Consider the following 72,089-nt stretch of genomic DNA (forward strand, 5'->3'; position numbering starts at 1 on the left):
AATAAATAAAATTCTTGATATACTTACAACAAAATGCTTGGATGAACATTTTTCTTCTTTATTCACTCTTTTGCCACACCTTTGTCTTTATCCCCAATTTGATCTTCACTTTTCTTCTCTTTCTCTTCATTAACATAATACACATACACATTATTTATACGTCAATACAATAACCACATATCATTTCCATGCATATCAAATGAGATAAATATGAAATTTCTTAAGAAAATCTCATCATCCTTACCTTACTTACTCAAATCCCTAACTTTCCTTCACTTTTCTTTCCCCTCAAGATGAATATTAGCTAACCTTACAAGAAAATAAGCTCGCTATAGAATTACTCTTGTGATTTCACTAAATATTTATGGAGGAATTTTAGAGATTTTAGCTTAAAAAGAATGGTAATGAAGGGAAAAAAATTACCAAAATGGAAGAAAGGAAAAGTTTGCTAAGAAGGGAAGTGAGAGACGTGGGAGAAAAGATGGAAAGATGATGGTGTTGACTTTTTTTTATTCTCTGTTTTTCTACATCTTTGTCATAAAATTTTATCCATCTTTTTCTTTATTTTAAATTAATAATATTTAATTAATTAAAATCAAATCATCATCATTACTAACAAATGGTGGCTATTCATTCTTAACCTCATCCACATTTTCATGTACTTTCATGATCAATTCACCTTTCTAGTCCTTTTTCTTTTTCCCATGCATCAAATTCAATCATGTCTTATTTTTAATTTTTTACACTATGGCCTAACACTTCACACACTTTTAGTTCATTCCATAAATTAATTTTCCCTAAATTCAATGTCTTTTTTAATTTCTTACAATATCCAACTCCCTTCTCCACTAATATTAATAATTTTATTTTATGTACTTCGAAAATTCTAACGTGTGCCAACCCGAATGGATACTGTTCACATCTCGAGGGGTGTTAGGAATGTTACAGTAGCAAACAAGAATTCACTATGCTTTTGGAAGAAGGAAGAAGCACCTGATGTTTCAGGAAAAAGTTAAGAGAAAAACTTATTAACTAAAAAGTTAAGAGGAAAACTTATTAACTATCTTCATATTTGATCCATTAAGCCTAGTTCTCTTAAACATCCAAGAGTGAAAATAACCCAGAAACCCTATCATACTTTAGGGTTACTTCCACCTCTTCTAATTTGGTGAAATAATATCATGTGAAACATCTTTCGTGAAACATCTCTTGAAGCAAAAATTGAGGGTTGCTTTGAATAAGAGTTATTCCAACGTGTTCCAAATATGAGTTATTCTCAACATAGTTGTTCCAAATAAGAGTTGTTCTGTAGTGATACTTTACTTGGTAGAATTTGTTTTGAATAATGACTATTTCGAAAAAAAACACAATTTTATTTGTCTACCTATTATTCACAAAGCTTACATTTTTTGGTGTTTTTTTCATTTTTTAGTAAGATAACATATTTTTCTTCAAAGTCATCCGACTTGTTTTTAAAAGTATCTCTAATATCATTTCTCAACAATGGAATATATATATTTTTATAATATATATTACAGCTTTTAATGGCTTAGTTGTTATTTATGTTGCCTAGATTGTGCAGGGCATACAACTTAAGGCATCTGAATAATTTATCATAATTTTTAAACTTTGAAAATTTTCAATTGAGTCCTTAAGTTCTAACTAGGTCCTTCCATCAACTATTTTACTAATTTTTCTATTCCTTTAGCTTTTATTTTTAGATTTATAATTAATTATAATATTATTTAAGTAATAATTTATGTTTCAATTAAAATAATTTTTAGATTTATAATTGATTATATTTTTATTTTTATTTTTATTTTTATTAAAATAATTAACATTATAAACTATTTTTATTTTTATTTTATATAAATAATAATTTATATTATAAATTTAATTTGGTAAAAAATAATTTAAAGTTCATATTTTGGCTAAATAAGGCCTTTAGGCTGTTTTTATTTTTTATTTAGGCCTTTAGGCCAATTTTAATTTTAGTTAGGAAAATAGGTCAGTGTTAGGAGAGAGAATTTGAAAGCGCGTCCAGCGGGGTGGACTTTTTTGCCATCTGTCAGAAAGTGCGCCCAGCTAGACGCGTCCTCCCTCAACGGTAACTTCAATGACTTTTTGATCGTTGCCGGTGCTAAACAATAAAAAAATTAAAAACCCAATCGATAATTGTTTTACCCTATAAATACCCCCTAAATTTTATTTTTTTTCATTCACATCCTTCTCTCAAACTCTCTCAATTCTCTCAAGCTTTTTATTCAAAATTTATTTATATTTTCATAAAAAAATATATTTTTAATTATATCATATTTTATTCGTTCGGATCAGTTTCTCGAGAATGGACGCCTCTCTAATCTGCTTCGACGACAACCATATTTTCGCTACCTAATTAGCAATGGTAATTCGTTATTTTTAATTATGTTAATTTTTTAAAATAAATCTAAATAATTTTTTATGTTGTAAATAGGTGGACGATAGTGTGCTGAAGGCATTCATACATAATACAAGGGAGCATCCAATCCCTGAAATTCATGTGTACTTGCAAGAGGCTGGATTCTTGCATGCGCCTCGCGTGCAAAGAGGCTGCAAACTTGATCCTACATTAATCAGTGCCTTGGTGGAATGATGGAGGCCCGAAACACACATTTTCCACCTTTCATCCGACGGGTGTACAATCACACTCAAAGACGTAGCATTACAGCTCGGTTTGCCAGTGGATGGGCCAGTCATCACGGGATCAGCAGTGGTTCGGGGGAAAGTAGACCTCTACATGGCAATGTTGTGGAAGGTCCCGAACAGGATCGAAGGGGGTTGGATATCAACCAACTAGTTGGAGAAAATTTTCAATAAGCTTCCCAACGACGCAACAGAAGAGGTCATATGATAGTAGACCCGAGCATTCATCATGAGGTTAATCGAAGGCATTTTAATGCCCGATAAATCTAGAAATTTGGTGCACATAAGGTGGCTTCTACATCTAATGGACTTCAGTGAATCTATAAAACTAAATTGGGAATCTGCCGTGTTTTCAATGTTATACCGAGATCTTTGTCAAGTAACACAATCGGATTAGATGTCGATCAGTGGTTGCTTGTTGTTGTCATGGGTCGAGTGGCAAATACGGTTTCTACGTCCTAGGGTCACCGACCCATACATGTTCTCATTGGCGACGAGGTAAATATAATTGATCAATAAATATGTAGTTTGTGCAGTAAATGATTTTATTTATTATATGTTTCACCTAATATATCGCTTGTATAGGTGGAACCACAGGCCGAGTTACGTCAGATTGCCCGGCGAGTTGGACGACGTTAGGCTACTGTCAGATCAACGTTCTGAAATCGAGGTTAATTTCTTATCTTTTTCGAACCTATATTAATTATGAAATGATTCGTTAAAAAAATTAGTATGTAACGATATTTACAATTTATCCTTTTTACTTTGAATGGATGTCATATGCCAACCTGGGGATCATATCTTGCATCCCGCCTGAAGTGTTAGACAATCGGGAGATGTGGGACGCGAAGGTGTCGTTAATAGTGTATGCGATGGTGAAAATGTACGAATCGGACCGAGTTCTATGGCAGTTCAGGTATAGGAAACAAATTTCTTCTCCACCACTAGAAATGAAAGACCTACACAATGTGGACATGCAGGATAAGAACGATGAAGACTGGGTGTAGAAGGACAAGGAGCACATCCAAGCTTGGGACCGTAGAATGCAATCCATACTGGCCCGCAAACCATTTTTCTCGATGGACACAGCAAAAGTCGAAGATTACTTGACATGGTTCAGAGGTTTCGGCAAGCCGCATCTGCTACCACTGGAGGCGAGGAGTAGGCAAATTCGGTCGAAGATGTAACACCCCTAACCCGTATCCGTCACTAGAATAGGGTTACAGAGCATTACCGTACAAATGAAACATTAAAACGTACATTTAATACATCATTTTAAACATAATCTAAATACATTCAATCACATACATAACGTCCCTTAATCAAGCCCTCGAGGCCCTGGAAAAACCTTAGAAACAATTTGGGACCAAATTGGAAACAATTGTAAAGTTTAAGAAAAAGTTAGAAAAATTTGACTGCAAGGGTCAGACGGTCGTGTGGCCAGGCCGTATGCCTCAGACGGCTGAGACACACGGTCGTGTCTCAGGCTGTGTAACAATCAAAATAGGGACATACAGTCGTGTCCCTGCCCGTGTCCTTACGCATGTAACTCTTTGAGTTAGGTCACATGGCCAAGCTACACGCCCGTGTGCCAGGCTGTGTAACTTTCGAAATAACCACACACACTCGTGTGCCAGGCCATGTAACAACCTGACTTGCATGCATTAAAACCTATAGGGGACACACGGCTGAGTCACAGGAACATGTCTTAGGCCATGTGAACATGAAATTGGCCAAAATCAAGCCATTTCCAACACCAACTCAAGCAACCACCTAAAAACATTTTGTGCATATAATCAAGGCATCAAAACATGACCAAAACCTATATGAAATGACCAATTCAATAGTTTAAAATCATTCAACCAATATGCCATACAAGGAACCTCAAATACAAACATTCAAGCTTACCAAATCATGCATATATTAGATTACATTTCTACTATCAAACATAACTCACTTTTACCAAGTCATACCTCAAACATGATCATTAACTCTTCACATAACTTACCATTTAAGCCACACCATTCATGCATCACAAGTGCAAAAATGAAACAATCCAACCAACATCAAATGGTACCAAAACAACATATGCATGCCAAAATCATCAACTAGATATCAATATAAGTTCACTTATACATGCCATTATAACCTTGACCAAAACATCAAAAACTATCGATATTTATGCTGGATAGTGTGATAGACCTTCGATGAGCTTTCAAACCAATCGAGCTTCCGATTATCTATAAAACATAGAAAAGAAAACTACATAAGCACATAATACTTAGTAAGTTCGTAAAACATGAAGCATAACTTACCATTTTAATACATAACATTAAGATTAAGCATAATATAATCCAACCACAAGCTTGGCACAAGCCTAAGCACCATTAACAACACATGTTAGTACATTCAAACATATTTCACATGAACTTAACATAAGGTAAGCCATTATACATGAACATACTTCATTTGAATTCATCATTTTCATTAAGATAAGCATACGTCCATTGAAGCTTACCATTACAATCCTTTTTATAATTACATGATATAGTTCATTTGAACACTTACTGTTCCTTTCCTTCTCATGCTCGTTGAACCACTTAGAATATCATCTCATATTCCGAAAAGCTCACATGAACTGCGCTTAAACATATAACTTTAACCTTTCCTTTACATCACTGCTCACATGAGTTGTGAAATGGGCCTACTCACATGAGCTGTGGGTCAAAATGTAAGCTACACGATGCTGCTTAAACGAGCTATAGAGTATCTGCAACAAATACAGGACCTCATCCATCGGTAGGACATTCAAGACCAGCACCCAAAACATGAAATCCCTAATGACATGTCATTTGTATCCAACGAATTCCTAAGGTTCAACCGGGACTCGATAATCGTCATGACATTGTTGAATATTTATCACTCAATTACATAAAAACTAACATATTAACATATAATTTAAATTAGCATTAAAAACAATACTTATTCATACAAACTTACCTTGACAATTAGAGCGTAAAAACAAAGTCGATTAATCCGAGGCTTTAGTTTTTCCCTGATCTAAATCCATTCGTGGGCTATATTGATCTAAATAGACAAATTCAATCCATTTAATACTTTTATTATTCAATTCAGTCCATATTTCATATTTTGCAAAATTACTATTTTACCCCTAACATTTTAACTTTTTATAATTTAGTCCTTAAGCTTATAAATTGAAATCTAAACATTTTCATCCTTTTCTCAAGCTAGCTAATTTATCTAGGGACCTATATCAATCCATAAAAATCATCACTTCACAAATCTACCATTAACTTTTATCATTTTTACAAATAAGTCCCTAAATGTCATTTTCATCCAAAATCACTTTACAAAACTAGTTCATTTATCAACAAGGACTCATAACCTTCATTAAATATAAAAAATCATGCAAGAACATTCATTGCAAAACCCTAAATATTTAACAATTTTGTAAATTGATCCTCGGGCTAGCTAGATTAAGCTACAACGATCCTGAAAACATAAAAATCATCAAAAACAGGACAAAATTACACTTACATGCAAGCACTTGAAATTGTAAAACCAAGAAACCCTAGCTATGGCTTTTCTCCCTTCTTATTTCGGTGGAAAAATAACATGAAGAATTATACATGGTAGGAGCTTGGTCATCTCTTTACTGTTTAATTAATGTTTTATTTGGATTTATCTTTATAGGTGTTTATTTTGGATTTTTGGTTATACTTTGGATTTCTGCATTGGTTTGACATTATAAATAGTGTTGACTATTAAACTTTAAACAATTAAGGTTGGTTTTCGTTGGTGGTTTAATGTACCCTTCGGACTTGGTCTTAACGTCTAGGCCGAGTATAGGGTGTTACATTTAGTGGTATCAAAGCCAGGTTACAAAACTTGTGTTGTCTTTTTAGGGTTCCCATTTTTAGGAACAATATGGTTTGATTAAAAATGTTTATCTGATTAACTTTGAAACATGATTGTATAAAGACCGAGTCTCCAGCGTCGAACCTGTAAGTATTCCTGTTTTAGCTACACTAATTAGCTAACAAAATACTGTAGCAATTGAATTGGTTTGCTTAGTTGAATCATCTGATATGAACTACCATAAGATATCTGATAAGAATTTCAAACTAATTTGTGCTCTTCTGGCATTGTAGATAAATTAATAGAATGAGTTAGCATGGTAGTCGCGAACGTGGTTCTCGTGGGCACCGCGGATGCCGAGGAGGAGCTCGAGCAAAGTCATTTTCTATGGGCAGTATGCCCAATTTGGAGACTAACGCGACTGTTGTACTCTTACTGCTGAGACCGGGTCTTAGACCCCCGACATCTAAGGATGATTTATTGTCTTAAGCTAAGCTACGAGTGTTAGGTAGGGTCGCTAGGACCCATTCTAGATCTAAAGGTTGTGGGTCAGTTACAGAATGACTCCGATCGAACATTGTGAAGGTTTTGAACAGTGTTACTGGAGTCGACCCAATAGTGGACTATACTCTTATGCAGAAACTAAAGATTGCAGTGTCTCTACTCCGAGATGAGGCGTACCAGTGGTGGTTGATTGTTGAGTAGGGCACCTAGCCCAAACAAATTACTTGGGATTTCTTCAAGAATGCCTTCCAGAGTAAATATGCAGGGGCGAGTTATGTAGAGGCTCGTAGACACGAGTTTATGAGCTTAGTTCAGGGTGAGAGGTCTGTAGTCGAGTACAAGGCTGAGTTTTTGAGATTGAACAGGTATGCTCTAGCACTACTTTCAGTTGATTATAATAAGAGTTACCGATTCTAAGAAGGACTAAGGTATGACTTGAGAGTCCTGATAGCTCTACTGAGGGAGCGGGTTTTTGCCGTCTTGGTGGGTAAGGTGAAGATTGCTGAGGAAGTTAAACGCACTGAGCTCAAGAGTAGAGACTGAGAGAAAGGTCAGAGTAAGTTCAGTAGGGATTTGCATCCCTTTAGTTCTTTTCAATGCCCTAAGAAATAGGTTGGCGTTGATAGGCCTCCGATGATTGAGGCATCATCTACACTGATTGAGATTCAGACTTGTGGTGATTGTGGGAGATGCCACCCGAAAAAGTGTTGGAGAAAAATGAAGGCTTGTCTTCGATGTGGGTCGATAGAGCATCATGTTAAGGGCTCCCTCAATGATCTGATTAGGTGCAAGCTCCGGCAGAGGCCCTGGCTTCAGGGCCTGTTTAGCCTTCGAGAGTAGCTTAGCATCAACCTAGAGTCTGTGGTACAATTAGGGCGATAATGGTTCCAGCCGAGACTAGAGAGCACCTGGCTGAGATTTAGTTCAAACTGAGGCATAACACCCTGTTCTTGTGTACACAGCGAGGAGCCGTGAGGACAGCGACGACACCGACGTTATAGCGGGTATGTTCTTTATTCATTCTATTCTGTATTTTGCTCTAATAGATATTAATTCCACTCATTCATATGTATATATTATTATTTTTATGAATCTGAGTATATCTGCTGAATATACTGCTAGAGAGATATCCATAATTATTCATTTGGGTTAGTTGATCCAAGTTGATAAAGTGTATAAACGTGTTCCGTTAGAAATTTAGGGTATTGTGCTTCCGGCTAACCTAATGGAATTGTCATTTGGAGATTTTGATCTGATTGTGAGAATGGATTGGCTCATGAAACATCAAGTTAGTTTAAATTGCGCCTCTAAGAGGGTAACTCTGAGATCAGATGAGGATACTGAGGTCATTAAGGTCAGTGAGTGTTGAGATTACCTTTCTAATGTAATCTTCAGGCTTACAGCTAAAAAGCTAGTTCAGAAAGGTTGTGAAGCATACATGGCCTTTATGTCTGACTCTGGTTTTGTAATACTTCTTGTTAAGGACATTCGAACTGTAAAAGACTTTCCAAATATTTTCTCAGAGGAGTTGTCGGAGATACCTCCGAACAAAGAGGTTAACTTTGGCATTGAACTTTTACCGAGTACATCTCCTGTGTATATTTCCCCTTATCACATGACACTAAAGGAGCCTATGGAATTAAAAGCCCAGCTTTAGAAACTTTTTGATCGAGGGTTCGTTCGACCAACTATGTCCTTGTGGGGAGAACCAGTTTTGTTTGTCAAGAAAAAGGATGGCACGATGAGAATGTGTGTGGATTAACGTCAATTTGACCAGTTTTACTTGTAAGAATCGATGATCTATTTGATCAGTTCTGTGGGGCATCGTTATCCTCCAAAATTGATCTTCGTTCCGGGTATCATCAGTTCATGGTTAAAGAGACTAATGTGTATAAGATCACTTTTAGAACTCATTATGAGCATTACAAGTTCTTAGTTATGCCTTTCCGTTTAACTAATTCTCCAACTACGTTTATGGATCTAATGAATCGGGTATTTCAACCGCATCTTGATCAGTTTGTTGTAGTTTTCATCGATGATATTTTAATTTATTCGAAGACTGAGAGCGAGCACAATGAGCACCTTCGAATCGTCCTATAGATATTCCACAAGAAATAGTTGTATGCTAAATTTAGCAAGTGTGAGTTTTGGTTATAGGAGGTTCTGGGTCATGTAGTGTCGGCTGATGGGATCTGAGTTGATCCTAAGAAAATTGAGACTGTGATCGATTGGAAACAGTCAAAAAATGTGTCTGAGATCTAGATTTTATTGGGTTGGCAGGTTACTATCGGGGGTTTGTTGAGGGGTTCTCACTTATCGCAGCTCCTCTAACTAAGTTTCTTCGTAAGAACGTGTCGTTTGTGTGGTCTGATGAACAACAAACGAGCTTTGAGAAGCTTAAGTCCGTTGTGACGCAGGCACCTATTTTGGTACAACCTGGTTCTAGTAGAGTGTTTGTTGTCTACAATGATGTTTCACATGTCGGTTCAGGCTGTGTTTTGATACAGGATGGTCAAGTTGTGGCTTATGTTTCCCAACATCTTAAGTCACACAAGGTAACTATCTCACGCACGACCTTGAGTTGGTTGCTGTTGTCTTCACTTTAAAAATCTGGAGGCATTATCTGTATCGTGAGAGGTGTATCATATACACCAATCATAAGAGCCTCAAGTATATGCTAATTCAGAAGGATTTGAACCTTAGGCAACGTAAATGGGTTGAGTTGATTAAGGACTACGATTGTACGATAGACTATCATCTTGGTAATACCGATGTTGTGGCTGATGCTCTTAGTCATAGAGCAATGGCTGATCTGAGATTGATGTTTGCTCTTCTGATTTTGTTTGATGATATAGTCTGTTGGCCGAGTTGTAGGTTAAACAGACCTAGGTTGATCAAATTCGAGTTAAACAGTTGAGTGATGAGTCTCTGGTTTCCTGTTTTTGTCAAGTTGGGGATAGTGGAACTTCTGATTTTGGATTAAACAATGATGGGATTTTGTGTTTCAGGGATCGAATTTGTGTGCCTAACAATGTTGAGTTGAGGTAGTTAATTTTATGGAAAGTGTATAACGGCCCTTATATTATGCACCATGGTGGAAATAAAATGTATAAGGATTTCGAGAGTTATACTAATGGCCTGATTTAAAATGGGAAGTAACTATTTCTGTCTCTCACTATCTGGCGTGTCAGAATGTTAAGGCTGAGCACCAATTACCCTCAAGCCTACTACAATCGACTACGATTCCCCTTGGAAGTAAGAGCTGGTAACGACGGACTTCGTTAGTGGGTTACCCTTGACACTCACCAAGAAAGATTCAGTTTGGGTCATCGTGGATCGATTGACCAAGACTACCCATTTCTTACCCTGTAGGATAGATTATTCACTTAAAAAGTTGGCTAAGTTGTATGTTTCAGAGATTGTAAGACTGCACGACGTGCCGGTTTCGATTATCTCTGATAGAGACTTGTATTTTACTTCTCGATTCTAGAAAAAACTTCACGAGGCATTAGATACCCGATTGGATTTCAGTACTGCAATGGACAGTCTGAGCAAGTCATTCAGATTCTGAAAGATATGCTGTAGAGTTGTGTAATCGGCTTCCGGGGTAATTAGGAGGACTATCTGCTGCTGGTCGAGTTCATGTATAATAACAGCTTTCAGTCTAGTATCCAGATGGCACCTTATGAGGCCTTGTATGGTCGTAAGTGTCGAACCCCTCTATGTTAGACTGGATTAGGTGAATGTTGGGTTTTGGGTCCCGAACTAGTTTTCGAGACTGAAAATACTGTTAAATTGATTCGAGGCCATCTTAAGGCAGCTTCCGATCGATAGAAATATTACGCAAACTTAGAAAGGCATGATATCGAGTATTCTATGGGTGATCAGGTATTTCTGAAAGTTTCTCCATGGAAAAAGGTTCACTAGTTTCGGCGAAAGGGCGAGTTGAGCCCAAGGTTCATTAGACCTTACCGTATTCTGAAACGTGTCAGATCGGTTGCCTACCAACCAGAGCTACCTCCTAAGTCAAATTGAATTCATAATGTGTTCCACGTCTATATGTTGAGATAGTATCGGTCTAATCCATCTCACATTGTTCCTGTTGAGGAGATTGAGGTACGATCGAATTTGACTTTTGACGAGGAGTCTATTCAGATTTTAGATCGAGATATTAAGGTCTTGAGGAGAAAAACGTTCCTCTAGTAAAGGTTCTATGGTGGAATCATGGCACCGAGGAAGTCATTTGGGAACCTGATGCTTCGATTCGTCAGCAATACCCTCATTTGTTTAAATCAAGTAAAACTTGAGGCCAAAATATATTTTAGCTGAAGAGAGATGTAACGCCCCAAAAATTTGAACTTTCACTTGTTAAATTCTGTCAATAATGAATATATTTTTCAATGGTCAACTGCCTTAATTGTGTGTTTGAGATCCAGGGTTCAAATCTCAATTCTGGAAATTTTGTCAATTGTTTTGAATCAACTCTTATTCTGAACCTTAAACTTAAGTTCGATTCTTTGTCAAGAATGAGCTTGTTGGTTCAATGCTTAATCTTCTATATACTCATGGGTCTTGTGTTTGAATCTCTGTGTGGACCGCAAGGAAAATATTATTTTTGTGTTGTTTTGCAAAATTTATCGTCTTCTTTTTTTTAAATTAACTGGTAGCTTCACTTTCCCAAATTATTTCATGTTCCAGACAAAAAAAGGAACGTTTGTTTGTGTTTATGACCTGGACCTGGAAACAAAAAAAGGGACCTGCTTCCCAAATTTTTTTTAAATCCATCTCACATTGTTTGTGCTTGTTTCTTTTTCTTTTCATTTTTTTTCTTTTTCTCCTTTTTGCTTCAAATTATTTCTTTTCTTTTTGGTTATATTAATTAGTTAAGAATCAGTTCGTATCTGTTGCATTTTGTTTCGTTGTGTCGTTAATTTTCAATTAAACTGTGTAAGTGTTCTTTATCCAATTGTTTTTGCTTGAGTTTGATAATGGTCGATTTTTCTTTTTTTTCATTTGGATTGAATTCCTTATTTGCCTAAGTCTGTGATAGGTGAAGTTCTCGAGAGTAACGTTCCTCCATCGACGTAGGGTTCTCGTAATTGCTGCTTTACGCAAGGGTAGGTGTTAATTTCCACTTGGTTTCCATCAAAGTTCTTCGACGTAGTTTCAGTTTAGTTGTGAATTTAGCTTTGGGTTATGATTAATCGTGTAATTAGTTACTAGATGTTCTTTTCTAGGTTTCAGATTCTTCTGCATTACTCCTACATCGAAACTATATAAGGTGTGTAACGAACACCCAATTTTTTGCAAAATTTAAATGTCATTAAAAATGATTGTCGACGCCACACGGTCATCTATCAGGCCATGTTGTAGGTCGTATGATAAGTCGTGTAACTCACTGTTTGTGATTTAAGGTCACACGGGCCAGGGAAACAAGAGTGTGTCCATGTCGTGTAACTCACTATTTCTGAACTAGTGTCACACAGGTCATAGACACGGGTGTGTGTCCAGGTCCTGTGAGAGTTATTTTGAGATTGGAGTCACATGGGCATGCGATTGGCCGTGTGTCAAGTCATGTAACTCACTGTTTTGAGCCACACGGCCGTGTGCTAGGCCGTGTGTGGCATTAAAAGGGCCATACGGGCCAGACACCTAGGCAATGTGAATCCAAATGAATGTGTGGGCCAAAATATTAAAATTTTCCCTAAGGTCGTAAGCGTCGTTCGATTCAAGCGTAGGCCTTTCGTAGTGTCCATATGATTTGAATTATACTGTATAATTTGATATCCAATATTTTGAGGTTGAATAATTATTATCTGTACGTATAATTTATGCAATAACTATTAAATGATTTGTATTATCTGATTATGAATTGTATTTGGATAACTATATGTACATCCTTGATATCTGATATCTATAATATCTATCCGCATTGGGTGGGAATGATAAAAAGAAGAAAGTCGTGATAGTTTAATGATCTGCTGAATTAAGTGGCCAAGCCACAAATCTGTATCTAATTATGGCGATTTATCGCATATTGATCTGACAGCTAGTTTGTAATCATTCGGAAGTGTGTCATACTAACACTAATTGGTGTGTAGGGTTGGATGGGTTCTTGATACCCTAAATGGTGTGTTAGGATGGTTGGAGATGGTTTGTAGCGGATAAGGGGTAAAAAATTGCATCTGATTCCAATATGTTTTGCATCTGTATCTGATATGTTCTGTATCTTATCTAAATTGTTACGATAACACTAAGTATCATATGTTTCTGATTTTGTATCTAAAATTGGGAAATTATTGTTATATTTACACTTTTGTCTTGCCTTTACATCGGTTACACATATTGAGTTATAAACCCATTTTATTTATTAACTAAACTGCAAGGAACCCCCACAATCAAGCGGTTGGCGTGGTAGGAGCTCGGTCATCTATTTATTGCTTAATTAATGTTTTATTTTGATTTATCCTTTTAGGTGTTTATTTTGGATTTCTACATTGGTTTGATACTATAAATAGTGTTGACAGTTAAAATTTAAACAATTAAGGTTGGTTTTCGTTGGTGGTTTGATTTAGCCTCCAGACCTGGTCTTAACATCTAGGCCGTGTATGAGGTGTTACAGCTACGCAATATCCAGGTCAGTTCCCTCAATTTATTCCCCTTCAATTCACTAACCGTATGCATTTTTCACAAGCACCACTACACTATGAACTGCCACCGCACGTGGCCGATTCTTCTATTCCAACAGGTTCATCTTTTGAGGCATCAGCATCCCCCGCATGCTACCCCCATATGTCGATAACAATGGCGAACCTCGTATTGAGATAGATGCTAATGTATGCACTACCACCAACAACAATTTCGATACAGACGTCCATGCATCAATCGATGCCAATGTACATGGGACTTGGGGCACCTTATAGTTACATGCATATAGTGACTCAAACTCACACGCATCACTATTTTACCGGGGTGGCTCATTATCACAACCATCAGATGCGGGAGTGGTGGATACATGATGGGTGACAAGGATGACGCAGCAATCGACCACAGAGGAAGATAATGATGCTGTCGATCCAAAAGATTAAGTTGCCCAGGGGGCCATGCAAATTTAATATTCAGGCGATGATCACGATGAGGAGAAAGTCAAGTCTACAGGCCCGTACTTTTGGATAAACCTTCGGTATCACCTACGGAGGCACCTCAAGTTGCACTTCCTATTAAACCTCTGGTTGTACGCCCGGTTCCATGGTGGAATCCTACACGCAACCGTCGTCCACCGCCTTGCGGCACACATTCTCCTCGACGATGAGTGCGATGTATTTTTTGTTATAAATACTTTGATGTAAATAAAAATGTCATAAATAAAAAAAATATTTTATTTTACAAAACGATCCTTTTAGGTGTTATACATTATTACTTATTACAATTAGTATAACGTCTCTATTTGAACAATACATTAGTCTTTTCATTAGTTATGCGTAAGTTAACAATAAATAAGAAATTAAACCCTAGTGAATACACGAAGAATACTAATGAATATGAAATTTCATTGAAAGTAATGTTATTGACGCTGAGGCCCCAACGTATCCCTGTACAGAGAACATGTTGTATTTGTATGCCCTAGGTTTCTACAATACCCGCATAATTTCTGTTGATCGTGCCTCTCCTGAATATCAATATTGTTATTTATCCAGGTGGAATTTAGACGACTTTTCAGGACGCTACGCATGTCTTTGTTTGGCACCAACTCGAATGACGCGCTAGACACAAGTGGCCACATACTCTCATCTAGGACGGGTTAGAATTTAGGACTCCATATACTACGAATACATTGTATTCGGTAGACGTCGTTGATGTAAGGCGCATGCTTAATTCGTATGTTCCCACATACGATAATTGCATGTGTGAATGGGAACTGAAGTGCTTGGAATCTCCCACAATCGCAGGTCCCTTCCATTAGGTTCACACGATAAAATGCACCTGACATTTCATGGTCGGGCCTAGCGTACTCTGTGACTCAAAAATTGAGGTTCTGATGCGAGTGGCACACTACATATATCATGTTCGCTCTCGTTGTACTTCACCAAATCTTTTACATCACGTCATCACAGAATGTACTGTTGCCCGCTATCTGTCCAGCATACACTGACTCCCTCTTAGGAAATAAGGTGGCTACTCAAAAATATGTCTCTTTGACAACCGATGTTACTGGAAAATGACGTATTCTTTTTAATACTGAATTGATGCACTCGGCCAATTTTGACAACATGTGCTTGTATCGTAGACCCCCATCGTACGACTGCGTCTACTGTTCAAATGGTATTTTAAAACGTACGCCACACCGTAGGTGTTAATGGTGCTCAAGTTGTTTAACTTTTGATGGAAAACATGTTGGATGAGCTTGTATCTTGTTGATAAATTGCTACACGTTAGTGCAAGGGAATAACCAAGTATTTGAAAATTCGATGTGCAGTGAATACGTAGTTGGAACTACAAATCCATGTCGATAACTAGATCACACTCAGTTGCCGAAGGATATTTTTGGTAGCAATTGGATCCCACATGGTGTATGCAAAACAAATGTTGAGTGCGATCCCAGAAGGATCCATGACGATCAATCGCCAATATTATTTTGGGTCTCATGTCCGATATGACACATATGTCGGGCTGCGGGCAAATGAGTTGGCACAACTAGCTCAGGAAGAAATCCCAGTCATTTGTCATTTCTCCGGGAGTTATTGCAAACACTATTGGCAGAATCTTTCGATTATCATCTTGAGAAACAGCAAGCAACTGACACTGCTGATACGTTTCATCCAGCCAGGTACTGTCATTTGGACCATAAGCTTGCAGTGCTAAAATGCCTCTTTGCGTTGCTCAAAGGTCCAAAAGAATTGGTGGAATACTCTTTTCCCAAGGACCAACTGATCGTCGTAGTACCCTGAGCGCGTTTCGAGGTCGGTTATAGAACCTAATACGTAACGATACCTGACACCATTGCCATAGATAGTTATATAACCCCTTCCACCCATGATGCTACTTTTCCATAGCCTTCTGTTTTGCAACTCACACTTTGTAGTACGTTGGAGTGTACTGGTACTGGCTACGTATGTCTACAATCAACACCGATATTTCAATCTGGGGCTGGCCTTCGCCATCGATAGAATAATGTTAGCAATCATATCCAAGTCTAGCCTCAGATGGTCCTAACTTGTATCCATCGCAACACACATATGAGGACTAGGATACTTTTTTATCATCCATATCCTAATTTTCTTTCAATAAGACACCATGATTTTCCACTTACACCTCTCGTCCTTTATTGCACACTTTCCTTCAAATTTCACAGAGTGAGACTCTGTGACATAATAGTTCATGCTGTTCTTGATGCTATACCACTTCAATGCACCAAGAAAAGCATCTTTGTTGGGGTATTCCATTCCAACTTCCAGTACTCATACATCACGATATGTGCTTACATGACTAGGTGTTCTGTACGGAAGCTGTGAAAACTCTAAACCACCCTCGGTCGATAGGTCGATATTCTTCATGAGTGGCAGAGGTTCATATGCCTTGAATCATGCATCTGGATCTAGAGCATTATCCAATAAGTCATCGTCAAACTCGCAAAGTTATGGCTCCGTTGCAATTGGATCCGGTTCAAAAAAAAGTGCCACTTTTGAACCATCCGAACTACGCTGCCAGATTGGCTCAGGTTCTAAATCCTCCCCCTCGTTTACATTCGCAGCCCCTTTCTTCCTCACCTGCATCCCCTTCCTCGTTTGCTTCCTTATTGTCACCTTCGAGCACAATGTTGGGCGTACCCTCATCATCCCCCGTGGAAAGGAATAGGTCATCAGTTCTGCTGTAACCAATGTGGTAGCCAAAATATTCAACCAGTTGATGACCGGTGTATGTCAATAAACCCCTGGTATAACTACTTCCGCCCCATAACATCGACCCAATGCCAAAGTTGAAATATAATGCATTGATTAAATGTCGAGCCCGATTGTCTAAATTTGGGTTATGCTGATACCTCGACTGGTACTAACCCCCGAAGTTTAGATCGCTTTAAGAAACCAATGAGTGTCTGCCTATAGATGTTTCAGGAACACCGTAGTAACCGCTTTGAAAGATTCCAAAGAACCCACTGCATAACCCCGTAGTAGGGATTTTTGCTTCAGCTTCGGTACCCGTATTCACCACAACTGTGGTTTAAGATGGGCCAGATCCATTAGCATCAACGAACTTGACATATAACACAATAACAACATTTCCTCTTTTGATGTATGATGATATGACTATATCGAGATGCGTCTCACTAATCACATCGAATAGCTCATACTTATAAGGGACAACGGATGCAAGATATATGCATTACAACCTCGTAATTCTTCCCCAAGTCGATCCCCCGACTTTCCTCCTGATTCTAGTTTGTAGCTCACATATTTGAATGATACTATTGAACTCAAATTCCACGGACTTTGCTCCTACAAACACCACCCTAAACTCTGTATTATATATTTAACCGTCGTAGTATATAATGGATTTCACTTGTCGGCTCATTTCAATATCACTCACGATTTGGATGAATAAATGCAAAAACAAGTAGAGAGTTGTCCAAAAGAGTACACACAACTCTCACATGTGATACAAGGTTATTCTGTTTGATATTAACTTTATACGTGACAATTTTATGAAAATTACGCCCCTTTTATAAGAGAATTATGTAGGGAGAAAGAAAATACATGATATGAATCTCATTTACGAATGCACACATTCGTTGCATATTGTATGGTGCAAATAATTTTTATACAATGTAATCAGAAGTCATATAATTTCATTGAGATTTGGCATTGTATAATGTGCTCAACAGGCATACGCTTTGAATAATTCAAATGCTTTAAACATTTCTTCAACACGTTTAGAATATGTTCCAACGCGCTTTTAAGGTTTTCCTTTGCAAACAGACCCTTCCTTGCTGCTATAAAATGACTCTCATATACCAAGCTTCATCATCTCTCAATCATATAACTTCTCTCCAATCCTCTCTATTTCTCCACTATAAATCATTTCTCGGTCTTAAAAATTTCAGTCGCTAAAAATATTTGGTTTACATTCGAGGTATTCTTGATTCATCGGTGATGCAATATCGCTTCAAGCCGCACACATTTCATATATCATGTAGATATGGGATCATTGCCTCCGAAGTCTATCCTAGGAAAGTCAGTTATGGGTTGATTTTGCTTTCTACGATCAAGGGTGGAAGTCAATGTGGAGGTCTCAATCGGCGGTCGTTATGCGATAATGGATCGGGGTATAACGGGGGAGCCAGTTGACGATCGTTATAGGGACATGAGCTCAATATTTTCGAATACCTAAAATGATGCCCTATAAATACCATACAAAAGTTTGCGAGCATATTCATACAGAAAAAATCTAGGGCTTCTAGCTATAATCGGTGTAATTTTTTTCTCCATTTCTAGACAACCAGTACCTTTAACCTTCCTTCTTATTTGAAGGCCAGCACCGTCGTGGACGCAAGAAGACTCTCAGGCAGGGAACATCTGTTACGATGCAGTAAAGGTGATGCTCCTTTCGGAGTGACAACGATTGTTGTTATTACACAACCCATTAATAACAACAACCACTAACGCTTCGACCCGAGTTTGACCTCTACTGTGCCGAAACATTCGCTCTCCTCCTAAGAGCCCTCTTGTGTCCACCTTGGTGTCAACCTTCGAATAAAATTGAAAGGTTAAAGATATCGACAGCTTGGAAATAAAGAAAAAAATTACATTTATTACACCAGAAGTCCCCAGAGTTTTTCCGTATGATTATAGTCTCAATCTTACAAGTATCCAAAAAGCATGAAACCCAGACCGCATAACAACCGCCACCTGGCCCCCGAGTTATACTCGAACCCGTGACCGCATCACGACTACCAATTAGGACCTTCACTTTGACTTTGACCCCTGATCGTATTAAGCCATGTTGCCCCCAAAACTTGATTTCCTCATGATGGGTTTCTCAGGTGATGGTCCTATCCCGCCATGAAATATGAAATGTATGTGTACTGAGGCGCATTATCACATCCCCGACCCCTCAAAACTACCTAAGAACTTCCGTCGTTACAGTCAAAAACCCTGAACACTTTTTAAAAACCATAAACCTTAAAAAAACCCAAAACCCTAACCTTAAAAAATTAATAAACCTAACCCTAACCCTTACAAAACCTAACCTTAGAGAGAGAACGTGAAAGCGCGTCCAGCTAGGTGCGCTTTCTGACAGATGGCAGTAAAACGCGCCCAACTGGACGCGCTTTCACATTTTCTCTCCTAAAATCAACCTATTTCCCTAATTAAAATTAAAATCGGCCTAAATAAAAAATAAAAACGGCCTATAGACCTTATTTAGCCTCATATTTTCATTCCTCCCATTCTTATTTTCTCATTTTGTATTTTTTGGCTTTTTTATTTAAACTACAAGCAAAAACAAATAAATTTATTAATAAATATAAAGAAAATAGGTAAGAATTTATGATAAATTATTCGCTACTGCAATTTTTAAACTCCATAAATAATAACAAATGAGTATGGTGAAAAAAGTGTAAAAAAGAAATAAGATATGTGAAATTTTTCGACAATTTTGAGCGAAGATGGAATTTCAAGATGCTAAATTTTTTATCTATTGGTTATGGGTGAGTTTGGATGGGCAGTGCGTTTACCTGCGGTTAGCATAAAAACAGCGGTGGCGGTGAGATTAGATACTATAGTGATACTGTAGCGTGAGACAAAAAGTAAGCTAAACGCACCGCACCGCACCCAGTCGCCCATCCAAACCCATCATATGGGATAGTGTCTTTATTTAGTGTTTAAAACTTTAAAAATTTATCACCCTAAATATGATCTGGATTCAAATTGTGCTAGTTACATTACTATTAAGGTCATGTCCTCTCATAATTCACCAAAAAAAACTTTAAAAATTTAAACTTTAGCTGTTGGTTTAATGGTACTAGATGTTAATTTAAAACACCCACGTCATAGTTCAAATCATAAGGGCAACGATTTATTCCCACAAGAAGAATATAAGTCGATTGGATAATATAAAGTGGAATATCTAGTATATGTATTATTACTTTTTTTTTAAATGCAATCAATATATAATAGTTTGAATTTCAAAAAAAATTAAATGGCAAGCTAATGAAGCGATAATAGTGTTGGCAAAAATTAATAGCATGAGATTCTTTAACGTTTCAAATTCAAGTATAGTAATGTACAAACATCATGTGTAATTTTTAAAATATAATTTTATCTAATTTAAGTTGCATTTATTTCATTAAAATAACTTCGAAAAATGATATTTAGAAAATAGATTGATTTTATAAAAAATTAATATTTTATAGTGTTTGGATGATTCTCGTAAAATATTTTCCAACAAATTTTCTTGAAATGATCTTTTAAGGAAATGTTTGGAAAGCCGAGATCTCACTGAATTGGATGTAATTGAAACACCCTAATTACACTTTCCAATTCTTAGGGAGAGGGTAAGAATTGGAGTAATTACATGGGTCCAAATCCAATTGCCCTATGATTTTTCAAACACTCATACATTATTTTATTTTAAAAATCATTTTATACAATTTTAAGTTATGAAAATTATATTATAAGTATGAACACGTACAAATGTTTGGGATTATTATAACAAATTTAAGTTATAATATAAATCCTAAAAATATATTATAAAAATTTATATGTATTTTATAAAGTTATAACAAAAATTATATTATTTAAATTTTAAAAATTTTAAAATTATAGCCACAAAGTATATTATAAAATAATAATTTGCATATTATAAAAGTTTTATAAAATACTCATTTATAAAAAAATATGACCAAAAAACAATATACTTATTTATAGAAAAATATTATAATTTTTTCGTAGCTTATTTATAAAAAAAACTTTCTAAAGTTATAATGAAAATTATATTAATAAAAGTTCTTGGACACTTTATAAATTTTTTATAAATGTCATATACTATAAATTTTATATTATTTTAAACTTATTTTGTGTATTATAAAAGGGTTATAACTGAGTATAAGTTTTTCTTCAATTTAAGTTTGTTTAAGTTTTTATAATTAAAGCTACAAACTCTTTGCACTTTGAACCCAAATATTACGTGGTAAATGCTAGTTACTTAATCGTGAGGATACGATATAATTTAAGAGAATAGAGCTAGACATAAACACGAGAGAAAACGTGCAAACTTTTTAACTTGAGATATTCAAAGCTTTGTAATGTGATTGGGAGGACATTCGTTATTCTATAAATAATTTCTCATATTAACAACATCATCTCAATATAGCATAAAAAAAGGATGGATCATACTAGCATTTTGCATACTTTATAACTTCATTCGTAAATGAAATTGGGGTGATCCATACTTTAAAGAGTACATGGAAGGAGATATTGATAATATTCATTCTACAAATTCAGATGATAAACTCAATTAAGGACCAATGGATAATGATAAAGAGTATAGGTTAAATGTTAAAGAGAGAATAGCCTAACAAATATGAAATGCTAGAGCAATTAGATAAAATTGAATGTGATGTAATCATATTATCGACTACCTTCTTAAATTAATATATTGCATATGATGATTTTATTTTATTTTTGTTACTTGTTTAGAAAATTCTTAGCATATTGATAATTTATTATAATAAATAATATTTTAAAATATATATAAATAATGTAACTATGTAATTATAATTTGTATTTTTAAACATGACATTAAGAATAACGATGTAATTACACTCTGTCAACTAAACATGTCTAGGGAATTACAATTCATTGTACTTACAGGAAGGGTAAAGTACACCAACAGTTACTCAACTTTGATTTTAATAACAAAACAATCACACAACTTTCAACTTTGTCACCCAACTTTCAAAAAATAACAAATCAATTACTAACATTATTAAAAAGTTGCAAATCAATCAGATACTAGCATTTTCCATTACATGTCAAATGGGACAGCTGACGTGACCAATTAACTTGCCACATTGGACATGAGGAGTAGAAGGATCTTCTTTTCCTCTTTCTTCTTCAACTAACCATCAAAAGTAAAAAATTACCAAACAAAACCTATGGTATTTTTAAGGTCACTGACAATTGCCACTGCCATAGCCACTATCGTTGCTCTGTTTGCCGCCTTTGCTTTCTCTTCTTCTTCTTCTTCTTCTTCTTCTTCTTCCTCCTCCTCCTCCTCTTCTCGCAATTCTTCTCATTTTCCCAAGCAAGCAACAACCTAATTTCTTTTTCATTTATGCTCAATAGTCCTTTCTATTTTATCCCCATTATTTTTCTCTTCTTTTTTTTGATTTTTCATTTTTCATTTTAATTTTCTTCCCTTCCCAGACCTTATTAATCAGTAAAATTGGAAAAAAAAAGAAGAAGCAAAAACCCAAGCAGTAGTTGCAATTGTGGTGAAAGTGAAACCTGAATTCTAAAATCAATCCCTTCTTTCTTTTGCCCTCTTTTCTTCATTTTTTTTCTTTTGTTTTTGTATTCTATATATGAAATAATCTCATTTGGTAGAGTTTGATTTTGAAGTTGAAGGTTTGGGTTTTATTAAAAAAAAACTAGAGAAGTTTTTGAGTTTGCAAAACCGGAGCAAACTCCACTTCTACTTACTTTCTCCTCCATTTCTTTAAAAACTTATAAACTTTAGAGGAAACTCAAGCAAGAAGATTCAACAATGAGACAATCTCTCCAATTATTGTCTTCCTTGTAAGTCTATGGTTTCTGGTAATAATGTCAGTTACTTCTCTTTTTTTGTATAAGTTTGGTCTGTATATGTATTTTTTTAATGTTTATTGTCTAACAACAAAAGTTCTCAATTATGCAGTCATTAGAAATGGCTAAAATAATTAAATGAAGATGAGATCTAAGGATTTTCTGTTTTTAGAAAACTAAAATTGAATGTTTAGGTTTTGTCTTCAGTTTCATTTCCGGCGAAGATTGGTTTTTAAGAGTGGGATTGGAAGTCATCTCCATCTCTTCTCCTATTTTCTTCTTCTTTTCTATTGCTCAATTAGGGTTCTTATATTGGAGTTATTTAAGTGACAACATAGACTCCAACGTGGCCAGTTTAATGCTAAGTCAATTTGTCATTACATTTGTAACGGAAAATGGTTACTAAAATTAATTTATTATTTTTTGAAAGTTACGTGACTGAGTTAAAAGTTGGGTGATTGTTAGTATACTTTACTCTTACAGGAAAATGTAATTACAACCCTAATAATCACATTTTCATCCAATTGTTATATATTGTCCAAACATACCCCGAAAGTTTTTCTTAGTGAAACAAAACACAAAATAAATACAATTTGAGTCTAGTTTTACTTAGGCCAAGAGTAGTATTCAAGTAAAGCCCTTTTAATAATGACTCTAAGATTTGAACTTGATCCAAATACTTTGGGAAAAATCTACTTACATTTCTTCCAACCATTTGTTGGTAAAATATTTATAAATTGTAATATATATTTATTATTAATATATTAATATAAATATTTTAATAATATATTAAGAATATTATTTAAAATTTAAAATTATTATGGTTTAAAATTTAATAATATATTAAGAATATTATTTAAAATTTTTAATAAAAGTCAAATAGATAACATGATAAGAACTACAACATCTGTACTCAAAACAAATATCTAGTTTCATAATTGTAAACTTTTGCACTTAATCCCTAATATATTATCTGCTTTGTAAAAGTTAGAATCAGACTGGTTGAAGTGTTGAATCGATCAGATCATCAACGTTCAGTTTGACCAGCTTGTTCAAGTCAATTGAATAAATTATTAAAAGAATAAAATAGAAAAAGTTGGTTTCATCAATCCAATTTCTTATTTCACACTGATACTCCGACCAATTCCCAATCTAGTCCAGTTTTGAAAACAGGGCATAATAGGCACCTCACATGCTTAAATCTCTACATGTATATCATAATTGATCATCAAAGTTTTTCAATTGAGATAGAAGAGTTGCAACAACTATTTGCACCATAGGAGAAAAACTCCAAACCGTATTTCTACATCTAGATCAGTTATACATATTGACAGAAAACATGGATTTAGATTCTATTCATAATAACCAAAATTAGAAACTTTGATGAACATATCTCATAGCAGTTAGCATGAGTTAAGTTTAGAACTTACTGCAACAGGGACTAGTATCAATGCCAGTCTACTATTCCACCAAAGGTTGTGGAGCCAACCCCTTCCCATACTTCGCCATAGCCAACTTCCTCGCTGTCCACGCCTTCCATGTCACAGTCCCACCACCCACTACCATTTGCATCTGCCACCATGGTAACAAAACATTCAAATTTCTTACTTTTGCTATCAAACAACAACCAAAGCTTACGCCTTTTTCATCATTTTGAAGTATTTTCACTGTTTAGTTTTTCTTTTTTTCAAATTCTGTTAGGCATAAATTAAGTCCGAATAGCATAGGTATATGAGATGACTAACCGAACAGAAATTTGAGCATTAATTATTACTTACAGTGATTATAATGGGGCTTTGGTTTCTTGTTGCTTGTAGAACACTCCTTTCTTCCCCTTTTCTTTATGTTTTGTGGATCATCATCACCTTCCTCTCCCAGAACTAGAAAAGGCTTCCGTGTTCTTCTTTGTTCATCTACACCTGATAATCCACACAATATCAACCAAAATTTTATAACTCCTTATGTAAATCAAATTCTAAACAGACAACAGTTATGTCAAATTCATCAAATTTCCTATATGGCAATAAGAGATGTTGCAAGCAGGGTGTAACTGAGTGGTGCTGAGCTCTAGCTATAAGAAGTGGAGCAAAAATTTGACTCAGAATTCGAGGCTCAGATACTTTATTCTAACTCTTCAAAATTCAAACTTGATTTGGGATAAATTTGAACTAGTTAAGCTCGCTTAATTAGGTTTAATTAAGCTCATTTATTTAATAAATAACGAGCTAGATTCTCGTACTTGACTTTATGTTCAAGTATTTGTGCTTCAACTCGAATTTGATATAAAACTTTCAAATAATAATTTCTAAGTTACTCAAATCAAGTATCAAAATATTCAAATTTGACTCATTCAATTGCTCAAACTACTCAATCTTGAGTCAGTAGAATTAGAAAAAATTTCGAATAACTTGCAAACATACTTACAACCAAACTGAAAACAGAAATCTATAAAGGTTGATAACTCATCATCACATATTTCCACTTGATTCAAACTCTTTATTTTCCTTAAAATATTTTGTCCAACATTTTTATTAAACACATTACTTGCAACCTACAAGTTGTAGATTCATTAATCTTCCATTCTTTGTAAATATAAAGCATAGTTTTTCATATTAAGGTTTCTGGCTAAAAAAAAAAGAAGAAGAAAAATTAGAACACACAGCATTGAATACCTTCAAATGGATTCCGTCTTTTTCTTGAATTTTCTTCTTCGCCAACAACGCTTGAACTTAATACACTATCTATTTTCTCAGAGTTATCTTGCTTGAACTGCTCAAAAACAACTTCATTAAGGCCATCAATTTTCTCTTCTTTCTTCCTTTCGTTCTGCTTGTCAATAGGTTTCCCTTCATTTGAAGATAATAGCGATGAAAAAGGCCTTGATTTCTCCTACCAAAATTTGGGGTATTGTTATAAAATTCAAAAGAAAAAAAAATCATTTTCTGGGTAACTGAAATGGTGAAAAATTACCTGAACAGTTTTGGGAATACCCGAATTTCTGGGTAGCTTTTGATTTAGAAAATCTGATAATGATGCAAGCTTCTTCGAATCTTTGCAACGCAAATCCTTCTGTACTTCCTTGGAACTAACTTCGTAAACAATTTTTTACCCCCCCCCCCAAAACAAACAGAAAATTAGAATGGAACTCTAAAAAAGAAGAGAGAAGAGAGATAGAAGTGATTCGAGTTTTGCTTACGAATGGGAAGGACGTGAGAGAAACGATGAAGCAATAGAATACTGTCCAAAACCCCTAGTCGGAGTCTGCTTTGAATTCATTCTTCTTTTTCCACTACTATTGTGCTTCAATTTTTTATTTTTATTTACTTTGATCTGTATGTTTTCTCGAATTTCTCTTTCTGGGTTTTGGCGCCAAATGTTTTTGAAAATTTCAAGTTGTTTCTGCACTCGCGGTAAAAACACTGGCAAAAGGAGTTACAAATAATAACCACTGCTTCAACCAAGTATACTATTCAGCCTAATTAAATCCAATTTTTTAATTAAAATACTTTCAAATTTCGATTAAAATCAAATTAATCGATTTAATTGATTCGAAGGTAAATTAATTTTTTTTGAAATTTCAATTAACAGTTAATTCAATTCAAATCGAATGATTAACGAATTTAATAAATAATATTATATATTATATATTATATATATTAGGCTATTACTAATTCATTAACGAAATATCTTAATTCAGTTATTTTTTGAAAAACTTGTAATTGTTGTTACAATTTTAAAATGTTAAAAAGAAATATTTAAAAATCTAATACTTTGAGTTAAATTTTACCTATTGGGGCCGGAATTTGTCCAAAACCCCCGTGTTAAATAACCAAAATTCAATTTTCTTTTATTTTTAAATATCGAATTATGCTAATATTTATTAAATTTTGAATTACTACTGGTTTCTGTTCGATTTAATTTCACATTTTCAATTTCGGAAGTTCCTCAACTTGGCCCATTAATTTCAAATTTTATAGGGACATTAAATTTCAAATTTAATTTAATGTGTGAAATTTTGATTATAGTTTAATTATACACATTTAAAAATATATATCAAATTATTTTTATATTAGATAAATATAATTATTTGTATATGCAAGTTATATCAATAATTGTGTTAACAATTTGTGATAATTAGATCAAATTAAAATTGTACAAATTAAAAGTTCATGACCAAAGTTTATTTACAAATTTATATAGTTCTAAAATTTTACTATTTTTCTTGTATATTTTACAAAATGCAAAAAAAATTACGAAAGACGAAAAAATTACAAGGTCATTGAATTTTGAAAATATTACATCTTGGTCCCTTAACAATTCTTAATCTAATTCCTTTGTCTTCTTTTGTTGAATGATGAATAGATAAGAAGAGAGATTATGAGATAAAAGAAAAGACTTGAATGATTCGAAAACTGAGTAGAAATTTGAAGTTTAAAAGATGTAAGAAGAAAAGAAAAAAAAGCCTAATGGTGGAATAGATGAGAAAATGAAAAGCAGCCAAAGAAAACCTTAAATGAGAGATTTTTGGGTAAGAGTTGTACAGTTAATTAATTTATTATAAAATAAATTTATTAGTATAAAGGAAAATTCAAAAGAGCATTTATTAGTTTTTTGGTAAAATAAATCTGGATTATACCTTAAAAATACTCTCGCCAATTAAACTACAAATCAATTATTATTATACTAATAGCATAAATTTGTGAATTTCGATTCAAATTTAAAAGTTTGACTCCATCAACCTAATTTTATTATGAGAAGTAAGCAATTTGAATTAGTCCAACTTAAACTTGAAATAATTATAACAAATTAAATAAATATTTTTAAAAGTTAATAAAAACAATACTTATAAATTAAATTATTATTTTGTTTTAATTATAACTTGTAAATGTAATTATCATTGTTTATGATAATATCATATGATACTGATAGCAACAGAAGTTGATTGAGTCTTAGCTCAATTGGCATTGACATTGTTGTTAGTGTAAGAGGACGTGAGTTCAAGTACGCTTAAGCGCATTATCTTCCTATCTAAGGATTGAGAAGGGGTTATGGGTATTTTTAAACATTGTATCAAAAAGAGCATATATGATAAGAACCTATAATGATATTAATGTTCAAAAAATAAATATTTAACCGAAAATTATATTTTGTCTATTTATTCCCAAGTAAAATTGATAAGTGAAGAGAAATTATCAAAATACAATACAATATTCCAAAATTTTTATATATTTCAAAACCTCCAAATTTTTTTATTTTTATTTTATTTTACTATAAAATTGATTTTTTTATTTTGATTTTGCTTATAATTTATTTAAAAATTCGAAAGAGATTTTTGACAATTTTTTGTTTTTACATATTCTGATTGATTTCTTCTTATCCCACAAATTATTAACAAATTTTTAATTAAAATAATGTAATTAACGAATGACATCAAAACTTGAGATTAAAATATTATTAACAATAGAATATTTATAGTGAACATTTAATGTAAATAAAATAATTATTTTTTCTATTAAAAGGTTTTACTTTTATGGTTTTATATACCATGAATTAATTAATTTAAATTGATAATAATTTATTATATTTTATTTCAAACATATTTTGGATAATTATTAATTTTATAATAAATTTAACCAATTAAATAATTACCTAACTTTGATTTAATTTTATTTTAAAACTAACAAATTAAACTTTATCGACTTTAATAGTCAAACCTAAATCATGCAAGTAACTTGATTTTAAACTTATCTATTCAACATAATCTTTGTGTTAAATTAAAATTGAATTACTAAACATGAAATGATCATAACCCGATATAACCCGAACCTAAAATGATCCGATAAGAATTACTCATGCACCATGATGTTGTTACATTTATACATTTACCTATTCAATTGAATCAAGTGATTGTTTGATTAATTGTATAATTCTATTAGTTTGATCAATGTTCATTGTATAATTCATTAAATTGAATAAATGATTATACAAATAATGTCATAATATTTCTATAACGTTAGTATCTAGAGGAGTGTATAATTTATCAATACTTTTAAATTGATCAAAATTTTAAAATTAAACATCGGTGGCCCAAAGTTTTGATATATTTCACCATATGATCTTGAATTCTAAATAGTATACTTACATGCATCAGTTTAATTGGATTAATGATTGTAAGATTAATTACAAGGTTAAATATAAAATTAGTACCCGAACTTATCCACTTCTCCCAAATTGGTACTTATGGTTTTTTTGGTCCCAATTTGATGCCTGGACTTTTTTTCTGTCAACTAAATCAATACCCGAGCCTAATGTCATTAAGTTCAAGACAGATGGTAGAATAAGACTATGACACATGACATAAATGATGTCATGATGATATCATAATCTAAAAAATTAAAAAATAAATAAAAAATATTTCTATTTTTTTCATTCTTTGTATTTTTCCGCTTTTTCTTTTATTCTTTGTATTTTTTCTTCTTCCTCGTTATCCAACATAATCCCATTCTTATTTTGTATTTAAATTTCTTTTTCATGTTTTTCCTTTGGTCCTAACAATTTTAACTCCAAATCCAAAATTGCACCAAAATATAGAGTATTCAAAACTAATATTTGGGTTTGATTTCTAGGAATTTCAAAACTTATTTTTGGGTTTGAATATCATCCGATCCAAATTGAAAAATCGAGCAATTTTAAGCCCAACACCCGATTCCCTCACAAGCTATTACTTCTTCTTCCTTTCGCCACGGTTTCTCTTCACCTTCCTCAATTGTTTCCTCCCAATTCCAAACGTTGTTTCCCTAATTGTTATATAAATCCCTTAATGTTCATGGCATTTCACTCACCCCAATCTAAGTTTAAATCTCAATTTGATTTTAGTTGAGAACTTGAGTATGACCAAAAAAGATGAGGCTTCGAAACGAAAATTGAAGAGTTTGAACGCCAAATTCCATGGACTAAAACAAGATACGAGACATATAAAGGAAGATCAAATATGCATAAAAGATGAATAAAGAAAGATATGAGAAAGGTTAGAAGATGTTAGACGCCAATGCGATGAACTCAGACTAGAAATAAAAACCACATCGCTTCAAAAATAGAAAAGAAAGTGCAAATGCTTATGAACAAACTAAACCAAACCAAACTAAATTCTCACTAATAATATAAGGTTGAAATTTTGTATTAAATGAAAGAAAAAATAAAAACTGTTTTAAACAAAAATGCTAGATTTTGGATTTCAACATCATAATCACATGGAAACTTTGTATTTATTTTTTACACCGACAAAGACCCACCGCTGGAAAATCCATTACATGGACCCTGTAACACCCCTAACCCGTATCTGTCATCGAAATAGGGTTACAAAGTATTACCAGAATTTACAGATCAAGTAAACAGATATTTCACATCATACAGTATTCATATCAGAAATCAATCATAAAGTCCCTTATATGAACCCTCAAGGTCCAAAATATTCATTAGAAATAAGTCGGGACTAAACCGGGTACTCAATTTTTTTTCGAAAAATATAAAAAATTTTCAAAGATGCAAGGGACACACGTCCGTGTGGCTAGGCCGTGTGTCTCACACGATCAAGTGTAATGGCCTAAATTCAAGGTTATTGGAATAGTAGTTTCGTAGCCACAAATTCGATTTAAAAATAAATTTATTTTAATATTTTTGCATGAATATTGATATGATAGTAAAATCGTATGAAAATATAGATAGAAAAATTTTACCGATTTAGTGGTTAGTTAGAAAATGAAATTATTGAAGAAATTGGGTAAAAACAAGGTATCGAGACCTCAATCTCATTAAACCGAGTCAAAAATATATAAATATTTATGAAATGTTAGTAATATGATATTAAAATTTCGTTAGAAAATTTTAATGTTTGGGTAGTCAATTAAGTGAAAAGGACTAAATTGAAAAAGGTGTAAAAGTTACTGGAAGGATTAAATAGCTCAATTGTTAAATGCGGAGGGACATAAATTGCAAATAAGCCCAAAAGGAGATATTTTGGGCGGCATAAGCTGAGAAAAATCAGGAGAATTGGTGAAATAAGAGTAAAATGGGAAAATAACAAATTTTACTAACATAAAAATGAGACCAAATTGGAATATCTAGAATTCTCTTTATTTTTCTGCATTCTCATCAGAAAAAAACGTCCTAAGGGTTTATTCAAGCTGGTTTTTCATAATTTTTCACCAAGTGAGTTAATCCTTACCTTTTTCTTGTAATTTTTATGTTTCTAAGACTTTTACAACTAGGTCCTATTACTAAATTCATTAGTTTTTGATTTCATGAATAAAATTGAAAGTCACCATGGTTGAGTGCTGTAAGTTTGTGATAAAATAGCATGAAATTGAAGCTTTAATTTGTTTATGAGATGATTTTATTAGGTAATTTCAAAAGAAATTGATTTGTAGGACCTAATTGTGAAAATGTTTGGAATTAAAGTCTAGTGCTAAAATTCTGATTTCCAAAGGTTATAAAGTAGTTTAAAGTGATAGAATAAAGTGTTAATTGAAAAAAATAAGCTCAATTGAGAGGTTAATTGAGCAGGGATGAATTTATCATTTATTGAAAGCTTAGGGGAAAAATGGTAATTAACATCATGCACTAAAACAGTTTTGGACAACAACAGTAGTCTAACTTTGAAAAATCACCAAAAATTTTAGAGATCGAATTATAGAATGAATAAAATATTAAATTAAATATTATTGAGTCTAGTTTCTTATAAAAGAAACGGTGTAAGCAATGGAATTGTAAATCATGAGATATAATAGATTTTGTGAGACAAGGTCAGAATGAATTCGGGTTCCCCTGTTTTGACTTTGGAAAATAATAAAAAATTGGGGAAAAATAATTATGGGCTTAAATTTATATTTTTAAAATCCTTAATGAGTCTATTTTCAAAAGAAACAAATGAGAACTTCATCCAAATTCTGTACAATAAGATAATTAATTTTTAGTAAAGAGGGGTCGGAACTGTCGAATAGTGAAACAAGTGAAACTTTAAAGAATAAACTGTACTTATTGGCTGAACAAAAAATTCTGAAAATTTTATGATAAGAAGATATGTGAGTCTAGTTTCTATGAAAATTAGTGGATCTTAATTTGGAGTTCCGTAGCTCAATATATAAATAATTTAGTGATTATGACTCAGTGAGACAACTTTGAATGCACTATAAATAATAATGAAATTATAGAGAATGTTACATATGAACATGAAATGTAGTAGATTAATGATTAAATTTATTTATTTTATCCAAAAAATTCAAATCTGAAGCTAGATCAAGAAAAATAAAAAGTTTGGGATTAGTAGATTTTTGTTTACGAACAAGTATCGAGGTAAGTTCGTGTAACTTGAATTATATTCTTAAATGCTTGAAATGTTTGTTATTGATGTGAATATGATTTGAATGTTCATTGTATGAAAATTGATGAAACATTGATATATTTGATAAAAAGGGGAAGAAATCCCGGTTGAATGGAAGGAAAATTAGATGGACCTTTGAAAATGAATTGACGGTAAAAAGGATCCTGATATAGCCCTCCCGAAGAATATGTGGAAAATGGATTTAGCCCGGACGGGTTATCCGAATTAGGTGCAATTTAGCTTGGATGGTAATTGGATCCAAGCTCATTAGAGTAATTGTCATTGCAGGGGATTTAGCCTAGACTGGTAATCCCGACAATACTCTATGAGTTTATATTGCAGGGGATTTAGCCTAGACTGGTATCGCTAGAGGTACTTTCGGAGAAGATGGAAGCAACCCTATGGAGAAAATTGGAAGCCCTGTATATGACAAAGTCCCTCACAAATTGCTTGGTATTGAAACAACGATTATATACATTCCACATGGTAGAAGGTGAGTTTATTATGGCTCACACTAGTGAATTTGTAACTCTTCTAAATGACCCGAAGAACGTTGAGGCCAACATAGACGACGAAGATTAGGCTATGTTACTACTTTGTTCTTTGCCCTATTCATGCAAAATTTTTTGAAAAACCTTGATTTACGGGAGAAAGAGACTCTTGTTTGAGGAAGTGAAGGGAAATATTTTGAGTAAGGATAAACTCGACAATGAGTTAGGCCCAAAGAACAAATCAGATGGGCAAGCCTCGGTTTTGGTTGCCAAAGGAAGGCAACAATCTAAGGATTTGGGTCAGAGAAGATCAAGGGCACGATCTAAGCCAAGGAACTGCGACAAAGAATGTAGCTATTGCAAAAAGAATGGTCACATAAAAAAATGTTATAAGCTTCAGAATAAATTTAGATTTTTTTCTAGTAGGGTATTATTTTTTTTATATTCAGTAGTGTAACATCCCAAAAATTAGGGATTAGTAAAATCGAGTTTGTGAATCGAGAGGCAGGGTGGTCATGCCCTAATTTTTGAGATTACCCATGCATTTTTAGGAAATAAATGAGGTATTGGTTTGTTGAATAAGTGTTAGTGAAACGTTCCTTGAAACCAAATTTCAAATCCCTTCTATCGCATCATTCTTATTATTTTACAAATTTTGCATCAAACTCTAGTATGTGACACACCTTATTTTTAAAATAAATATTTCAAAATTATTTAAAAAATAAGTAAATATCCTAGTGGTTAATTGATAAATGGAAAATCAAGGAAATTAGATTAAGGTCTCAAGTTCGAATATTTTCCCTAGTAAAAGAATTAAGTTTTGCAAACTCCCTTGTTTTTTTAATGTGTGTGCCGTCCATACCCTTGAACCCTAAGTATAAATGTAACTTTTTCTTGTATTTTTAGCCTTTAAGTCAATTTTTCCCTACCCTAACCGTTCACCCTCTTCCTTTCCTCTTTTCTCTTCAATTTTTTTCTTTCTTCCCTTGTGTGTTGCCCGCCCGAGACACCAAGATTTACCATTAATTTCTTTTCTTTTTGCAGCGGGTTCTTGCACCATTATTTTCCTCTTCTTTCTGTAATTTTATCATAAAATTTAAATTTGAAATATTAGCACTCAAGATCGGCCTCCATTGATGCCCCAAAAGAACTTCATTGTCGCCCTTTTCACCTAGCTTGTGTAAGTTCTTGTTTTCTCTCAATTTCTTAATGAATCTTGTGAGTTAAAAAATTCAAAAATTAAAATATGGAAATTAGGGGATTTTTAATGATTTAATGGGTATTTTTCATATTTTTAATTGATTTCAAAAGTGGTTTTAAATCAGCTCCAAATTGGCCACCGCGGGTGGTGGTGCGCATGCCTATAGGCAAGAAATGGGGCTATTTTTCTTTAATTATTTCCCATAATTTTCCAACATGATGTTGGGTTCTTGAACCCCTCCTAATCAGCCTTTAATCACATGCTAGTTAGGGAAATTTGTTCTTGATCAATCGAAAATTTGGATCTGACAATTCGAGAAGCGTAAGTGTAGGTAATTGTAAAGTAGTTTGTTGTTTAAACATAGATTTTCGGAAAAGGTTATGGATTGATTAAATGAATGATTTTAATCAATATTAGCTACTTATTTTCCATTATTTAAATGTCTTAGGTGCCGACTTAAACGCCCTAAATCAATAGTAAAGCTGAAAGACATTTGTGCATACGATTCGCCTCAAATCAATGTAAGAAATCTAATTAGTTTGGATTCGAAAAATAGTTGTAATTGTGATGATTAGATTGACCCCATAAGTGGGTGTTTAAGGGATGTTTAAGAGGTGTAATAATTGAGTTCAATACTTATATTTAATTTAGGTCCGTTTTAAAGTTTATTAGAGAAATTGCAAGATTTGCTAATGTGCGGCGAAAGAACATAAAATAAGGTGTGGGATCTAAACTCAATAACTTGTTTGATAATAATAAATATTATGATTAAATTGAGGATTTAGCTTGTTGATTGGGCTTGGCTTAATAGCTAAATAATTGAATTTGTAAGCGGCCGAATTAGGTACGTTTCAAGCCCTAACTATTTGGCACGATAGTATTGTTGCTAGTTTGACTGAATGATTGAATGGTTGACATTGTCATGAATGTTTAGTTAATTTGATATATGTTTGGGTTGTATGTATAGCATGATTATGAATGAAATAAGCCTTATGCATGGTATATTTATATAAGTGATTTGTTATGATATGTTCGAAAGACTATTATACATGCACACAAAGAAAAGTTGTAAATAAACATGAAATTGTGATTTGTTGAATTATACCATTTTATTGGTAAATTGAAAGTTGGAATATTATTTCCATTTACTGAAAGTATTTGATAAATGAGGGCATATGTTGAAAATTTCAATTAAATGTGAAAGTATTGATTTATGGATATGCATGAGATTGTGTGACATATTACATGTGCATTGGGGCGGGTTATTTTGTGGTTGATGGAGGAGTTTCATGGAGTATTGGAGGCATATAAAGTCTGCATTTATACGTAGTCAGTGCAGTGCACCTGGAGTACCGAGGGGAACAATAATTTACCGCATTTTTACTGGCAGCTTGTCTACTTTTTTACTGACAGAATTTTCTATATATTTTTATTGGTGGTTTTAACCACAACAGGCTTAAACCCATATTGTTTTGGAGTTCAGATGACAGGTTCTAGGGATCTTATGGTGTGTAGCTGATGGTTTGGGTAGGAACCTTTTTGCATTGCATCATGTTCATGACATACTCGAATATTATTGATTTATGTTACGTATTGTATCGTGTAACACCCCATACCCGTCCTGGATGTTAGGCTTAATATTGAGATTGTTGGAACGCCGGCACCCCTACGGCACAGCGGAAAAATAAAACATCCGGCGATCCTAACCATGGATCCATGTGTGAGGAACGAATCGGGGTGAAATAAAGGTTTCGAAATTACCGAATCTTTATTCTGAGTAGACAGCGACGCCTCGGCAACGAGTAATCTGATATACTATCGAACCAAGCCGTAATCTATCGTGACTTCGGCCTCTACGTAATCCACCCAGTTGACAATGAACGGAAGGAATCCCCAAAACTGTTTTGGAGAAGACTTTGCTTTGACGGCTGCTAGACCCCCACACGAAGAAAAACGAGATTTTTATATCTATTTTTAGGGTTTCTAGAAATTAAATAAATATAACAATGTTTTTAAACTGAAAATTATAATTACATTAATTATAATAATGATTTCGGTAAACTATATATTTATTTGAATTTATATACGAACCAAATTCATATTCTCATTATGCGTACAACAACCTTGTACATATAATGTATTTGATATTTGATTACCCAATTAAATTAATTCTATAATTAATTTAATTCAGCGACAACCAAACACAATACCAACTATGTTTTATTCCGTTCATTTCAACTATAGGGTGTGACCCTGTAGGTTCTTATAACATTAGCAGTAATACTAGAACGATTCCAATGTTACAAACGTTTTTAAATTTTGGTCTAATTACTTCTTAAAAACTCATAATTTTGACTCTTTTACAAATAAATCATTTTTCTACAATTAAATGTATTTAAAACTCATTTTCAGAAATTGATTTAATTTTCTAAAAACCATAATTGTAAACATTACCGATATGCCATGTCATAGAATTCTGAACACTCGAAGGCTAAAATTCTTAAAATACCCCTAAAACTCCTAGACCCTAGTTTGGGGGTGTGACATTTTTGTGTTGTATTAGTGGTATTAAATTAATGATTGTTACTCGAATGAATGATAACTCATGCTCATACACCGTTTGACATCGATTTTGATAATGACTATGTAATGATATGAAATTCCAATGATGGTTTTGTGTTCTTCTATTAATGCTAACATGATTCACTGTATTTGATATTTATGTCCGTTTGAATAATTGTTTGACTCACATTGAGCTTTCATAAGCTCACCTCCATAGTGTTTAACTTTTCAGGTAAACCTCGAAACTAGGACCTGACATACGGAGAATCACCTTGGACCTCAGACTATTTTTAATAAGTATTAATCAGTCTCTATTGGTTTTAGTTTGTAATTTTTAATTATTTTTGGTCTGTGGCTTGGTAACTTTTCATTTGGGGATTTTTGCATTCATGGATTACTCAAGCATAATAACCGGAAAATGCATGATATCGGGCTTAAGTAAAATTTGACATTGTTCCATAATTTCCGATGTATTGCAAATGAACCATTTTTGAAAAGAAAACAAATCGATAAAGCAACTAGTTTCCAAAATGACTTGAAAAATGGTTTTTTCTACTGCATTAGTTTAACATCAAGTTTTTACAAAGAAAACCGACAAGCAAATGATTTTTCTAAAACAACACTATTAACAATAAAATGAATATTAAGTACAGTTGACCTAAAAAATGAATGTTTTAAACTAACACAAAAGTACAATTACAGTTTTTCTCTAAAATAAGTTTATTGAAGGTCTTCAAAAGTAATGTAAGTTAGTTTAGCCATTTCGGTGGCTAATGCAGCCTTCTCAATCTAGTCATAAAGTCTAGGCCGGGTTTGGGAGGTTACAAGTAGCAAATTAGATTTTTCCACTATGAATGCCTGAAAAGGTATATGTTACGGTTTTGACTCTCCTCAATGTGATAGCAGAAAAGTATTCATGAGATAACTAGTTTAGTTGTTGTCTTCCTTCTTATGCTGTTAGTTTTCCAAAATAATTTTTTTTATTTATTTTAGTAACCATGTTCTATCTTTTGCCTAATTAAATTATGCTCTTTGCATTTGTTCATTCAATTTTGGCCTATAGAGAAGCTAAATTTGAACGATGTGGACGAGTGTAAATATTTTTATATCAGTCTTTAATTCAGTTTTAAGATCAACCATTGATTGATTTTAGATTGGGTTTGGGTCAATTTCAGGAGGTTAATTTATGAAATCAATTGTACATACCATTATATATATATCAATATAAAAGATTTGATTGTGCTTGGTGTTACGAGTTAAATGACACCAACAGGTTTTAAACTAGTCAAATTTATATATAAAGGACAATTATATCATTTAAATTTTAAATATATTATAATTTGTAAAAATTACTCCTTTTCAAAAACTATAATCTCCTTAAAAATAGAATTCTTTTAACAATATTAATTATATATATATATATATATGTAAAAAACTAATAAATCTTTATTCAAACAAATATAATTTCTACCATTTTAACATTATTTCAAAATTTCTATTACTAATATGAGAACTTTTTAATTTTATTCTAAATTATTTTATAAAATCATAATAACTTCTTGCTTTCTAGGCATATTATTCCTGCTGAAAAAACCATGCAATTGAAATTATTTTTGCTTTAAACAAGTATTCATTTTCAATTAATGCATTTTAAACCAAAATCCAAGAATTATAGCGTTACACTAATTTTAATTTATATTCAAAGCTGTGAAGAAAAGTGTATCAAAAAGTTGCATGGTAATAATTAAACTTAATCAAATATATAGTAAATTTGAATTAAAATATAAATAATTTATAAAATTTTAAAGTACACACAAGATGTTTATTAAATATAAATAAAATTAAAGACAAGGATAAATTTTAAAAAGTTCAAAACCAATTAAGTAGAAACTTTTAATTTATTATATTTATATTTAATATATATTAAATAATTTTCTTTTTACTCTTACTACACATTTCCCAAAAATCCAATGTGGCATGATAAAAGGTGGAGTGGAAAATTGTTTAATTAACTTAAAAAGTTAAAATAGTATGTTCTTCTAGAACCATCGTAATATGTGATTTAACCATTGTTATTAGACATTTAAAATTATATAAATTATAATTAAAGGTTAGCTATTAACTCATTCAACATTACAATAGAAATTGATGTTAAACAAAATTAAAAACATATTAAAGTGCTTCAGTTTTTGCCCAAAAAGTGTTATATTAAAAACAATTAAGTATAATTTGTCACTAATAATAAAGTGGCACATCATAGGGATTAATATTTAATTTCTCATACTTCATTATATATTTAGGGTTTAATCAGAGAAGGAAACTAAAATGTATAAATAACATAAAATAAAAAGAGTAAGATTTATCCTATTTCAAAATTATAAAAAATAATTATTAAACTAACAAAGTTATTAGATCTTATTTTTTTCCTAAAAATCAGATAAACTATTTAAGTAATATACAAAATTTATTTTATTGAAATAATTATCATTACTAATTTCATTAACAAAAAAATCAAAATATTACAATTCTTTTAAACAATTGAGATTTTCTTATTTTATTTTACTAAATTTACATTTTTCCCACCCATTTTATTTTATTTTTTCCAAAATAACCTTTTCAAATAATTATTGAACATGAATTATACAAAATGTGTAGATATTTTTAAATATTATGTCATTCTATACAAGTAAACACGCGTTATACATGTGATTAATTATTAAGATTTTTGTTTCTATTAAAGATAAAGGAACATTGATATCATGTGCCGTTTTTTAAAATTCTAAATTTTTTTATCATTTTGATAAATATCCCTACTTAATTTAAGTTTATTTTTTATTAATTTATAATAATATAAACTATCATAATTTTAAAAAGTAAACATTTATACTATTTTTTTATTTTCTCAATCCTAGTATTACTACTTTTATTGACATTAATTACTATTGAGTATGACTCTTATTTCAGATTAAATTTAAGAAATATTCTTCCAGTTAAACTCTGTTTATTTGTTTCAATTAAACTCGATTAGTCTAGATTATTTTATTATTATTTCACCTATGAATTTAACCTATAAATAGGCTCTTTTACAACCTTAGAAAATTACACCCATTAGATATTAGAACTGATAACACTTTTAAAAAATTTTGTGTTTACGTTTTGAGGGTTTTTTGTTTTTGGGTTTTCGAGGTTTAGTTTTTATCTCCATCTTTTGTAATCTTCGTTCTTTTCCCATTATAGTAAAATTATCTTTGTTCGTGGTTTTTTATCCTTTTTAGAGGGGTTTTTCCACGTTAAATTTGTGTGTTTAATTTATCAATTTCTTCCGCTATTTTTACTTGTTCATTGTTTAATCAGGTCGATCCCCAACAAGTGGTATTAGAGTTAGTTCAATTTTCGTAAATTAGCCCGTTCAAAAATGGCAGCAACAAGGTTTGAAATTGGGAAGTTCTATGGTGTCACAAATTTTAATCTATGACAAATTTAGATGATGGCAATTAGTTCAAATTGGCCTAAAAAAGGTTGTTGGGGAGAAAAAGCCTGAGAATCTAAATCAAACCGAATGGGAAGAGCTTGATGAAAAGGCCTTGTCTGCAATCCAGTTGTGCCTCGCGAATACAATATTGTAGAAGGTATTGATGGAGAAGACTTCATCCGCCTTGTGAAAAAGCTTAGAAACTCTTTATGTGACTAAGTCTCTAGCTAGCCGTTTAGTGTTGAAATGTCGTCTATTTATGTTTCGCTTGAACGAAGGTGAGCTTCTTAGAGATCACATCAATCAATTCATTACTCTTTTAAATGATTTAAAGAAAATTGAGGTTCAGATTGACGATGAAGATCAGACTATGCTATTATTGTGTTCTTTACCCCCTTTCATACAAGTCTTTCAAGGAGACCCTGATTTATGGCAGAGATAAACTCTTGTTCGAAGATGTGAAGGGTCATTTGTTGAGTAGAGACAAACTCGACAATGAGTTTGGTTTAGATAGCAAGGCAGATAGGCAAGCTTCCGTTTTGGTAGCATCAAAGAAGCGAGACAAAAGGCGTCGCTATTATAAAAACTTAGGTCACGTCAAAGCAGATTGTTATAAACTGCGAAATAAAAGAGCTGCTGAGAGTAACTAAAAAATATAAAAAAAAATATTTTCAATGTCCTAAAATATTAAATACAGGAATTTTTTAAATTATAATGAAAACTAAAATCTTTAGTCCCTATCCATCATTCGTAAATGAAAGAATATTCTTATTAGAATCGAGTGAATAAATTTTGTGTTTTCAAAATAAAATTACTTTTATGTCTCAACAATTTAATCAAATCACGTGAAAAATAATTTTGAATTTTTTATTAAAACAAATTGATTCAATCATATAATAAATTTATTAAAATTTGAATTGTAATTAAAAATTGAGATATAAATTCTTAATTTTGAATTTTAGATAATATGTATTTAACAATATATCAATTTTGAGTGGGTGCTAAAATCTTTCTTGTGCAATCAACTCTCAAACTTAAGTTTTCTTTGGATTTTCCATAGACTCAAAATCATCTCTTTAAAATATTTTTAAAATTTCTTTTATTGAACCATGATTTTTAAAAATAAAGGTAAACTTTTAACTACATGATTGAATCTCAAACTTCAATTAAATACAAGGATTGATAACATATTTTGACCAAATATAAATATTAAACATGGTAACTGATTAATTAAAATTTGCATTCGATTTAATGCTATATTTTTAATACATGAATAAAATGTTAAAAGTTAAAATCTCATTAATTTTGAAATAATTTAGAAAAATAAATTTATCTTCTTTTTTTTAGATTTTTGAGTAAACTACAAAAATATTATTAAATCAAAGGAAAATTACATTTCAATCAGTTAACTTTTAAAAATTACGTAATAATCACTAGTGTTATCATATTTTGGTCACTCGTCTCATCCGTTAACTTTCATCACCCTTTAACGAAATGATGATGTGACATATTAACTCAAACTATTAATAACTAGTTTAACCCTTGAGTTATAACTAAATATTAATTTTAGATTTTTTAATGGCTAGATCTTTAAAAATTAAAAAATAAAAAAATGTCGTAAAATTCTTAAAATATATATGTGAAAATTCATAACTTATTTTCTAAAATCATAAAAAATTAATATTTAAAAACTTTAAAGAAATTTTAAAAATTAATAAAATTTACATTTCATGTAAAAAATTATTGCTTTGCATTATACAACAATCATAGCCTAAAACCCTCAATTTATTGAAATTTGCAAATCAAAGTAACAAAATCTAAATTGACATCCAAACTCATGATCAAAAGCCACAATCACAATCAAATGGGCAAAACGGTGTACTTTGGGATTTAGATTTATTAATAGTCAATTCTTCCTTCTTCTTTTTACCGGTAAATATCTTAGTCATTTTAGAAGCTGGAAATAGCCCATAGCCTCCAACCATTAAATAGGCAGATAATGTGCTTCAGCATATTTGTATCCACGTTATCCTACACTAGAAACAATGCCAATATCAATTAAACTAAAACTCAATTGGCAATACCAACTTAAAATTTAAGTATGGTTCAAAGAGCGAAATTAATTATTATCCTGTAAATTAACATGTTATGTCATTATTTTGTTAAGATATACATGAATTTTGATCCAATGCGTAATATTATACATAAACTTTGATTTTGTGCAATTTTATACATGGAATTCCAATTTGATTCTATTTTCATAAATCACTAATGACATTATTGAATTAACATAATTTTACGTTAATATATTGCATACACAAACAATTATATTAATCCAATATGAAGATAAATGTATGTATTTATTTCTTTAAATGCATACCATTGAATCAAAATAAAAAATTTATGTACACACGAACCACAATTCAAGTTTCATATGTATAATTGCGACCATGTATCAAATTGCATATTGGACCAAAGTTGGTTTAAATTTGATATTTATCCTTTTTGTTAAAGGGGTGACGAAAGTTAATGAATAAACCCCATAACATAGATGACCGTAATGTAGATTTTGAAAGTTTAATCAAAATGTAACTATTATCTTAGTTTAGTTACTATTTATGTAATTTACCCCTTTTTTATCAATTGAATCAAATATCTAGTTTCGTCATATGCTTTTTTCTTTTTTTTTTTTTGGGGGGGGGGGGAGTTTCAAACCAAGTGGGCTATCTATTCTTGATTGAACCAACCAATCAGGTCCAATTTTCTAACTCCAATTGAGATTTCTATCCAAACAGTAATAGAAAGTCTTATCTTTTTTATCAATGAATGAAAAGCCAAATTAAGGTTAAACCATGATCCTATGATTGGTTACAAAATAATTATTCAATTGTGTTTTTTTTATCACTCAATTATAAAAAAATTACAAAATAATCATCCAATTATTTAACATTGTCTTTCTTTTATCACTAGTTGACTAATGTAAAAATGGAAACACCCGAAAACCCAAAATAGTTGGAGGACCAAAACAAACAAAATTGACCAGTTGAGTAATCATTTTGTAACTTTTCATCATTGTGTGACCAACAAAGAAATTTACTAATAGTTGAGTGATCGTTTTGTAATTTTTCATAATTGGATGACCAAAAGAGAAAAAAAAATTCATAGTTGAGTGACTACTAATGTAGTTTGCCCTAAATTATATATAATTTCAATAGTAAACAAGTACTAATATAGACTTATCAGTCTCATATATAATATTAGAAAATAACTACAAAACTACTAGATATCAAGTTTAAATCCAGTTTACTTGGAAAAAGAACAAAGGCTTTACCAAGGCAATAGTACTACAAGCCTGCAACTATTGTAAAAGAAATGCATAAAATGACTGAAATTTCTTCACTCAAAAACCAAGCAATAATTTCAAACTCTGAATCACTTCCATAACTATAGCATACCCAAGGTTACCTACACTCCATTGCGTATGGGTTATATTTTCTAAGTTCTTCCCATGTATTTGGCCATACTCATATCCAAAGATGTGCTGGACATTGGTGTCAAATACGGGTATTTCAGGAAAAATGAAGAGTTCAGGTAATAAAGATATACCATGCTAGCAAATATTCCCACTAAATATGTTGTATAATGTCACAAGCAATAATGTTTATCATACATAGTATGTAATTCTTTTCTATCTGCTATCTTTAGGCCGAATATCGATTCCTTCAATAATGAGGCCCTTCTTAAGGGTATAATTATCAACTTCCCTTAAACTACAAGTAGCTTTCCCATCATCCCCATGTTCATTGAAGAACTCACCCAACTTAACCTCCATCCACCCATCTTCTCTCTCGCGAGAGAATTGAGGAATATTTGCTGAAGGATCTAGGAATATACGAAAAGTTCGCCCGGCATCACTTTCTCCTAACTCGACATGCAGGTCTACAGGTTTTTTCTCGAAGCCGTATCTAGATGATGAAAATTTATAGACAAGGTAAGCTACATAAGTTGTGTTAGGAGACAAAATTTTAGTCTCTATTGTTCCCTTCACATCTAGCCACCACACTTCTTTGAGCTCAGCCACTTCCGAGAATCTAAAAAACGCAGTCAAACATGCATTATTTTACGGGAAATAAAATGTCAGTCCCTAAGACAGTATAACATAGCTACATAGTTATTTAACTTTTAAATACAATATGAAAAGAAAGCAAGAGTAGGCACACCTAGATTCAGGCACACGTTTCCATCTCCAGTACCTAGGCGTGTTTGCCCAAGCAATTGAAAGCCGTCGAGCCCCCAGCATATAACATTTTTTCCCTGTTGCTTTGTCGAGGCCAAAACTCTGTATAGAAGAATCAAGTTAGTCAACATACTGATCTTCTTTATATATATCAACAGATAAGGAAAGGATTCCACAACATTGGCCATTCATTGATGCTCAAGTTACTAAAGACTCAAGATCAAAGCACCATATGCAATGATTAATTCTACAACTACACTTCCTACGAATTCTCAGTAACTTATGATTCATGTAGCAGTTGTAATATATGCAACACTTCAGACTCATATATTCCGGGTGAAGTGAGGCGGAGTCTGTCACTTCTTAAGGGTTACTACATGAACCAACTAGGCTATCAACACTACATAGATATTATTCCTTTCGCATATGAGTCTCTTGCTACCGTAGGCATCAATGTATCTAAGTAAACTCAATGTCTAATATATTCTATCTCTCTAGTCTTAGCAGGTTTGCCCTTTTTCACAGTTCTTTTTCCTGATAGATTCCAAAATTCCAATCATCCAATCATTTATATGGACTGCCTAACATGTTTGCTACAATTTGCACCACCATAAATTTGATCTCCAAGCTATTGGCTCTTCAATTTTCCAGGAAAATTCCAAACATAAAGCAGACTAGGCTAATGGGGTTCCCACAAAGAATAACACTAAAGCTAAATTTTCCATAAAAATAAACACCCAATAGATTAGATTAATTATGAATCATACACTGGGCTACCCTAATTTCATCAAAAGAAAACTACCCAAATCTTGAAAAACCCATATTATAACATTTAAAAAGAAAAAGAAAATTAAAAACAAAAAATGAAGATAAAAAGTTTTACCATGGTACCGTTGTCAATAATAATGGGGTTCTTGCAAAGATGGAAATAAAGCTGTGTTTTGGACATGGAAGAAGTCAACAACTTGGAGGATGATGATGAAGAAGCATTGGAAATGATATCATAACAATCAGAGGGAAGAAATTTTCCCCAAATGGTATCAGAATCAGCTGCCGATCTGAAGACCGGAGAGACAAGCTTTGATCGGCAAACATCGGTTGGGGATGTCAAGGAAAGGATGTAAGAAATACACTCTTCTGGTAATATGTTGGTAATATCTGTTCTCATTGTTTGTGTTTATGGCTTTTCTACTTCTCATTTCATTTCCCAGTTTGGTCGCAGTTGTTGAGTTCTTAGTTTTTTACCTTCGATATTTTCGGGGGGCTTAATATAGAAATTACCCTTTACTGTCACCTTCCAATCTTTATATCTAATTTTCCTTTAAAGAAATGGTATCCAAATTGGGAATTTCCACAATCAGCTTCACTAACAAAAACTTATGAAATTCCTTTATCGTTTTCCTAATAACTTTAACATTTTATCAATAATTTAAGGATTTGTTAATATCAACTATAATCAATAATCACATCATCCAATCACGTAATAACATGTGACAAAAAACTATATAAGTAATGCTATGTTATTATTTACTAAAACACATACGAAAATAAAAATAAGTTGTTTTTATTTAATGGATTACCGTTTTTGTATGATATTAATGTTTTAAAATTACAATTAGTCAATTGTGGAGATGGTTGAGGACGACGGAGGTGAAAACATGATTGGAGATCGAAACACTAAAAAGGTCCGCTTTAAGGGTTTGGATTTTGATTCGGAAGGGCCTCCTAACTCTGGTAGGGATGAGCACTTTGAGCTTTTAGATGGAGACGTGGTGAGAACTATGGTTAATGGTATACGTGCTATTAGTTTCTCCGAGAGGGTTCAACAAATTCTTATTAGAGATCTGGTGACAGCGGTGGTGGTAAAGCTACTTGGTCGAAATTTATCATATATTATACTGCAGAATAGGATTCATAGCCTTTGGAAGCCTTCCCAACAGTTTCACCTAATGGATGTGGAAAATAGATATTTTCTAGTTAAGTTTCAGAGTTGAGACGATTATGAGAAAGTGCTTACCCAGGGGCCATAGATTGTGCTCGGTTAGTATCTCACGGTTTAACCATGGACACCAGAGTTTAACCCTCTTCAAGCTTTCCCTAAAAATACTATGGTTTGGGTCAAATTGCTTGGTCTTTTGGGCTTCCTCTATAAGCGCCAAATCTTGGAGAAAATAGAGCGTCTGATAGGTACGGTTACCAAGCTTGACTTTCAGACAGACAAGGGGTCGAGAGGGAAATTTACCAGGATGGTTGTGTGTATCAATTAGAGGAAACCTCTAGTCTCTCAGATCCTGGTTAACGGGGCAGTGCAGAGGGTGGAGTTTGAATTGCTTCCATTCATTTGTTTCTCTTGTAAAAGGTTTAGCCATTCAAAAGAAATGTGCTCGGGTGTGGGGACTTCAAAGGATGTTGTTGTGGGTAAAAGTTAAGCGATGGAAGACTTACTGGAGGTAGACAAGGTGGTGGAGCTGTTGGATTTGTTTGGGCCTTGGATGATTGTTGAAAGGAAGTCATGGTGAAACTCTAAGGCTCAGCAAGGTTTAGAGACGAAACTAACCGTGAATAACTCCTCAAATTTGCCTAGAATGAAAATTGCCGAGATTGGTGCGATGGAGGCGAATTTTTTGGGGATAAGGTTTCAAAAGGGGGATTTTCTAACAATCAAGAATCAAGGGAGTCTATCTTGGGTAAAGAAAAATAATGGGTTAGCGTAAAAAACAACCATTAGTTTCAATGTTTTGGGACAAAATACTGTGGTTGGGTTGGATTCTTTAAATAAAACCGAGGGCTTGGTGGATAGTGAGCCTGCTTTAACTAAATTGGGCAAATAAAATGGGATGATGGTGGACCCACCAGGTTTTGGGAATACGGCATTTGGGAATGCTGAAAGTGCCAAGTCTATTGGGCCTGTTTTATCAACTCAAGGAAATAGGGGCTTGGAGGTTCCAATTAATTTGGGTAATTCCACGATAGTGTAGGAGGAAATTTAAAGTTTAATCCCCTTTTAAGAGAGTTAATTACGAAGGAACGCCAATCCCTTTGGGAACGATCACTTTAATCCAACTTTTGATAGCCCAGTGGAATCGATAGTGGAACTTAATAATGAGCTACTTGATTCTAGGAGACACTCGGCTATTACCTTCGAAGAAAATGTGAAACTCAATAATGTCAATCCTATTGAAGTTGATATTTTGGTTGGGAAAGGTAAAGGGATCCTAGTTTCGAAAGGGAGGGGATCAGGAATTAAGGGGGTATTTTCTGAAGTGGTGGTGCTATTAGTAAGATAATTCGAGAACGAGGGAGGTGATTTAAAAATTCTAGGAGTGTAAGGGTTCCACTGTTAGATACAATGAATTCCATGGCCAAACTCATCAACTCACAAATTAATAACAAGGCTAAGATGAGGAACTTGAACAACGATGGGAAACTCAGTGAAGGCACATGCTAGCCAAGAGATATGGTAAGTTACCCTCTTTTTTCTATTTTATTTTTATGAATTTATCCATTTTTTATGGAATTGTCAAGGGTGTGCGAGTAGCAAGTTTTCGAGGATCTTTTGTGAGTATAATTAGGAATATAAATCAAATATTGTTGGCCTTTTAAAAACTAAAGTTAGCGGTGACAAAGATGATTTAATTGTCGCAAAGTCTTGGCTTTCAGTATTCTCATTGAGTGGAAGCAATTGGCTTTTCTAGGGGTATTTGGGTTGGATGGAAGGATTTGATACAGGTTGATATTATTTGGAGTCATCCCCAATTTGTTTTGATTTGGGTTTATGACAATATTTTCCAACGACCGATTTTTGTTTTCTTTGTCTACGGTAGTCTTAATAGTCATAAGCGAATGTGGCTTTGAGATGCTTTTAAGGCGACTATTCCATGTTTTGATTCTATTGGGTGGCAATAAGAGATTTTAATGCGATTTTAACCTCTAATGAGAAGAGGGATGGGTGAGTCAATGGAAAAAGATGTCCATTTTTTGAAGACTTTATAGACTCTTCTTTGGTACATGATTTGGGTTTCAGAGGTGCTCCTTTTACGTGGCAAAGGGGTGGAGTTTTGAAGCGTCTTGACAAAACTATTGGGAATGATGCGTGGCTTGTGTCATTTCGAAACTATTCTGTGACCTATCTCCCTAGACTCAAGTCTAATCATGGGCTTATTCTTCTATCATTACGAACTATGCTTCATTCGTCTTTGGGCCGTCTATTTCATTTTTTTGGCAGGATAGGTTGAGCATGTAGAGTTTTTTTGACTTCGTTAACAAAAATTGAAATTTTATTGGTTCTATGTCCAATTCGCTTTCTAATTTCACAAGTTAGCTTAAGAATTGGAATAAGAAGATGTATGACCATAATGGGTTACGTAAAAAAAGACTGTTTCAAAAACTCGATACAATTAAGAGAGGTATGGATTATTCATAGTCTGATAATTTATTTTAGTCAGAATTGGACATGTCTTGTATCATAAGGAACTTGTTTGGAAACAAAAGGCAAAGTGTGACTGGCTTTCTTTGGGAGATCGTAATGCAAAATTTTTCCATAGGTGCACCCTGAAAAGGAGAAAGTAGAATTGGACCATGGCTTTAAAAAATGTGAAGGGGGAGTGGACTTTTGATGAGGAGGAACTACGTTAGGAGGCGATTCAATTCTTCGAGAATTTGTATGGTGAGGACTCGGGACCGATGAGGGGACTTCCCACTAGTTCATTTCTGAAGCTTGAAGATAGTGAGATCCAGTTTTTGAGCAAACCAGTCCCCAACAAGGAGATAAAGTCTGCCATGTTTAATATGAGTCTTTTCAAGGCGTCGGGAGTGACAGATTTCATGGCCTTTTTTTCAAAGTCAATGGAATCGTCTTGGGGATTTGGTTTGTACCTAGGTCGAGAATATTTTTAATAGAGAAAAAATTGATCCGTAGCTGAACAATACCTTAATAGTTTTCATCCCTAAGGTTCCGAATCCAAATTGTTTCTCTCAATTTTGATTGATTAGTATGCGTTCGGTTCTCTACAAGTGGGTAATGAAAATCATTGCCAATTGGTTTAAGCTAGTGTTCCCAAGAATAATTGGCCAAGAGCAGACTGAGTTTATTGCGAGAAAAAGCATAATGAATAATATTATTATTGCTTAGAAAGTGTTTCATTCCATGAAAATCAAGAAGAAGACTAGGAGCTGGTTGGCCATCAAGATTGATCTTGAGAAGGCTTATAATCGAGTGTGTTAGGAGTTTATTAGTGCATCTCTCCAAGCTATAGGTATTTCGAATTACCTTTGTAATGTAATTATGTTTTCTATCTCTAACTCTACTATGCCGATTTTGTAGAATGGAACACCAACTTAGAAATTTTAGTTGACTAGGGGGTCCGTCAAGAGTTCCTACTATCCCCCTATATCTTTGTTCTATGCATGGAATGGCTTGGCCATAGTGTCCAATCTAATATTAATTCTAGACATTAGAGACCTATTTGTCTATCTTGATTGGGCCCTCCCTGTTTCACTTTTTTTTTGCAGATGACCCGATTCTATTTGGTCAATCTAAAGAGGATCAAGCTACAGTCTTGAATGAAATGAAATGTTAGATAGTTTATGTGAGTATTCAAGGTACAAGATTAATGCACATAAAACGAATGTTTGTTTCTCAAAAGGTGTATGTGATGCTTTAGGAGGTAACTTGTGTCGTATTCTTGGATTTCGCAAAGTACGTAATCTTTAGAACTATCTGGGAGTACCCCTATTTCATGGCAGAGTACCCAATAGCTCTTTTCATTTTGTGGTGGACAAGGTTCAAAGTAAATTGTAGGGTTGGGATGCAAGGTTATTTCTCCTATTGGTAGGGTCACCTTGGCGCAATCGATTCTACTGGCGATTCCTAGTTATTTCATGCAGTCAAAGCTGATTTCCAAGGATCTTTGTGAGGAAATCGAATGTATGGTGCATTAGTTTGTTTGAAGATCCTCGAATAGTGGTAAGAAAGTGGCTTTGGTTGGTTGGTAGGATGTGTGTTGGCCTCAAGAACATGGCAACCTCGATTTTTGAAAGTTGCAAGATCATAAAACTTCCTTTATGATGAAGTTGAGATTTAAACTTGTGGCTGATTCTAAAGCTCTCTGGGTATAGGCGCTTCAAGCGAAGTATAGGGTGGCTTTTGGTATTTAAGAAACTTTATCTCGTAGTAGAAGCTTTTTCCTGTGGAGAGCCCTTACTAAGGTTTGGCAACTTATTCGAGAGATTCTGCTTTGGTTAGTAGGGGATGGTGAAATATCAAGTGTTGGCGTGATCTTTGGATTCCAAATGTATGGCCTCTCGTTAATCTGATTCTCAGACATTCTAGTTTGGATTTGCACTATTTTCTTAGTGATATGGTTGCAACGGATGGTACTTGAAACCTTTATTTATTTCAGATATGGTTGCATGAGACAATCATTCGAAAGCTTATTGGGATACCCCCACCACATTCAGCAGCAGGAGTTGATAGGATAATCTAGGGGAAATGATGACAAGTTCCTTTTCTGTTAAAAGTGCCTATGAGAAACTTCGGGAACGTTCATGAAAACCGAAGGAAGATGTTTGGAAGATCCCTTGGAAGTTCAAAGGCCCCTAAAGGGTTAAATTTTTTGTTTGGTTTGTATTCAAGCAGAGATTAATCACCAACATAGAAAGTGTTCGTCGGGGCTTGGATCATAGTTTGACATGTGGAGTTTGTGGTCATATATTTGAAGATGTGTTACATGCCATAAGGGATTATCCTGCAGCAATAAATATTCAGAACCTTTTAATTCCCACTATCGATGTCTCAGGTTTTACTCTGGTAATCTATAGGAATGGCTTGTCTCAAATCTACAGAACCAATATGACATTTGCTTTGGAGAGGTTGATTGGGAATGTCTTTTTGGGATTATCATCTGGCGTATTTGGAAGAATCCCAATCTTTTTATCTTTCAGGGAGCGACCTGGAGCAGTAATGATTCTATAAAGGTCTCGTATAGTTGGTCCAAACAATTCTTGATGTCTGGTAAGAGTCCATCGAGTACGGTTCAGGATCTGATTTTATGCTCTAACTCATCTAGGAGTTGGGTCTACTTGAATAAAAACGGTTCCGTTAGGCTTGATGATGGTTCTGTGGCAGCAGGAGGAGTTGTGAGATACAAAAATGGAGAGTGGATCATTGGTTTTAATTGGTTCTTGGAGAGCTGTTCATGTTCGAAGTTGAATTGTGAGGTATATTGGATGGATTAGACATCTTAATTGATCAAGGTTTTGGTAATGTGCTGATCCAGATTGGTAGTCTTGAGGTGGTTACGACCATCCAAGGGAGTCTTATAGGAAGGTCCAATTCGGCTCTGATTAGGAGAATTCTTTAATTATTGTCTCATATTCTTCATTGGAATATATGTTACATACCTAGAGAAGAGAATCAGGAAACTGATAGTATGACTAAGTTGGCTCACTTGGGAAGCCAAGGATTGCGAATGTTTGAAATATTCCCGATTGGAGAGTTGGGCTTGTTGATGTAGTTTGTTTCTTGTAATTTCTTCTTTATCACAAAAAAAAAAACGCGTACGAAAACCACATATTTAGAACATAAATATGTGTTTAAAAATAACACATAATAAATAATTAGATATAAAACTTGAAACTAATTAATATTAATACATGAAATATATATGATATTAAAATTAAAAATAGATTAAATTGTAAGTAAAACAAAATTTAAATACATAAATACATAAGAATACTAAATGAATACAATTATTTATTATATTGTTGTCATCAATCCTAAGTTGAGGTCAAGTTAATTAGTGACACCATATCAATCAACAATATTATTTATATATACAGTTGATGGAGGAAATAAATTGTGCATGATAAAATTAAAATGTATAAACAAATTAAAAATAAAACATTGTTTGAGTGGTAAATTTAAAGTTTTTCAATGTAATTGGTATAGGTTCTAATCCCACTATATATATATATTCTTATATTTTAAAATTAAAAGACTAAAATATCCTCAAATAATATAACTTATTTTAAATATGTAAAATCAATTTTGTAATATCTCTCCTTTGAATTGGTGGCGGGTTGACTAATAACACCAACTCGGTCAAAGATTTTATTAATAGTATAAATATTAAATAATTCTAAAAATAAGAATAATTAGAAATATATATAAATTCAAAAATAAATTTATGATTATTTGTAATAAGCTATACATATAGTTTAAAAATATAAAATACATAAAATTTTAAAATAATATTCAAAAAATATAAAAATCTTTCTGAAAATTAAATTTTATAATATATAATTCTAAAAGGATGCAAATAATTCAAAATATAGAAATTTTTTTTAAAAAAAGAGGAAATGATTTTTAAAAATTCAAGAAAATATATAGACATTCCTACGAATCCAATAAACCGAACAACAATAAATCCCGTGAGCTAAACCCGACTCGAAACAAAGGGTTCATCGAAAACCCTATATGCTGTTCAATTAACCCAAAAATAAAATCAATTTAGTAACCACAAAACGTAAGCAACTCTCTGAAATCCAAACAACAATTAAATCTTAAGTCTGAAATAAAAACCGAGGGAAGCAACAATGGCCCAGACCTGCACCGACGAAGATAGTTAGCTTGCCAAGAGGGAGAGCTGTGACCGGCTATGGTTGGAGCGTATGTTGGTACAGTGTGAGTGTATATACGAAGCAACGGAGACTGCTAAAATGCCATGACAACAACAGATTTAGGGAAGGAAAAATCAATTTTTACTCTCTAGTTATAAATTATTCTTGGCTTCTTTTTGGCTGTTTCCGGTGTGCAATTGTTGAGGTTTAGTCGGGGGAAATTAGAGAAATCAAAATAATTTTTATATAATTTTTAAACTTTTAATTTGAATATTGGGTTATTTTTTGAATTTTTAAAAATTTCTCTATATATCTTGAATTATTTATATTCTTATATAATTATATATTATGAAAATTAATTTCTGAAATTAATTTTATTTATTTTAAATATAAATTTGACTTTTAGATTTTTTCCGTAATTTATATATATATTTAGCTTTTATTTTTTAAAAAAAATTATTTGATACAAGTAACGATGTCACATTGCTTATGTGGCCTTTTGTCACGTGTCCTTATGCAATTAGGTCACGTTATTATTGACCATAGTTGATTAATGACTTAGGGTGAAGGTACTAATGTAAAAAAATAGTGAAAGTATCCATTCTAACAAAAAAAATTTAGTATCAACATGAAAAAAAAATGTATAATTTAAGAGGCATTTTTAATATTAAGCCATTTTTACTAATTTAGTTGATTTTATTTTGGCTTCATGATGAACAAAGGGCTTAATTAAATAGGATGCCCGTAACCTATATCCTTAATTTGAGTTAGGTACCTAAACTTTTTTTTTGGTCGAATCGAGTACCTAAACTTTATTTCGTTGCCAAAATTGGCCCCTACCATTACATCATGTTAAAAAAAAAATCTAGAGTCAAAAGTGCCATGTCACCATGTCATTAAATCGAATTAAATAAAAGTTATATTAATATTAATATTAAATAAAAATAATTATATTAATATTAAATTGTTGAGTCACATTATATAAGTGGGGAGAGGGAGAGGGAAAAGGGAGGGAGAGAGAGAGGGAGAGGGATGAGGAGGGACGATAGGGAAAAGGGAGGGGGAGGTGTTTTTATTTAGTATTAATATAAATTTTTTATTTAATTAGTTGCTACCAATTATATTGATGTCCATTCCGTCCCATTTGTTTGGGCTCTTCCCCATCAGACAATATCTTCATATGTTGTGCAAAATATGAGTGTCCTCCAACTTTTTCGACAAACCTTGACATAAATGTTGGCACTCTCCATCTCCACACCAGTCTCCAAAATGGGCTTCAAAGTATTCCAATCATTCTCGAGCTTGCACCAAGAAAGTAGAAATGGAAAGCCACCTGCGCAAATTTGTTCTACTTTGATATATTTCTCTCTTACAAGATTCATATTATTCCTTGTATTGTTCAACATCGTTATAGTGCCTTTGTGAGCTATCAACATCATAAAGCACTTTTGGTATGTACTACTAGCAGGACACAATATATAAGCTCTCTTGAACACATCAACTGAAGTTTCTTCCCTCTTATTGCGACAATATAAAAAATAACCCACCAAGGCCTATCGAAATGCTCCCATTAGCTGACTCGGTGCAACCCCGCATGAATTCAAAACATCCACGAAGAAAGGATGCAACAGTAGGTGAAACCCTGTTTAAAATCCATACAGTGAAACCCAAAAATATGGCGAATCACTTTCCTTTAAACCTACTTTGCTTAGGTGATGTTTTCTTTTAGGGATTGAAAATTTATATTTAAAGCTAGAAAAACACTCAATCCCCTTACACTCTAATAGATGCCACTTTTCCTCCATGGTAGTACTATATTCAAATTTGTCACTCTCAACTGGGACATCATGAGGTCTTTTGGGTGCCATAATTTTTGAACGATGATTTAGAACGAATGAAGGATATTAAAATAAATAAGGAAACAATAAAATAACAAAGAAAGAAAACCTACAATTTAGAAAACTTGATCATTTACGGGAAAACTCCAAAAAAAATTCAGAAAAGAAAATACCAAAGGTAAACTTGGTGAAATAGAGATAAATTTCATAGAATCTACATTCGTTCCCGGAGCAACTATGATGTAATTTACTACAATTTCATATCATTAGGCATACATGTAACCCTGCAAAACCCGACCTAAAAGTTTAGACCGAATCCTGGAGGTTACATTGATCACTGAAGTGATCTGAAACAATTTTACAAGCGAGTTGTTAAAATCTTATATGAACACAGTTATTAAAATTGAACTAAACCATTTAGCCCTTTTAGGATTCAAAATAGAGAATTCAAGTCACGTTGAAGGCGTTCGGAAGTAAAGTTCCAAGTTTCTAGAATTCAAAACAAAACTATTTATGAAAATCCAAAATTTGATTGTACCACTGTATTTATAGATGTTTACAGTCCAAAACAATTCACAAAATAAAAAATCTGAAAAGTCATTCTATTAGTCCGGCTTAAAACATATCACTCCGAGACCTCCAGCATGTCAAGTCCAGCTACAGAAAATGAGGGTACCTGCAAAGGGATAAAGTAAGGGGGTGAGCTACACGAGCTCAATGCGAGTTCGAAAAAGACAGAAAATGAACACCAAAGTGTCACAATAAAAAAATATCTCAATGGCAATCCGATATACGAGTAGTTTTCACAAACAAATCGAACGTATCAGTATTGAAACACCTCGATCTATAAATAGTTAGTCTCGTAATCAGACAGAATGTAGAATGAATGCAACAAGTAATAAAAACCCACCCAACTAGCCAAACGACTCTCCAACCACTATGCACACCATATATGAGCTATTCAAGCCCATCCAACCATGCACACCACATAGGACCTCGAAAGGCACATCCAACCCTACACACCATGTATGTGGACTAAGCCACTAAAATGTTAATATGCAGTAAAGCTAACATATATGTTGTACTATGCGGTAAACTGCTATACAGACGTATTGCAGTTAAAATTGCCAAAACAGATCAGAATCCCTTCTCTTCTCAACCAAACCCAAAAAGATTAATGCAAATGCAAAATGCACACCATTCGTAGATAGACTTATAGAAACAGAATACGAAATCAGAAATGCACACATTCAAATGCCCGTAATTAGAATAAGATATAACATAACATCAATTAACACTCAATCGAATTGCTTAATTAGAGCTATGATTGCGAATAACGCACAAGTCCAGGCCGAAACGAAGTCCCGACCACCCTTACTAAGACCTAGCCAAGGGTCGAAATACACAGAATCATAATCAGATAAAAAATGGACAATACAAAAATTGGCGAAATAGCAACACACGGCCGTGTGCCCCGACCATGTGGGGGGTCTACACGCCCATGTAAAGGCTACACCGCCCGTGTGGAGGGGACACACGCTCGTGTAAGCAGCCAGTGGAAGTCACTGTCCAAAAGTGCTAAAATTGAGTGCAGAGTAGATATGCCGTATGGAAATCTCACACACCAATGTGACTAGGAGACACGCTCGTGTGAAAATCGACAAAACCCTAAATCAGCGACACGGTTATGTGGCAACAAAATTTTCCCAAAAACCCTAATTCCTAAATGCACATGCCCGTGTGGTCACGAAACCACCCTAAAACAGCCCAAAAAACATGAATTCCGACATCAAATGATCCTTAACCTCTAATAGTGCAGAAACACACTCTAACTAGTTGAATTTTTACGCAATTTAACAGTGATACAACATTACGATCATGCAATCACCGGAACACACGAAATTACCGATTTTCACAAAATTGATTCATTAATTCACGAATAAATTTAAAAATTTACGAAACCCACACCTGAATTCACGATTTAAACACCCAAAAATGATCGACGCCTCAAATCCACCAATTCTGAAAACTCCTGTCGACGAGATTATAAAACGCAACAAAAGAAATAGAGTAGAAGCAAAAGAGAAGAACTCCAATCGAGACGAAAACAAACCACCGAAACGAAGCAGCAGAAGAAAATCAAAGATTAAAAGAAAAAGAAAAAAATGTGAAAAGAGAAGAGAAGAACATGTAAGAGAGGGAGAAGAGAACGTAAGAAGGGATTTTCCTTTTTCCAAAAAAGTAAAAAAATGAATAAATAACTATTTAGAATTTTAAAACAAAACAATCTAAATAAAAAAATAGTCCCTCAAAACACACCTGAGAACTCGAACCCAGGACCCAAAGGTACGCTAACACATAACCAACCATCAGGCCAACAGAAACACAGCAACAAACCTAATTGTTCGATCTAGGCACTGACTCTACCTGCAAATCTCAAAACTTCTAACCCCAAATTCCTGGGTGTTACAATACAACACAAGAGTTATAAGCAAACAATACGATAAGTAATTATTCCCGAATCTAATGCGAGCTTGTGAAAGGTCTAATGCTAACTTGAGATCGAATCAGGACTAAATTGTACTAAAACCAAACTATCGGGATGACATCACGACATGAGGGAGTTCTTCGTCGTGACATGACATACTGACTTGGCCCTCGTCATGGCAACGGGGTTTGTCGTCGTGCTGTGGCTTGGAGCCCAGATCTCGTCGCAATGACATACATGTGATGTCGCGATGTGACGTACTATTTCTGCAATTTCAAGGTGCACAAAACCTACAATTTTTCTAAGTCTATTTCTAATCACATTCAAACCTTATTTAGCTAACATATGCAAATTTCAATCATCCATTTATGAACTTTTAAGCCTATTCCAATAATATGCAATTGATTCATTTCTTATAAGTTAACTTTTAAGTCAAATCAATGAAGACATAAACATTCCTACCTACTTCACTAGGATCATTTACATATTCAACATTTTATACCATATTAGCCCATATTCATCAGCCATTTACAAACTACTAAAAAATTAACCAATTTATATATCAACATTTTATAATCAAAAGTGCAAATAATATAGTTTAATACCAGAATGATTCAACTTAGGTACATGCCTTAATTAACACCAAAACATAACATAAGCAAACTTTGTTGAGTCGGGAATTTGCTTCTGGGATGTTGAACCAACCGCTCTCACAATAGAGAATCTACTGTACCTGTGCACGGAAACAACAAATTGTACGCTGAGAAAATATACTTAGTGGTAAATCTACAATTCAAGGCAATATAAGCAAATTGACTATGTACAAGCATTCAATTTGATCTTCAATTTACAACTATGCTATGCCCTTCGTACCAAGAAAATACTCATTTTTACAATGACTATTACATAATCCATAGTACACACTCATTTTCATAATAACTATTACATAATCCTTATTACACCACCTCTCCAAAAACACTTAAGTCTTTGCCTATAAAGTTTTATTGCTTCGTAAAGAAATATCTCAAAAACTCGAAACAATTTTGACCGAAAAAATTTTAACTTTCCAAAATTTAGCTTCTGTCGTGATTTTAATAAGAAAATATACTAACTTTGCTCAAGTTGTTTTCGACCAAACCTTTTACCATGCCATCGCTTCACCTTATAACTTTTTTTTAATGACTTTTTAATAGAGGACTTTAAATCCTTTAGAGATCTCATGTGTAAGCTCAACGATTCAAACTTTGACATTGGTCTTGCATACTTTGGAATATAATCAAAAGTGGTCATAAATTCCTTAAGCACGCCATCTTTTCTTTTAGCTTTAGAAACCAAAATAGTTTACATAGAATTAACTAGATAAATGCTCTTAGAAGAACCAAAATTAACTTTGTCTATCACACTAATTGATAAGAATTCTTCATTATCATTCGAAAGTTTCAAAGAAGAGAAAATTTTGAAAGTTACCTGCTCATCATTGAACCTCATGGTAAGCTTAAATTGGAACCTCTCTATTTTCCTCCAAATCTAAGATAATGAAATCTGCCAGAAAAAAACTTGTCCACTTTTACCCTTTTGGGAAACAAAAATTTGTCTACCATTTTTAATGGGACTGATGGCATGATATCCCCCAGACCCAATTTCCGAGCTATAGAGAGTGGCATCAAATTAATGCTTGCTCCCAAATTGCAAAGCACTTTTCCAAAATTATGGTAGCCAATTGTAAAAAGAATCGTGGAATTCCCAGAATCCTTCAACTTAGGAGGAAGCTTCCTTTGAATAATGGGACTACAATCCTTAGTAAGTGCTATATTCTAATAATCGCTCAATTGTCTTTTCTTCGACAAAATGTCTTTCATAAATTTTGCACAGGTAGGCATCTATTCTAAAGCTTCAACAAAAGGAATATTAATGGAAAACTTTTTAAATACCTTAAGAAATTTCAAAAATTTCTTATCCAACTTGTTCCTTTCCAACTTTCGTGCGAATGTAAATGAGGATATTCTAATTTTAAGGCTTTCGTCAAGCTCGACGAAAATCTCGTCGATGGGTGGAATAGAAAATTCAGTCTCTGAAAATCATTTTAACTGAAGGAGAAATACTAGGTATCTCATTACCGCTTTTAAGGGCGACCGCCTTGCTATGCTCCTTCGAATTATTAACATTAAAAGAAGGCTGAGTATTTAATGGTAATGGTCATTGAGGCCTACTATGAATAGCTTGAGCTAATTGACCCAATTAAGTTTCCAAAGCCATCATCCTAGCATCAGATACCTATATGAATTACTGAAGTACCTCTTAAGTTGCCGACTACTTTTCTACTACCTGTGGTTATAGAGAATGTGGTCTTTGAAACTGGTTTTGAGAAAAACCTGAAGGTCCAACTGGTCTAACTTGTGAAGAACTACATTGGTTATTTCCCCAAGCAAAGTTGGGGTGAGTTCTCCATCCCAAATTATATGTGTTAGAAAAAGGGTTTGTTTTTTCTTTCTGGATTTCCAACATATCCAACCAGTTTTGATTCAGCTGCGCACTGCCAAGAATGATGATTATCCCTGCATTAATCACAAATGGCATAAATCGATTACTTCCTACTAACCCCAATTTTCTCTTTCATGTCTTATCTCAAAACAACCATTTCAGCTACAAGGGTAGTCGTCGCATCAACCTCTACTACTCTGATCGGTTTCTTTTGGCTTGCCCTAACTCTACTTGAAATCCATTGCGTCATATCTTCAATTATCTTGGCAGCTTTTTTAGGTGACTTACTCAATAATGTCCCATTACCTATTGTATCCAGATTACCTTTAACGGACTCCCTTAAACTAGTGTAAAAAGTCTAAGTCACCAACTAATTCGACACTTAGTGGTGAGGATATTTCTTTTGCATATCCTTAAACCATTCTCATGCCTCATGTATATTGTCCTCTTCATATTACTGGAAACCAGTAGTGCCATTCCGCAATTTTGTTGTCTTTGCTGGAGGGAAGAACTTAGTTAGAAACTTTTTCACAACTTGACCCCCCAAGTTGTAATTGACTCATTCTGCAATTTATCTAACTAGTATGCAACTTGTCTAGTTAAAGAAAATGGGAACAACCTTAATTTTACAGCTTCTACCGAAACATCATTAAATTTGAAAGTACTGCATAGTTTAATGAACTACCGCAGATGTTGGTTGGGATCTTCATGAGAGAAACTAGGGAATTGATTAGCTTCTACCATTTGAATGACTGCCAGTTTAATCTAAAAATTGTATACTTCCACTGTCAGAAAGCGAATACTAGTACAAAGCCTTTGACATGTGGTATGGCATAGTCTCTGATAGACCTAGGAGCAGGAGAGACAACAAGAGGAAATCGTGCATCATTCTGCTCATTAACATTGTTATTCCCATTAGGATTAGCCAATATGGACTCTTCGTGTTCAACCTAGGAATTAATGTTTAAACGTTTGAGTCTTCATAAAGTTCTTTCAATTCCCAAATCAAGTGGTAGCAAATCTAAATTTTGACTTCCACGCATAAAAAAGCCAAAGGTACTTGAAAATAAAACGAATAAAAGTAAATTTGAGCTGGGCAAAAAGTAATTAAATTGATGTTAACAAAAGTAGCAGTTTGGTCCCCGACAACGACACCAAATTTTTTTTTTATCTAAACTTGCACACGCAAGTATATGTATCGTTCCAAGTAGTATAAAATATCGATCTCACAGAGAGCTATTACTAATCGAAACTCTAATCACCAAATATTACTTTAAAACCTATCCAAATTAATCGATAATAAAATTTTCTAACTAATTTTAAAGTAAATAAAAATAAGCAATGCAAATTAAATAAAATAAACAATCAATAGAAAAACCCTAGAATTTCAATTTAATTCAATGTGTTAACTAATTGATCTATCTCCACTCAATTTATCCTAATAGTGTTAATTATTAACCGGAGAACTAAATTTCTCTTGATTCTCTTCCAAACAATTAAAGAACTAATTTATTCCAATTATTGAGCTATATTTTTATGCCAATAATGTAGACCAAATTGATTCGAACTACCCCAATTATGGCTACCCAACTTAATCAAGTATATTCCTATCCTAATTACGAACCACAAATTAACATATCTTATTAAGACAAAGAGTTATTCATTCAAGACCTAAAATGAAAAGTCATTTTTTGATTTCTTTAGGCTTGTAAAACTAATAGTTGGCTAGACTATCATCAAAGATGAACAAGAATGAATAAATAATCAAAACTCTGTTAACAATAAAAAAGATATGGAAATAGATAATAGTCAATCAACTAAGGATGAAATCCATTGTAACCCTAGAAAAAAGATTTAGTTCATGAAGAATATGGGAAACATATTAAAATTAAAACAATAACTAGACATAATAAAAGGAAACAAGAAGGAAAAAAAAATAGAGAAACTCCGCCTTATTGTCGGAACTCGTTGATTCTTGATGTGTGAAAGCTTGGGTGGCTCTTCTTTTTCTATTTTCTCTGCTTATTTGGTTTCTCTTTTCCCTTTTTATGACCTTACCCTGCATACACAACAACATCAATATAGTAATTCATGATTTCTTCAAATTGCTATTGTTCATAGCACAAAAATCTATCTATTTGTGCAAACACTTAAAAGGACTACCAACATAGGCTTTAGTTTAAACACAATGAAAACTTCCTTAAAGGTTGAGCATCTTCATTTTATGATAATCGAGCTTGATGTGGAAGAATAAAGTGAAGGGAACTCTTATTTAAGATTTTCGACAATCCAAGCACATAGGTATATTAATGTTTCTTCATATAAAATCAAGAAGGAATCGTAATCTTGTTCATCGCATATATAGGTATAGTTATCATTCTCAAATACATAAGAGAAACAAGTAAACATATTTTTTGAGAAATTAATATTATTATACCATATCGGCTTTCTTGTAAATTATACCACTAGCAATTTATCCATAACAAGGATAAGGAGAAAAAAAAGGGGTTCAAAACAGAAAGAAAAGTCAACTCACTCTAGAGACACGCACGAAGATGAGCGTAAAAAAAGCTTATAAGTACGTGAAAGGCGCAGTTTCGAGGTTTGTAATAGCAAGTAGTGAACATTGAAAAATATGAACATCACATATATAATAAGGGTAATTACATGTTATTATTTACCTTCATAATAAGTTAGCCAGATTAAAAGTGATCTAATTTGGTTAAGGTTTATTGGGCTTTAATTATTAAATAAAGTATGAGTCAAATATGTATAGATACTCTAGTAACTAATTTCTAATTGATGTAACTAATTTATAATTGATGATAGGCTGATTAGAAATTAGGGCTAATGTGCCAAAGTTATATATATTAGGGTTATGGTCCTTAAATTATACAAAATGTAACTTTTTTAATATCCCATCTTTAGAAAAGAGAGAGAGCCACCTTCTCAAGATTACTTGTATGCTAATTTGGAAGATCAAATCCTCAAGATCCGAAAAATTTCAAGGAATCTATGGATTCAGCTAGTTCATCTTCTGTTGCCACAATATCTACTAATGTAAATTCTATACCCATGCTTAATGGGACTAATTTTAAGAAATGGAAAAGGCACTTACTTATAGTGCTTGGTTATATGGACATAGGCCTTACACTAAGGGAAAAACAACCTGCACTTCACTGCGGAAAGTACCCCTGATGTTAAGTGGGATTTTGGGAGGTGAGATCGTTTAAATCGCACGAGTCTAATGATCATGAAACACAGTATTCTAGAAGCCTTTAGGGGCATAGAATCTGAAGAGATTACTCAGGCCAATGGTTTCTTTGACGAAATTGAGAAATGTTTTGCTAAAAATGATAAGGTTGAGATGACATCACTTCTAACTTCTTTGATGTTTATGAACTATAAGGGTCAAGGAAACGTGATGAAGTACATTATGGAGATGTTCCATGTTGCTTCAAGACTTAAGGCACTTAAGATCGAGCTTTCTAAGGAATGGTTTTGGTATCGCTTCTTGCACAGTTTAATCAATTTAAAATTAGTTATAACTGTCAAAAGGAGAAATGGACTCTAAATGAGCTCATTTCTCATTATGTGCAAGAGGAAGAAAGGTTAAAGCGTGATAAGTTTAAAAGTGCTCATTTAGTCAATACCATTAAAGACAATGGCAAGAAAAGTAAATATCAGAATGAAACTGCTAAGGGTCTAACTCAAAAGAAATGATAGCAAGCTACAGAGAGTTGTTTCTTTTGTAACAAGTCTGGACACATGAAGAAAGAATGTATCAAATATCATGCCTGGAGTGTAAAGAAAGGTATAATTCTTAATTTGGTATGTTCTGAGGTTAATTTAGCTTCAATACCTAGAAACACTTGGTGGATAGATTCTGGTATGAATGGTGTATTGTCTCATAGTGCACCATGTTAGGATCACCTAGTATAAATGGTGTAGCTGAAAGATGAAATAGGACTTTTAAGGGAATGGTGAGGAGCATGATTGCTCATTCTACCTTACCTGAATCCTTCTGGACAGAAGCATTAAAGACAATAGCTTACATTCTGAATTGGGTACCAACTAAAGTAATTGCAAAAACACCTTATGAGCTTTGGACAGGTCAAAAGCCTAGTCTGAAGCACTTTCACATTTAGGGATGTCCAACTGAAGCAAGGCCTTATAAGCCACATGAAAAGAAATTGAACTCCAAAATAGTAAGCATCTACTTTATTGGTTATTCTGAGCGATCTAAGGGCTATAAGTTTTATGATCCCACAATTAAGAATATTTTTGAGATGGGAACTGTAAAAATTTTTAAGGATGTTGAGTTTGGAGGGAGAAATAAGATTAGAGACATTGTTTTTAAGGAGGAATTAGATTTCAACTCAATTCCTACTATCACTTTTGATAATGTTCAGGTTTTCATACCTATCATTGATCAAGAAGTGAATCCAAAATCTCAACAAGACAATGTTGAACAACTTCCTATTCAAGATGAGGTAATTGGTCCAGAAGAAAAATCTCAACAACCTCAAGAACAAGTGTCATTAAGAAGGTCCACAAGAGAAAGGAGAAATGTTATTCTAGATAATTATGTTGTATGTCTTCAAGAACATGAGGATGATAATGGAATGATGGAAGATGATTCAATCAACTTTCATCATGCCATTAAAAGTTCTAATTCTTAAAAGTGAATTGATGGTATGAAATATGAGTATTAATAAATGCAAGACAATGAAGTTTGGGAACTTGTCCCATTACCTGGAGGTGCAAAATTAATTGGTTGTAAATGGATAGTTAAAACCAATATGGATGTAAATGGTAATGTGGAGAGGTATAAGGCATGTCTTGTAGCTAAAGGATATACTCAGAAAGAAGGCATTGATTTTATAGAGACTTTCTCTCTAGTTTCATCAAAAGATTCTTTCAGGATAATCATGATGTTTGTTGCTCATTTTAATCTTGAGTTACATTAGATGGATGTTAAGACTGCGTTTCTCAATGGAGATATTGAAGAAACAATTTATATGGTGCAACCAGAAAACTTTGAGTCAAAAGACCCAAAGAATATGGTTTACAAATTGACAAAATCCATCTATGGAATCAAACAAGCTTCCCGTCAATGGTACCATAAGTTTCATTAAGTGATTGTTTCGTTTGATTTTGAGATGAATATTGTTGATGATTGTGTGTATCACAAATTCAGTAGGAATAAGTACATATTTCTAGTTCTATATGTCGATGACATTTTGCTTGCTGCTAATGATGTAGGCTTATTGCACGAAATCAAGAGGTTTTTATCTAAACATTTTGAAATGAAAGATCTTAGGGACGTCTTTTTTGTTAGGAATTCAGATACATCAAGACCAATCTCGAGGTATTCTTAGATTGTCACAAAAGAGCTGTCGAAACCATTTTTAAATTTTAAAAAAAATGGGGATCGACTTTGAAAATGAAAATGGGAGTCGCCACTGATCTTTTATTGAGGTGTGATCGGTTCACCATTAAAAATGATTTTGGTCTGAAATTTGAGAAAATAATTTCGGGAGTCGGTTACGCACGAGGAAGGGTTAGCACCCTCGTAACGCCCAAAATTGATACCAAATTGATTGTTTAATGTCTTAGGGTCAAAATTTTGAAAATATTTTAAAATACGATCATTTGAAGTTTAAATTTGGATAAACCAAATTGAATAATAAGACACACTCATCTCGAAGAAATAAATTGCCACACTCAATGAGTTAGGGTGCAACAATTCAATCGTCAAAATTAAGCATGTCTTTTTAATTTGTAAATTTTAAAATTCATGTATTTTGAAAAGGTTATTTGGTCATTTCAGTCAAACGAGAAATCAGAATCCAGTAAGTTAGGGTTCAATTTCTCGAAATTCCTAAACATAAAACATTGCCTTTATTTTAAAATCGAGATAACAAAATGCCATATCCAGTAAGTTAGGATCCAACATTTTGAAGTCTCAAAAGCTTTGTTTTAAAAATGTATGGTTTTACCAAAATAAACATTTGGCTATTCAAATTCATCGAGAAGAATTGAAGCTCAGTAAGTTAGGGCACAATTCTTTCAATAACTATGAACACCAAGCTTTTTTTTGAAAATTATGAAATAAAAGGATTGTAGTGCTTTAATAAAATACAATTTTTTACAAAAGAAGCATGATTGAATAGCGATACATAATGTAAAAGATAAATAGCAGCCCAAACCTACACTAAGAAGTAACAGCAAGATAGGTGAATACAAATAGCAATAATAATTTTAATATTATACAAACACCAATATTAATAATTAAGCATCAAATAAATCGATAATCAATCTCCTAAAACATACCTCAAAACAATGAAAAGGAAAAAAATGTAATCAATATATCCATTATACAAAAATTCAAGGATAAATTACATACATGACTTCAAAATAAACTCAAAAAGATATTAAATAGTTAATATTTGGAACAAATTAGGAATAGGTTTAAAGTAAGCAATATTTATTAATTAAACATGATAATACATATGAAAATAATAATGATACATACATACTAATATATAAAAAGTAAGTAAAATATATTACAAAATTTTAAAAGGAATTAATTACATATAAATAAAATTGATTTGAAAGACATGCAAATATATTAAAAACACTTAAAATTAATTATCATATAAAATCAAAACATTAATACGTACTAAAATAATTTAATAAGCTACATACTTATATGAATAATAGTATTATAACAAATATTATTATGTAAAGATGTACCCTATAGTAATATATATAAAAGAGAAAATAAAAAAACAATATAAAATAAAATATCAAAAATTGTTCAACTTACAATAAACTCCAATAAAATACATAAAATACTTAACAATGAAATAAATAATATATTATATTTAAAACAAAATACCTGATGGATTTAAAACATCAATGTATAATAAATTTAAATAATATTAATTAACAAATTAAAATAATAGCACATTATATTTTAAAATTACACTAATAATAAATTTTAAAACAATATCAAATTTAAATATTAAAATAATATTATAGTTTTAGAAATAAATATGTCAAAATAAATCTAATTATATTTTAAATTACGTACTAAAAAAACTAAACTAAAATTGTAACCAAAATTAAAAGAAAAAAAACAAATTCGAACTAAATTGTCAATTGATTCAACACCGGGGGACTAAAACAGCAAATAACCACACAAATCTGGGAATTAAAAACTTGTCAGCAAAAATGACGACGTTTAATTGTGGATCTAATTGAGAATAGAATCAAATGCGAGGTAACAAATTAAAAAAAATAAAAAAAACTGTATTAGAACGATGAAAAAATGGGAGGGGCTCATTGCGCAAATTTCCCTTCGATCCAAAAACGCGCGGATCTGGTCTCATTCGGGTCGGGTTCAAGCACGGGTCATGGCCACCGAAATGGTACCGTTTGGAAGCTACTGATGCAAACTTCAAACGGCGTCGTTTCAAAAATGAGCATAAAAAAATAAAAAAAACCTTAAACTAAACCTGATCTGCCATTTGAAACAAAAACCTAAGCAGTCTCCTCTCGTTGCTGCACTGTTTCGTGCCTTTAACCTCCTTCCGGCTCCGATTGCGACGGAGTAGAAGTTAAGTCGGCTACCAGGTAAGTGTATTCTCCTTTTATTCATCTTTTCTTTCGTTTTAGCACATAAAACCATGAAAAAAAAGAAAGGAAAACAAAAGAAAAAGAAAACAAAAAAATAAAAAAAATGAAATCACCTTCGAATTTCTGCTAGATGCTCTTTCTTTTTCTTTTTATTGATTTTTTTCAAATCGGATCCCTTTTACAGTGTTGTATTTGGCTTTATATATCCGAATCGGAAAAAATAAAAATAAATAAACAAAAATAACATCTCTTTCTCTGCTATTTTTGTTTTTCAATTTTTTGCTGTCCTTTTCCTTCTTCTGCGCGGTTGTTTATTTGTTTGTTGCGGAGGTACAGTTGTACGAGGGCCAGCTGGGGCGTATAGATGCCAACGTGGCGCGATGGTGGTGAAAACCGAAGGTGGCGTGTTGCAAGGATGCTGCGGCGGCTTAGTTTGCTGCCTAGGGTTTCTGATTTCCCAATGTTTAGGCTAGTTTGGGCATGTAATTTCTGATTTGGTCCTGTAATGGGTTTATTTTATTGTATTTGGTTTTGTTTGATTCATTATTTATTTGGATTTGGGTATGATTTGGGCCTAGTCAAAATAGGCCTATTACAGCTGCCCCACTTTGCTTGTTGTCGTGTAACGAGAATGGAGCAAAAACTGTAAAAATGACCTATTTTGCCTGGCTCTGTCAAACATTGACCTATTTTTCTTCAAATAGACTCATTCCATCCTACTGCATCTTCAGAGGTATAGGAATTGGTGCCTCGATCTATTCAAACACAACGTCGGGGAGATAGGATTTGCCATTTTCGATCTGCTCCAATACTACTTAGGGAGATGAGATCTGAAATCTTCAATCTATTCCGCTACTGCCCAGGGAGATAGAATTACTGGCTTCAATATACTCTACTGTAATCTCGGGGAGGTAAAATCTGTCATCTTCAGTCTGCCCCACTGCATCTTCAGGGATAAGACCTGATGTGATCTACTCTACTGAAACTTTAGAGAGATAAGATCTTATTATTTTAATCTGCTCCACTGCACCTTCAGGGAGATAAGACTTGTGGCTTAAATCTGCTTCCTTACTCTTGAAGATAAGATTCACCGTCTTCGATCTGCTCCACTATTGCTTAAGGAGACAAGATCTGTAATTTCCCAACCTATTCCACTGATGACCAGGGATATAGGACTTGTGGCTTAAATCTACTTCCTTACTCTTGAAGATAAGATTTGCCGTCTCCGATCTGCTTTGCTACTACTTAGGGAGACAAGATCTGTAATTTCCCAACCTATTCCACTGCTGACCAGGGATATAGGACTTGTGGCTTAAATCTGCTTCCTTACTCTTGAAGATAAGATTTGCCGTCTTCGATCTGCTCCGCTACTACTTAGGGAGACAAGATCTGTAATTTCTTAATCTATTCCACTGCTGACCAGGGATATAGGACTTGTGGCTTAAATCTGCTTCCTTACTCTTGAAGATAAAATTTGCCGTCTTCGATCTGCTCCGCTACTGCTTAGGGAGACAAGATCTGTCATTTCCCAACATATTCCACTGCTGACCAGGGATATAAGACTTGTGGCTTAAATCTGCTTCCCTACACTTGAAGATAAGATTCACCGTCTTCGATCTGCTCCGCTACTGCTTAGGGAGACAAGATCTGTAATTTCCCAACCTATTCCACTGCTGACCAGTGATATAGGACTTGTGGCTTAAATCTGCTTCCTTACTCTTGAAGATAAGATTTGTCGTCTTCGATCTGCTCCGAAACTGCTTAGGGAGACAAGATTTGCTATATTCACTGATTTGTTCTCTGGAAAACACAACCTGTATAATGAACCTAATTATGCTTAATGATTAGGATGACATGATCAAAATGAATCAAATGCTCCTAACTAGACATGTGTGAATGGTGTTTGCATGAATGCAGAATTTTATTTTTCCGAGAATGATCCCGCTTAGGTTGTCATTACTCGAAGTTTATTAAGGCTTTAACACTGATGTGCTACAACGCCTTCTTGCTTGACCGGCTTTTTCAAAGAATCACTTAGTCAGATTTCCCCAATTGTAAACTTCAAAGTTCAATCCACTGGGACGCAAAATCTGTACCATTATTCTCCCACTGTAACCCAATGGTAGAAATATATGGCTTTTCTCGATCCTCTTCTATCACAATTCAAGGATACAGGATCTAAATCTCTCTGGTCCCTTACACCATTCCCAAGGTGTCGTACCCAAGGCTCATGCACAAATGAAGGCTTTCTTCTCTGAGGAAACCTCTTCCTGTTACCTAGTGATCATTGCTTGCTTGTTTATTTAAGCTTTGTCACTAACCCGACATCTTATCATTTTGTTCAATCAATGCATTTGACAACAAAATCCAAAGAGAAAGTCCAAATTTAGACTCTTCCTTCTCAAATTTCCAACCTTTAAATTTGGTGTGTTCTAAACAATAGTCCTGTTTCAGGCTCCAGTATTATTTAGAAACTTCTAGATTAATATGCAAAACTTCCATTGTGAAACTTTTATTAGTCCATTAATCATTATTCCAATGCAACATACTTGTAAAAAAAAGGGTCATACAATGGATAAGAATAAAGTTAGTTCTGAGCATAGCTCGAAAGGAATAAATTATCAAAAATAGTAAAGAAGGATAACAAAAAAAAATTGATTGGGAATGTGTATCTTGGAGAAGAATGAAGTATTCCAAGAACAACAAATTTAATATAAATAATATGAAATTTGGTTGCCCTATATATCGCAGCTTGAACTTCTCTGTACAAACTTTCTGAAGACTATTCTGAGTTTGACATGTGTTTAGAAGATCTACAGTGCTTTGTCGATGCCCCAAGATGTCGCCTACCCTTTCCTGCTGATTCAGGTATAGCAAGATCACCGCATGCCCTAATCTGGTCAAGATTCGAATTGCTCTGATCACCTCATGCCCTATTCTGATTAGTATTTAAGCTGCCCTTTTCGGGTTTTCAACTCAAATCCCTTTTGGCCTAAGGTGCCCTTTGCGGGTTTTCCCTTTAGCCTCTCCATTTTTACTTTTTCATCATTTTTTATTTTTCATTTTCACTTTTTCATTTTTTACTCTTTTTTTTTGTTGACTCAAAGTGCCATTTGTGGGTTTTCACCTTGGTCCTTTCTTCTTTTTTAAATAAAGTATTTCTTGACTAGATCCGAGTTTATAGAATTAGCAATCTCACTCAGGATCAGAGCTCCTCTGAAAAAGGTATTCTTTACAACATAGGGACATTCTCGGTTTGGCATTCATTTCCCTTTAGAATCCTTTCGTTGAGGAAGGATCTTTTTCAACGTCCAGCTCTCTCGTGGAATTCTCTAAAACGACCCCGTTTATTATGGACTCGTATCATTTGTTTTTGGTACATCCGACCCTGATGAATAGCTTTTAACCCTTTTCCTAGGTCCAACTGATCATATCGCGATTGGATCCTTCCAACTCTAATACCCGGAGAGAGGGGATTTCAATAGGTAAAACTACTTCAATCCCGTAAACCAAAGAGAACAACGTTGCTCTGATAGAAATCTTGATAGATGTTCGGCAAGCAAGGAGGGCAAATGGTGATTTCTCATGCCAGTCCTTGTAAGTCTCAGTTATTTATGCAATTCATTGTCTTGCAATACAGTGACAAACCGTGGTGTCTAATTTTGAATTGATTACAGCTCTTAGCTATCGCGCTATCATTCAAGTTGAATGCATTTTCCAATACCATCGGCATTTGATGACATTGACACATGCAGTAGCCTCTATCCATTTGATGAAGTAATTAATGATCTAAATAGTGAAGCAATTCCCATTAGAAGTCTTCGATAATGGTGATGTCCATGCCCCATTTTGCTCAAAATTTGAATCGCCCTTTTTAGGTTTTCAACTCAAAACCACCTTTGGTCACAAAGCGCCCTTTGCGGGTTTTCTCCTTGGCCTCTCCTTTTCTTTTTCCCTTTTTCCTTCTTTCTTTTTTCATTTTCATTTTGACTTTGATTTTGATTTTTTTTGGATTGGATCTGAACCCATAGGATTAGGCAAGTCCTTGTTATCCCTTTTGACCAGAACCGATATTTTTTCTTGATAAAGTTTCCCACATAAGATCTCTCACTTTCATCTTGTATGCGAAAAACCTTCTTTGGTATTAGATTTCTTTCATAGAGCCTTTTGGGGCACAACTACGATAGAAAACTTGGGATCTTGCTCTTTAATCAAAGTAAAATCCAACAACATCTTGAAGGGATGGAAATTCGACTTCAAATGGGCAAAGCTACGTTGAGTCAGCGAGAAAGGCATTGCCTCGGTAAAAGAATTGCATCGTTCATACTGCAAATTTCTGACATCGTGTTGTTGTGTAGATTTTATTATCAGTGCTTAACCCGAGTATGTCCTGGTATGACCATACAAAGACATCTTTGAACTCTAGAGGTGACTCGACGAGACCCTACTTTGTTTCTCCAGCTATGCACGTTTCTTTGAGGTCACAATCTGTATTATCTCCTTGTAGGGTAAAATTTCCTCTCTACCATCCTCAACAAGTCAGAAGGTAGGTTACAATCCATGTCATTTTCAAAGTCATGAGATCCCTTTAAACACATGCCTTGTTCAAAAGGAAAATCTGGGTCTGTAGCAAAGTCATTCATGAAATTGATAACTGGGGACCCATAATAAGTACCGAAGAATATAAAAAAGAATGTATAAATTCATGAATAATTATTTGTACCATATGATTATGAATGAATAATAATAATTTAGAAGAAAATCCAAAAGAATGAAAGAATCCAGAATTATTATTGGCTTAGCAATAATTGC

The 72,089-nt window shown here is 33.3% G+C and overlaps 2 protein-coding genes and 1 non-coding gene across 6 annotated transcripts; 1 reads left to right on the forward strand and 2 right to left on the reverse strand.

Moving 5' to 3' along the window:
* Nucleotides 1-24,058: 24,058 nt before the first annotated feature.
* LOC105798631 (uncharacterized) lies at nt 24,059-26,183 on the reverse strand. Its single transcript, XM_012628760.2, has 5 exons — nt 26,062-26,183; nt 25,836-25,950; nt 25,538-25,754; nt 24,644-24,784; nt 24,059-24,437 (listed from the first exon to the last, which is right to left on the reverse strand). Exons 1-5 carry the CDS (start codon nt 26,139-26,141, stop codon nt 24,313-24,315), a joined length of 678 nt encoding a protein of 225 aa, XP_012484214.1. The 5' UTR covers nt 26,142-26,183; the 3' UTR covers nt 24,059-24,312.
* Nucleotides 26,184-43,562: 17,379 nt separating this feature from the next.
* On the reverse strand, nt 43,563-46,915 carry LOC105798630 (F-box protein PP2-B11). 4 transcript variants are annotated; one of them, XM_052620449.1, is made up of 4 exons: nt 46,653-46,915; nt 45,091-45,141; nt 44,191-44,309; nt 43,563-44,061 (listed from the first exon to the last, which is right to left on the reverse strand). In XM_052620449.1, exons 1-4 carry the CDS (start codon nt 46,719-46,721, stop codon nt 43,659-43,661), a joined length of 642 nt encoding a protein of 213 aa, XP_052476409.1. In that variant the 5' UTR covers nt 46,722-46,915; the 3' UTR covers nt 43,563-43,658. The 4 variants fall into 4 exon arrangements, with proteins under 4 accessions (XP_052476409.1, XP_052476411.1, XP_052476410.1 ...); XM_052620451.1 differs by lacking the exon at nt 46,653-46,915 and adding an exon at nt 46,225-46,646 and having other exon boundaries at nt 45,099-45,141; XM_052620450.1 differs by lacking the exon at nt 45,091-45,141 and having other exon boundaries at nt 46,653-46,914.
* A 13,098-nt stretch (nt 46,916-60,013) lies between these two features.
* On the forward strand, nt 60,014-60,120 carry LOC128032975 (small nucleolar RNA R71). Its single transcript, XR_008189313.1, has one exon. It is a non-coding gene; the product is annotated as a small nucleolar RNA R71 (small nucleolar RNA).
* Nucleotides 60,121-72,089: the final 11,969 nt, after the last annotated feature.

Source organism: Gossypium raimondii, chromosome 9, assembly GCF_025698545.1.
Source record: "Gossypium raimondii isolate GPD5lz chromosome 9, ASM2569854v1, whole genome shotgun sequence".
NCBI lineage: Eukaryota > Viridiplantae > Streptophyta > Magnoliopsida > Malvales > Malvaceae > Gossypium > Gossypium raimondii.

What these genes read in the sequence shown, in the direction of transcription:
- LOC105798631 (XM_012628760.2), bottom strand. Translation starts at nt 26,141, where the DNA reads ATGAATTCAAAGCAGACTCCGACTAGGGGTTTTGGACAGTATTCTATT. An exon ending in CTCTCACGTCCTTCCCATTC is followed by an intron (nt 25,951 to 26,061) that starts GTAAGCAAAACT and finishes TTACGAAGTTAG; the next exon opens with TTCCAAGGAAGTACAGAAGG. An exon ending in AAAGCCCCATTATAATCACT is followed by an intron (nt 24,438 to 24,643) that starts GTAAGTAATAAT and finishes CCATGGTGGCAG; the next exon opens with ATGCAAATGGTAGTGGGTGG.
- LOC105798630 (XM_012628759.2), bottom strand. Translation starts at nt 45,375, where the DNA reads ATGAGAACAGATATTACCAACATATTACCAGAAGAGTGTATTTCTTAC. An exon ending in TTATTGACAACGGTACCATG is followed by an intron (nt 44,310 to 45,090) that starts GTAAAACTTTTT and finishes TCTTCTATACAG; the next exon opens with AGTTTTGGCCTCGACAAAGC. An exon ending in AAACGTGTGCCTGAATCTAG is followed by an intron (nt 44,062 to 44,190) that starts GTGTGCCTACTC and finishes TGCGTTTTTTAG; the next exon opens with ATTCTCGGAAGTGGCTGAGC.